The following is a 72,089-nucleotide window of genomic DNA, read 5'->3' as shown; positions in this document are numbered from 1 at the left end:
GAAACTATTGATGATGCTGACACAGGGTTCTCCAAACACTAGCGTCACTACTCACCTTTAATAACTTATCACTAGTGACTAGGGGCACACTTTATGTATTCCAATGTCAAAACACACCGGTAATAAAATAAAGAACCGAAGTTGAAAAACATATTGGGTTCTTCCACATATTGGGGCCAATTCCGATTCCGGCCGCAAAACGAACCGACCGACATGGACCCGGACCGAATACCGACCGACACGGACCAGCGCCGTACGACCCATGCAGTACGATGCAACGCGAGTGAATTACAACCGACACGTACAGAATACAAGCCGTACAATCGAGCCGGAGGGAAAATAGTGATCCGGCCGGAAAACTGATGCGATTTTCACCGACCGACACGAACCCGGAATGAACCCGACCGACCCATACCCGCGATGTATGATTAGCGCAGTACGATGCAATGCGTGTAAAACCAGACTGACTTGCACGGAGACCAAGCCGCACGACCGACATGCACAGACAACCTGGCACACAAGCAATAGAGACTGCCGCAAACGACGCGTACCAAACACAGAAGAGAGGCAGCGTGAACGAGGCAGAGAAGCCCGCACGAGGCAACAGCAGCGTCCGTTTCCGTCACATGAACGTCTCCTTCATGCCTACAAAACACAAAGGAAAAAAGTCAAAAAAGGACCAAACAAGCAATGACTAAGCCAATAAATACCCCAAAAAAGTTTTTGGGACAAAGACACACCCACAACTCCAACTATATAAAGGACTACAATCACTACCATCATCCCTTTCAAACAGGAGACACAGCCAGCAGCAAACACCAGTACAAGCAACCACAGAAACACTCACAACTCACCCATCACACAACTCACACACCATCAGCACCTCATACAAAAGCACACACACATACACACAGCAAAACCAACACCAAACCAACATCACTTGCACCCTCAAACACACATCCCCCACCACCACCACCCATCACCATGCCTCCAAAGAAGAATCCAAAGTTCACAGATAGTGAGTTAGAAGTGCTGGTAGACGAGATCATCAGAGTAAAGCCACATTTGTTTGGTACATTGGTTCAAAGGACCCCCATCTCACAGAAAACCAAGATGTGGGTGAGGATTGTGGACAAGCTGAACGCACAAGCACCAACGCTGCGCACAAAGGACGATATCCAGAACCAGTGGTATGACGTGTGCAGGAGGGTCAAGAAACTCATCGAGAAAGATCACGTCTTGAGTCAGCGCACAGGCGGTGGCCCTCCTGCCAAACCAGTCTACTTCAGGACCTGGGAGGAGAAGGTGCGGGACATCCTACCACCAGAGAGCGTCCATGGCCTAACAGACATCCCAGAGCCTGGTGAGTAAACAAACAACTTACCCAAGATTATGTGGCAAGGGGACAGTGAAACCATGCACCGCAAGCAAAGCTACACTAACCAATAGATAATCAACCTAAGATGTGTATGCCAGTCACACAAACACAGTACCTGCCATCTCATAGTGACTGTGGACTGTGTCATGACATGCACCAACCTACAAACAAATAGAGCAAGCCAGTGGCACTAAGCCAAATACACCCAGCCAGACAGTTTGACACCACAAACACACCACCTCACAGTGCACCTGACTGTCAGGAAGGAATAGTGGGGATGTAGGTGAAGTGAGTGTAGCCAAAAGCATGATGGGGCCTGTAGTCACAGATAATGCCCCCCCTCCTGATTGGCTCATCAAGACCCCTCTGAAACATGCCCACATCACAGGGAGTGGAAAATGACTGACAAGATGGCTGACACTGGGTCCTGTTGTGGGGAGCACAAGGCCCTGCTAGGGCTTGTGTGCAAATCAGAAGCAGGACACCACTGACTGACATCCTGAAAGACAACTTGCACGCCCTACAATGGAAGCACGTTTCATGATGGGAAGGAGGACTGACAGCCCTGACCATACTACTCAGCATGGGGAGACACCCCCTCCAACACAAACTCCACACAACTCACCGGGTACAATGCATTGGCACACACCTCATTGAAATATCAGCAAAAGATACCCCATACTGGGTGCTGCTGTGTGAAGCACAGGGGCTCACTTGGGACTTGTAGCTTCACAGTCAGCCATCTTGCCATTGCTGTCACACTCCCTCACAGGGAAGCAGAGTCAAGAGGGAGGAAGCATGGGCATGTTGGGAAGGGGGGTGTAGCCAATAGTCTGATGGGAGTCGCAGTCACAGACAACCTACACCCACCCACATGGCCCAGAAAGATCAAACTGAAACATACTCGCCTCACAGGGAGTGGGAAGGGACTGACAGGATGTGTGACACTGGGCTCTGTTGTGGGGAGCACAAGGCCATGCTGGCAAATGGCCAACAACAATATCAAACTCTGCCTGTGACAAGCTGGGAAAAAGCATTGTACAGGCAGGCATCTGTTTGAAAAGTAGAAAATGTCATGTTTGTGAACCAACGATGCATGTAGAAACATAAATCACATTGTGTGTCTCTTCCAAACACAGGTCGTGCTGGGCACCCAGCACCAAATGACGAGGATATCCAGCCCAGACTCTGGTGGACACTGAGCTCTCTGGTCTGACTCTCTCACTGTCCTCTTCGGATGACGACGACCAACCTGGCCCCTCCGGTGTGAGCCATCATGCAGCAGCAGCAACATCTGCCCCCCCTGTACCCACGCCTCCAGCATCTGGACACCGACAGGGCACTCCCGCCAACACAGACAGACCAAGGACAATCAACACCCACAGCACAGGGACACAGGACCCCCCCGGAAGCTACAGCCAACACCACCAGCAACACCACCCAAGGGGTCCCAGTGTCACCTCTGCGTACCGCCGCTGGTCCTGCCCGTGTGGAGAGGGGTGCTGGGAGGGGTGGGAGGCACAGGGCACGCCTTGCAGAGGGGTCTGGACTGCATGATGACCCACAACTGGCACGCATCTTAGATGCGTACCAGGATAGCACCGGAGGATTTGGCCAGGTAGTGGGATCCTCAAGGACATGCAACACGAGCAGGTCACCCACCATGCCCGCATAGAGACCAAGTGGGATGACATCACTGCGGTGTATCGGGACATACTACAATGCCTCCGCCAGATCAACACAAACCTGTCCACACCCCCCTGTGGGCCCACAACATCTGTCGCAACACCATCTGCCAGCACCACAGGGAGGGCGGAGGACTCTGGCGGAGAGTCCCCTGCACCGCAGAGGCCTGCACATGAGGATCCCCCCCCCACCCCGGAAGAAGAGGGGTCGTCCGAAGAAGGACATGTGAGAGGCAGATGACCCAGCACATCCCCCAGTGCCTCCAAACCTGTTCTGGACAATGTTCTTTGTGTGCAACCCGTTCACCTTGTCCAATCGCACACAACTCGCCCACATGACATGGAGGGTTCATGTTGGGCCAATGTATCAGATGACTGTGGACTTTACTCTGGACATTTCATCTACCAGCACTTCACTCACACATGTTTGTAAATAAACTCACCCGTACACCATACTTGCCTCTGTTGTGATTCCAACTTGTCATGTTCAGGGAGATGTCGATCTGCTACACAACACAGTGCATGCCAAATACTGCAACAATGTGACCAATGTAAGGTGAGTCATGGGGATGTGACACATGTGAGGGAGACGCACCACTATGGCAACACAAAACATACTCACCATGGCCATGTTACTCATCACACACAATGATGTTGACCTGAAACACATTGGCATGCACAGACACAACACCAAGCACAGTCAGTGGTAACAAGTCCACAGGTGAGGTAAGCAGATGTCACTCAGATGTGGGAAGACAGACAACGCATATAACAAAGCGTAGCACATGTTCATTACACATCAGCAACACGTTTATTCCACACTAGTTGCACAGTAATTCTACATAACAGTGGACACACGCTCACAATGTGTTGGAGAATGGAAATCCAGGGATGTGTGGTACATCAGTTGATGGGAATTGTCAACTTCCACACTGGTGTTGGCTTCTGGGTGTTGTGGGTCAGTGTTGACCACACAACAGGCAAGGGACCCTGGGAAGGACAGACAAGATACAGTCAAAAGCACAGAAGAACAGGAGAGAAATGCAATACACATGCACAAAACATGTTGCAAAACACCTACACAAACACTAGTTAGCAGTACTACCCAATTGTGGAGTCACACCACCTGAATGGACACATCACAGCACGCATCCATTCAAGTGGCACACAGACACACTCAGACAGCAACAGAGCTGGCTCAACACATTCCATGCTACCTCCATACATTCACATAACAACACTGGAAACTCACATTCAGGTGAAGAAGTTGTTGATGAGCTGGGAGCGGACGTCACCATCATCTTCATCATCACTGGCATCTTGGCCCAGGCCGGGATCCTCCACAGGTGCCGGACGTTGGTCGTCATCATCGTCATCCTGGATGAGAGGCACCTCCTTCCGCACCACCATATTGTGTTGCATGCAGCAGACCAGTATTATTTTGCACACCTTTGCAGGCTCATATGGGAGGGCCACTCCGGTCTTGTCCAGGCAGCGAAAGCGGCTTTTCAGGAGTCCGAATGTCTGCTCAATCACCCTCCTGCTCCGACCATGTGCCTCATTGTAGCGCAACTCGGCTGGTGTCACAGGGTTCCTGAGGGGTGTCAGCAACCACGGCATGTTGGGGTATCCAGAGTCAACCTACACACACAAAAATGAACAAGTAGCTGAGTTTTGTAGGAGTGCGGAATACAACACTGACAAACACACACAATGAGAAACAGTCAGTACACACCGACAAGCCAGGCGCGCTGAGCTGGCATCTGTGACATCAGCGCTGCAATGTGACTACTCCTCATAATGTAGGCATCGTGCGCCGAACCAGGGAATCGTGCACACACATGTGTGATCAACATGTCAGCAAGACAGACCACCAGAGCATTGATCGAATGGTAGTGCTTCCTGTTCCGGTATGCCTGCTCATGTGCCTGTGGTGGTATCAGGGCAACATGTGTCCCGTCAATGGATCCAATGACGTTTGGCATCCTCCCCAGTGTATAAAAGGCATCCTTAATTTCAGGGAGTTCATCTTGGCTCGGGAACTTGATATACAGGTCGAGGAATTGCAACATCCCCTCCAAGACATCGCGTAGCACCCGACTAAAAATCGTTTGCGACATACCATCAGCAGTAGCCACAGTGTACTGGAAGGTACCGGAAGCAAAGAAGTGCAGGGCTGCCATCACCTTCACCTCTGGGGTCAGTGCTGTAGGGTATGTCCGGCCAGGTAGCAGATGTGGCGCCAACTGCTCCGCCAACTCCTCAATCAGTGGCCTGGTGAAGCGGTACCGTCTGATGGTGTCGCGTTCCTGCATGGTTGCAAGGTCTGGGAACGGACGATGGACAGCTGGTGCCCTGCAGTACAGAGATGCACAAAGGAAGATTGTCAGTTCATCCACCCATGTGGCCATGACCACGATCACTATCACATGCTAGTTCATGACATTACACAATGTACTGAGTCGTGTGCTGTTGGTCATGGGCACATATGTCACCTACGAGACCACCACCTCACATCTCATTCCCACATGTCCACATGAGTGCCATGTAGTGCAATAGGCTAATCATCTGGCTGTGTCACCCAACCTATGTGCTGCTGCAACGTTCAAAAAACCCACCCCAGTGACAAATGAGGAATCATGTCTCCCAGGCATCACAGATCTTTGCCATGCAGAAACCCAGGCTCCCTGTATTGCCACATCAACACAGCAATGGACAAGGCGTAGCACGTACACATCACAAGGCAAGCGTAAGTCCCACAGGCAGTGGCCACTGTTGTTACTGCCGGCCCTACATGTACGTCTCTTAGACACACACCCAATCAAGGTTGATGCATATACCAAATGGATGTGGAGACTGTCACCCATTGGCAACATGTGATCAGACACATCTGAGACACAACATGCACACAGACTGTGGGTGAACATCAGTATTGGGGCTACAGGTCTCACTGTGACGTACATGCCATCACCCCCAGGACTCAGGGTGTATGTGACATGTCTTAAACATATCCAACCTGACACTGTGGCCTTCACTCATGCCCATTACTGTCCAATTGCACATCACATTGGTAATGTGCACAACACACAAAGGACTCTGCCCCATGTATAAGATAACAGCCTGGGAGTGGCTGCACAAAGTGCCAGACAAAAAAATAGCTGTGGCCCCCTCAAACACCCAGGGAATGCAGCCTTACATGCCATGGGACACTGTGTGGCCAATGCTATAGTGTGGCAGGTGTGCGCAGGTGTCCATGGCCAGTATATGTGTGTTTTATCCGTATAATAGTCAAAATAATGAGGTCCGACGCGGGTGACAATGCGTACGCATTGCACGGTTCATGACTGAGCCGTGCGTACACTTTGCGATTGAATCCAATGAGGTCCGACGTGGGTGACAATGCGTACGCATTGCACGGTTCATGACCGAGCCGTGCGTACGCTTTGCCATTGACTGCAATGAGGCCTGACGCGGGTGACTATCATGCATACGCGTCGGACAGGCATTGTCCGAGACAGGCGTACGTCTTGGCCATTGAATCGTATGGAGACGGGTACATGTGTATGTTCAAAATACGCGTTGTACAGTCAGTTGAACGAGCCGGGCGCACCCATTTTCTCAAGACTGTCATGGAGACGGATGCGGATTCAAAACTTGTACGAGTTGTGCTCTGCAAATTCAGTTGGATGCCTACAACAATGTTGCAATTTCAAGTGTTCCATGAAGGTGAAGATTTGAACGATGCGGAAGGCGTGTACGAGTCGTACTTTTGAATGGATTGGCCAGATTCATAGAATGCAACTGTGTTGGACCTATGACTTGGGACACATGGCACAGAGTCTGCCTCTGCAGCACAGATATAAGGCTGGCTGGACCCCAGGGAGCTCACTTACCTGCACTACATGCTACTGGACCACATCCCTGCTACCACTGCTGCTGTCTATGCATCCTCTGGCTCCTGCTATGGCACGTACTCTGGAGAGGGCACCAGCCTTCACTGAGGAGGAGAACCAGGCCCTGCTGGACAGGCTCCTTACAGAGTACAGAAAGCTCTATGGGACACCAGGGGAGCAGGTGAGTGTGCTGTCCACTCCCTTCCTAATTATGCATGTTGTCTGACTAGCAGTACTAGCAGTGTGCACACCAGTGGCAAGCATTCTCACTGACTACTTTCATCCACCAAAGTGTGTAGGTACATGTAATGAATAGTTTTCCTGCTGCTAAAGTGCATTATTGCAAGCTTAAACTATCCAGGCATTGTTAACATGTCAGACATGCATGTGAGTTTTCATTCCCCATGGTTGCACTACCTGTGTAATTTATTTCCCTTTGTGATGATGACATGTATATCCAATTGTGTGCTGCACAAATCTGGGGCATGTGTGTTAATGTACTTTTCACTTTGTCATCCTCACAGGTTGATGCCCACCAGAAGCAGGAGATCTGGCTGACTATCGCCCGGGCTGATCGTTCTGTGGGGGTCTACAAGCGTTGCATCTGCAACTGCCAGAAAAGGTGGCAGGACCTTCGGGGCTGGACCCGGAGGATAGCTAGAGTCCAGCTGAAGCTGTCACCTCCACGCAGGAGGGGCGGACACCGGACCCTGACTCCCCACATGCTCCGGATACTGGCGGTGGTCTTCCCGGACCTGGATAGGCAGCTGAAGGCCAGACAGCAGCAGGAAGGGGGTAAGTCCATGCCTGATCTGTGTACTATGTATGACATGCAAATATCAGTCTTTTGTCCTGGTCACACTTCACATTACGTAGGTCTTGTAGTCCCAAAATCAGGTCCCTCATTTGTGTGATGCACCCTCCTCATATGTTCCACAGGTGTGGCCCCTACAGTCTGTTGCTTGTATCACTAGGGCAATGTGTCCCTGCAGTCAGCTATGCTTCAGGTACCAGTCACCATCAGTTCCCGTGACTCTGTTGTGTGTTTCATGGGTGGGTCAATTGTTTACACAATGCCTGAGATCTGACATGTGAACTGTGTGTGCCCTTGAGATGTGTACCAATTGCTGGTCTGACTCGCAACATGTTTCTGGGGTATTCCAAACAAAACCATGCAGCAGGGGACTCCAATTTTTGGGCATCGGGAGTATATATATCAAGTATGTCACAATTGCTTAGCCACCTGACTACTGTCCGGGGCAAAACACTGTTTCACTTAGTCCTGCCCAGTCATGCCCCCTCAAGGGCATTCAGAAACACTCTGTAATCCCAATCCTGTGTATAAAATTGCAGGTTGTGCTTAGTGACATGTGCCCTCAGGTGTCTGCCTCTGTGTCATTAGGGTGTGGCTTGTTGCTACGTACAACTGGGGTGTCCATGATTCAGAGGGTCAGCATGACATCTGCAATGTGACTGTGGGAGACAAGACCTGTGTGACATATAGGTGTGTGATCATCTGACAGCACACAATGGTGTATGCAACTGTGTCCCTCATGCAGCTGGGTTACATGCATGGCAGACTGTGATGTGTTAATGGACATGGATTTGTGTTTGCTGAGACTCACATGAATGATTTGCATGATGTGGGGTCTTCTGAGTCCTGGATATGTTGTTTGCATGGGATGGGCAAGTGCGCCGGTCATCTGCAGAGTCAGCTTTACCTCTGAGCTAGGATTGTGAGTCAGTGGATATTGTTGTTGTCTGGATGCCCTGCCCCTGTGACAGGAGACAGTGTTGACTGACTTTCAGGGCATCCCAGTGCCATGGCATAGAACTTGCTATGAGTTAGCCTGCGTTGTGTTCAAGTGTGCACCATGCACCCCATTGTGGCCTTGCCCATCAGGACATGAGTATATCATAGTGTGTGTTGCTGGCATGCATCCCAAGCATGTGAAATGAGTCTCTGCCCATCCCTTCATCCGGACACGGATGTATGTCGTTACAACGCACACTTTTACAACGCATGCACTTACAACGCATTTTTTACAACGCAACATCCACTACAACGCATTCCATTACATCGCATGACACTACAACGCATTTTTAAAAACTACCTTTACAACGCATTCCATTACATCGCATACTACCTTTACAACGCATACCATTACAACGCATAATATTACATTGCATTTAAGGTAAGTATTGGATAGTATAGGGGTAAAAATTACTATTCTTACTCCAGGGGGTGCAACAGTAGGGTAAGTGTTGGATAGTATAGGGGTAAAAATTATTATTCTTACTCCAGGGGGTGCAACAGTAGGGTAAGTGTTGGATAGTATAGGGGTAAAAATTACTATTCTTACTCCAGGGGGTGCAACAGTAGAGCAAGTGTTGGATAGTATAGGGGTAAAAATTACTATTCTTACTCCAGGGGGTGTAACAGTAGGGTAAATGTTGGATAGTATAGGGGTAAAAATTACTATTCTAACTCCAGGGGGTGCAACAGTAGGGTAAGTGTTGGATAGTATGGGGGTAAAAATTACTATTCTAACTCCAGAGGGTGCAACTGTAGGGTAAGTGTTGGATAGTGTAGGGGTTTTAATGTAATATTATGCGTTGTAATGGTATGCGTTGTAAAGGTAGTATGCGATGTAATGGAATGCGTTGTAAAGGTAGTTTTTAAAAATGCGTTGTAGTGTCATGCGATGTAATGGAATGCGTTGTAAAGGTTGTTCCCCTGCACAACTAATGTGTGGGTGGCACATGTTGGCACATTGGTGTGTTAGCATCCAACATGCAATGGACATATGTGTGAAAGTCAAGGAGGGATATGTGTGCCATGGCTGATGTTGAGAATGACAATTGTCTTATCCTAAACAGTGTTGACACTTTGAGCTGTGTTCAGATGATGATGCCAGGGCTTGCCCTGTGATGTGATGTACTCACTGTGGTGTGTGCAGTCGGTGCAGGTGACTGATGTAGTTCTGTTACTTCCTATTTTTATCCAGATACATCCATGGTCACAGGAAGGGACAGCTCCACGGACCAGGAGGATCCACAGAGCCTTACAGGGACAGAAGGAGAGGAGTCAGGTGGACCCAGTGGCACGGAGGGCGAGTTGAGCCACACAGAAGAGTCGTCAGCACCATCCCCCCCAGTTGAAGGCCACAGCAGCTCTGAGGATGACTCCCTTGTTGAGGCGGGTGTCAGCAGCCACCAAACACCAGATTGTGAGGCTGTCTCCGCCACCACCACCACCCCCCTCCTCCCATCGGCTCCCATCCCAGAGGTCCCTGTGGGCTCCCGTGTTCGTGAGCATGTCTCCTTTGTGCCAGGCACCGCACCCTCTGCCCCTGTGTCCCCTGTTGCCCTGAGTGAGGAGTCTGTGGACTTACTTCGACAGATCCATGTAGGGCAGACATCGATGCTGAAGGTCCTCCATGCACACACAGGTCTGTTGACACAACTGGTGTCATTCATGGAGGGCATTTCCTTGGGCATGTCTGCCCTACAGAGGACCAACCAGTCCGTGGCCTCCTCCCTGACGGCAGCAGTGTCCCTGCTCCAACAGTCCCGCACCCCTCCTACCCCTGCACCACCCACGATTACTAGCAACCCACCTGTCCCAAGCACAGAAACCCCCAAACCAAAGTCTAGACGTGCACACAAGCAAGCACAGGGGACCAATTCCACACTCACAGGGGCTGGTTTGCTGACACACACACAGTCATCCACAATCACTCCACAGTCCTCCGAGACCTCTCCCTCCCAGCCCCCTTCCCTTGCCTCACCTGCAACCCCATCCCCCCAGAAGCTCTTCCTCTGTGACCTTGGCCTCTTCCTAACCAACCCAGTAGATCCTGATTACAAGGGGAAGAGGAAGTCCCCACACACAGAAAGGAGTGCCCCTCACACCCCGACACCCTCCCCCAGGCGCAGTCAGACCGAGACGCCCAACCGCAAGTCCCCCCGGCGCAAGAAGAGCAAGATCCCCTCGCCACCACACAGCTCCAAGGCAAAGTCTCCGTCCTCCATCCCCCAGGCCACCACTCCAGAGGTTCCCCCGCCACTCCCTGCCCCAGGTTCACCCACACACAGATACACCATCCCCAAAATGCTAAGGCCATCCCCCCTAGCACTTGCTACCCCACACCTGGTCAGACAGTTAGTGCCACTGATGTGGGGACTGTGTCCCCCCCGCCCTGCCGACCTCACCTGTCCCCCATTCCGTTCCCATGGATGTAGGCACTGCTTTGGAGTCCACGACCACCCCGTCTGACTTGGGCACTGCAGTGGTGAGCCAATCCACTCCATCTGACCTGCCAACTGGAGTTGTGCCGGTACCCACCCCATCTGACTTGTGCCCCACAGTTGTGACAGCACCCACCACTTTAGTCATCTCCACTGCAGTTGCAAGTGTCTTGCCTGCATCCCCCACCTCTTCACTGCCTCCTTCTGCTGCGCCCTGATCCTGTCCCTGCGGTGCCTGGTCTGCCCCCATGTATGCCCCTCCGAGGAGAGGATAACCCCGATCCGTAGCAATGCAGGCAAGCAAGGTGTGACAGTTGTCACTCTAGTTCACTCCTTGGCATTTTGACATGGACTGGCCATTGACCTTTTGGTTGCACAGACGTTTCGAATTTCATATACCGAATTTGTCACTCTAGTTCACTCCTTGGCATTTGGACATGGACTGGCCATTGGCCTTTTGGTTGCAAAGCCGTTTAGAATTTCATATACTGAATTTGTTACTCTAGTTCACTCCTTGCCATTTGGACATGGACTGGCCCTTGGCCTTTTGTTGGAACAGACGTTTCACTTTTCATATGCTGAATAAAGCTTATTTCTTTGTCCCTGTGAACTTGATTTAGCTGTACATCATGTTGATGTTGTTTTACATGCCCTTGCACTTGTAATGCTTGGTTTACAATGTTGCATACTGATGTGTTGATGTGAGGTACTCCCTGTGGTCCATGAGATATGTATCCTATTCTGGTGGGTATCCATGTCATCCTTTGCAGCTACCTGGGTGTGTCTGGATCAACTATTTGTGTACATCTTTATGTGAGCATTTCATTGGCATGGTCACATCTGTGGCTTGCACCCCTGCACATATGATGTGCTTCCCATTGTCCAAATTGTCACTTCCACATACTTCGTGCTCATCACTACTGGCCCTACATGTGTGGGCATCATTGTAATAGGAGCAACTGGGTCCTCTGTGCAACTTGCTAGACATATGTTTTGGGTATGTGCAGATGACTTAGGGGAGACTTCCGTACCCAGGCTGTTGTGACCAGAGCCTTCATTGTGTGGTAACTGATGGCTGACTGACCAAGTGTTCTGCAGACATGAGTGGGACTTGCGGTGAATATGTTTGGCACAGCTGGGCTCCCACAGGAGTTGTGTCCCCTCAAGTTAGTGTGTTGTCCAGTGACATGGCCTGGGCCCATGGTGTGTGTTGTATGTGCATGTATGTGTGTCCACATCCCTGTTCATACACAGACAGTGTTCCCTTGATATGTTCCTGTTGTTGATGCTTGCTGAGTGGTACTGGGTTCATCCCACTACTTTTCCAATGGGCTACCAGATGTGTGGGTGCATGACACACTACTGTTAATTGGTGTATCATCATTGGGATTTGTCAGTTCTGAGTGGTGATGATGTTGTCAGACACAGATGGGACACAGTCAGGGTTCCTCAAGGCACTTGTTTGTTCGCAATATCATGTAGTTGTCCCTAGGTGGTAGTTTTCAGTGATTGAGACATTTGTTTGTGTGTGTGACTGCTCCCACTTGTCGGGTTCACGGCTGCGATGCTGGCAGGTGTCAGCATGTGTGCCTTGTGTTTCTCCTTGGCATCTGCATAGTCCTGGGACTGTGGCAGGGATTCTGAAGGTTACATGACCTTTGAGGTCGTGGCCATGTACCGCATACTGTGCAGTGTGTCTGTCATTCCCCAGGGTTGTAAACAGTCCGTGTGTGATGTGTGTGTGCACCTTAGTTCCTGCCAACATTCCTGTGTTTGTCATGGGTGCATGTGCAATGTCACCTGTCCATGTGGATTTCACAGATACACATTGTTGCAGTTCAGGTGTGTGGTGTTGAGGGTGGACTGATGTGAATGTTTGCATGGATGGTCCCCTAGCTCCCGTTTGTCCATGGATGAGAGGCCATGCTGAGTGATTTGTGTTTGTGCATGTGTGATGTACGTTTGTGGCACAGGACACATGTCTGGGTTTCCCAGTTTGTACGACATCTGCCTTTGTCATCACAGTGGAGGTGTCATGCATGCTTGTGTCACCACACTGTCTGGTCCCTGGGGGTAGTGGTGTTGTGGTTCAGTCTCTTGCTGTGTTAGTTGGTGTTCATTCCAGCTTGTGTCACATGTGTCTGTTGTGCTTCCTCTCATCTCCCAACGTCTGATTGCCCACTGAGGGTGTCCCAATGATGGTTTACTTTTGTATGGCACTGTGTACACATCTGTGTCACTGTGGTTCAGCCCCCCTCATGTGTTGTGTAGTTGCCTGGGGATACTGTGACACACACACACACACACACACAATGTTGTGTCCGATGTGCAGTGTGAGTTTGCCTGTTTGTGCATCTGCACCAGTGCATTGTTATTGCTGTTGTGGGCCTTGGTCTGGATGCTGTTTCTGTGATTTTCCATGCTGTCCCTGTGAGTCATTTCACATCATTGTGCACATTCATCCTGGTTGTTGGGTGCCATTGCTGGCATGGAATGTGTTTGAGAGCTGACACCTACAGTCTACACATGTTGTTTTGATTGGTGTGTCTATTTTCAAAATGTGTGCATGCTTGGTGATGCTCACTTCTGCTGTTGTGTCATTGTACGCTGTGTGCATTGTCAGCCCCCATGTGTGGTGCTTGTCTGCACATGGCCGAGAGTGTTATGTTTTCACTGCACTGTTAGCCCCACCACATCTCTATGTGTATGGGACACAACCACTAGTTTGCCCCAGAAGTGTTTGATGTGTTGGGAGCAGGGATCATACATGCTGTTTGTTATTTGCAGCTTTGACCATGATGACACTTACGTTTTGGTCACTGTGATGAGGGGGGTTTGGTCCCCATCACCACAATGCTCCACATCTGCTGCATTTTGTGAGCCCTCACTTAACTTCTGCTCTACACAGTGAGGGGGTGTTCTTTTTACATTGCCACAGTGCTATGGTGATGCTTGCCTTTTGTATGTCACACTCATGTGTTGGTCACACATGTGCTGTTACTTACATTGTATGCTTGTAGCCATAATCACTGTTGTGGGCATTTGTCACAGACTACACACTGTTGTCATGATGTCATGGGGGATGTATTTTTCGGACATACCTGATGGTTGCGTATGCTGGATGTGTTGCGCATCACCCATCCTATGGGTGTAGGTGGCAGGGGTGAAGGGGTGAAGGGCAACATAGTCCCTATGGGTGGGGGTGGCAGTAGTGATGAGCAACAGGTCCCCTGTGAGTGGGGGTGGCAGGGGTGATGGGAAACAGGTCCCCTGTGAGTGGGGGTGGCAGGGGTGATGGGCAACAGGTCCCCTGTGAGTGGGGGTAGCAGGGGTGATGGACAACATGAGCACTATGGATGTGGGTGGCAGGGGTGATGGGCAACATAAGCACTATGGGTGTGGGTGGCAGGGGTGATGGCCAACATAGTCCCTATGGGTGGGGGTGGCAGTAGTGATGGGCAACAGGTCCCCTGTGAGTGGGGGTGGCAGGGGTGATGGGCAACATAAGCCCTGTGAGTGGGGGTGGTAGGGGTGATGGGCAACAGGTCCCCTGTGAGTGGGGATGGCAGGAGTGATAGGCAACATAAGCACTATGGGTGTGGGTGGCAGGGGTGATGGGCAACATAGTCCCTATGGGTGGGGGTGGCAGTGGTGATGGGCAACAGATCCCCTGTGAGTTGGGGTGGCAGGGGTGATGGACAACAGGTCCCCTGTGAGTGGGGGTGGCAGGGGTGATAGGCAACATGTCCCCTGTGAGTGGGGGTGGCAGGGGTGATGGGCAACAGGTCCCCTGTGAGTGGGAGTGGCAGGGGTGATGGGCAACATGAGCACTATGGGTGTGGGTGGCAGGGGTGATGGACAACATAGTCCCTATGGGTGGGGGTGGCAGTAGTGATGGGCAACAGGTCCCCTGTGAGTGGGGGTGGCAGGGGTGATGGGCAACATAAGCACTATGGGTGTGGGTGGCAGGGGTGATGGGCAACATAGTCCCTATGGGTGGGAGTGGCAGCAGTGATGGAGAACAGGTCCCCTTTGAGTGGGGGTGGCAGGGGTGATGGGCAACAGGTCCCCTGTGAGTGGGGGTGGCAGGGGTGATGGGCAACAGGTCCCCTGTGAGTGGGGGTGGCAGGGGTGATGGGCAACATAAGCACTATGGGTGTGGGTGGCAGGGGTGATGGGCAACATAGTCCCTATGGGTGGGAGTGGCAGCAGTGATGGAGAACAGGTCCCCTTTGAGTGGGGGTGGCAGGGGTGATGGGCAACAGGTCCCCTGTGAGTGGGGGTGGCAGGGGTGATGGGCAACAGGTCCCCTGTGAGTGGGGGTGGCAGGGGTGATGGGCAACATAAGCACTATGCGTGTGGGTGGCAGGGGTGATGGGCAACATAGTCCCTATGGGTGGGGGTGGCAGTAGTGAACGGCAACAGGACCCTTATGGGTGGGGGTGTTGGTGGTGCTGGCCATGCAACCCCTAAGGTGGGCTATTGTTAGTGGCCAGGATGTGGATCCCCTGTGTGTGTGTGCCATTTTGCGTGTACGTGTCGTTTGTTGGTGTTGTAGGTGTCTGACTTACCGTCTGGGCCATCGGCGTCGGTCCCTGATCCGTTCATAGATGTAGAGTACTGGTATGAACTGCGCGATGGGATTCATGATGTGTTTGTGTCGTACACGCTGCTTGTTGCTCCGTCTCGTACCCGCTGCAAGCTGGTCCGTCGCGTAGCCGTGTATTGATTTGTGGCGCGAATCGTAGCTGATATGCTTGTTTTCCGGATGCTGTGACATGCCGTATGTGACGACCAGTCCGGCGCGTAGGAAGTACGCATTGTACTTGTCATGGCGGAAACTGCTATGGATACTGCTTCCGGGCGACTCGGTTCCTCTTTAGGAGTTACCGCTCGGACGATAATGGGGCTTGATTCACAGCCTACGTGTCGGTCGTGTTTTTGGCAGTTATGCGCATCGTACTTACTCTACAGGACGGACCGGCTTCGGGTACGTGTCGGTCGCACGGTAAGGCTACGGACAGCTGTCCGACCGGCCATTGGAATCGGCCCCACTATGTTTCAATATACATTCATTTGCATCACTTGAGGATTTGGGAGGACCTCGGTGTGTTCAGAAATATTTTGAGGGCGGACTCACAGTTTGGTTGATAATAAATAGCCTCTTTATTTTCTTTGCTGCTTCACATTTGTCTCATTAGTTGGTCTGCATTTCTCATTATAGTTTTATTTGTTCTAAGACACCGTATCTGGGTGCACTCACATTGAATCCACTTCTGACACATCCCCTACAATCACTAATATGCAGGTCTGCTGGGGTGCATAATGGATGCATTCATGCAGAACATGGGCTTTATTTTTAATGTTACACCTGCCTCAGCCGGGATTCCTCGAGAGGCTCACTGGGCTTTTGAGATATAGGTACCTGCCTAAATAAAATACTCTAATATCAACCAGGATTTTCACATAATCAGGTGCAGCATCATTATGAGATGGATTACCATAATAGATATGTGCCATGATTCACCTTCTGATTTTGCAATGACTTTACCCCATGTTCTGTCTTCCTCTCCACTCACCCAGCCCAATCTATGAGCATTTGGCACCGAACCCCAAACTCACCTGTTCCCTTCACTTGCTGTTCACCTGCTCTTTGCTGTCCTGAAAGTGGATGTATCAGCTTTGTTCAGAATATTTCATTCCTGTAGAGTAAATGCTTCAAGGGAGTCCTGAATAAAAGAATCCAATAAATTAAAAAAAACACGAGGACCATTGGTCACTACTCTCACGGCAGAGAGCACCCTGGGAGATATTCTGTGTGCTTTTTGTTACTAAACCCTTGCCGTCATTTCAGCATCTCAAGGCGGTAATGTAGGACATGAACATGGATACATCAGGCTGTAGTCCAGCCCGACGTGCAGCCCCTGCCACGCCATCCCATCTCACAGAACTGTAGCAAGGGCTGTGCTCAATTTTATTTTGGGAAATTCTGAAACAATTATGTGAAATGTTCAAGACATTTTTCTTCACAAAAAGTTTGTGATCTCTGAAAACTGAATATGATGCCATACCTTGCGTTTCAAGGTCAAATGAGATACAAGCAAGGGGAATGGTCTGAGGAGAGAGTGTCTCCTGCAGTACTCTGTACTCTCCCACTACGCATTCTTTGTTTGAACCTGTTTCCTGCAGAACAACATTGTGCAACTTTTCACTGCCACGGAATTTGCAGTATTTTAAACATTTTACGTCACATGAAATCTGTACACTTTGGGAGCATAATAAAAATTTTGTATGAGGCTAGCACAACCCCTATCCTGCCCTTAGGACTCCATGAGCCTTATAATAAACTGGGAAACTAAGCAAAGCACTGTAGATATAGTAGACACCTTTCTATAGCCTGGGTGTAGTCTTGAGAGGATTATGACACAGGTGGCTGAGAGGCCAGTTTTAGGAACTTTGGTACTTCTTGTATGTTCAGAACATTATTATTTTGCTAGCAACATAATGGGAATCTATTTGAATCGTTTAATGATAAATATAAAACGGGAACGCAGATTTGAAATGCATTGACTAAAACCGCTTTAAGAGTGTAAATTATTATTAGCGATGATACTGTATTAGCATGGTGATGTTTGACTTTAGCTTTAATAAAGAATCAGTCTCAGTCTATTCGGTCCTTTTTTGTTTATCTGGTGCTTTTTAATAGCTTTTCCTAAAAGGGTATCAGAAAAACAAATGAGGACATATTCATACTAAGAAAAATGTAAATGATCATTTAGGATAGAGAAACAAATTATTCTTTTAATTAAAAAGCTATTGAAGATCCACCATATCTCATTTGCAAAACAAAAGCTCCAAATGACTGTTTGACCTGTTTACTGCTGCAAATGTGTTTTGTTTTATTCACATCACACACAGTAGAGTTGAAATCAGAAGACTACTGAACGCTTAGTGCATTGTACCCTTCTTTTTATTTAGAAATTCCCAACATCTATTTCGCTCCCAGTTTATTTGCATTGTGCTAACAAATTCCTTGGACAGAAAGATGAGCAACACACATCCTGAAAATAATGTTTCCTAGTCTCTTTTACCTGTTTAACATTTAATTGGGTAGAAGCATTCTTCTTCTTTAATTTTCATTGGATTTGTTTTTTTCATCTAGCTTTTGGGCAACAATACACTCAAGCTCTCTCCAGAAGTCACAAAAAATTAGGATGATTGTAATCCTAACAGTGCGAAAGCCATCTTGTTAGAAATGGGGGGTCTCTAACTGGCAGAGGTATGCACCTTTGTGCAAGTAGGGACCCTTCCCTCTAGTCAGGGTAAGGAAGTTACACACTTCAGGTAACCCCTGCTCCCGTCCTTGGTAGGTTGGCATGAGGAGACAGGTTTATCCCAAGTGCAATATGTAAAGTATTTGTACCCAAACAGACAGTTACACGGTGAAAACACCACAAATGGGCACCACACCAATTTAGAAAAATAAAGTATCTTTATTGAATCCAAACAAGACCAAAACTACAAAAATCCAACATACATGTATCAAGTTATTACTTTAAAAATGGTTACTTCAAAAATAGAACTGTAGCAACAAAATAGCTCCACCTGGGGCTATTACGACAGGCACAAATCCAAAGTACAGCCCTGACCACAATGTGCGCGGGCTGGGCACAGACTCACACGAACCCCCAACCAACAGTACCTTGGAAAATGAAGTCAACAGTCGATGTGTGGCGTCGTGTAGGTGAGGCGTCGGTGCTGACATGAGGCCGGTTCCCTTCTGCCAGGGGGAAGCCGAGGAATTGAGTCCATGGGGAGTCGAGGTGTTGAGCCCAGAAACTGGAATTGGCACCCTTTTGAACATAAAAGTCCACAGAGGAGTCCATGTGCTGGTTTGTGGGTGCAGGTGAAGTCTTGGTGTGGCTGAGACTTCAGAACAGGAGGCAAGCACACACAAGCCCTTGGAGATTTTTCTTCAAGAAAGTTCACACCAAAGTTCCAGTCTTTGTCCTCTCCTTGGCAGAAGCAGCAACTGCAGGCCAACCCAGCAAAGCAACACAGCAAAGGAGCAGTACTCCTCCTTACAGCTCTCCAGCTCTACTCCTTGGTTGAGGTTCCTGTTGAGCCCAGAAGTGATCTAATTCTCTGGGGTTTAAGGTCCAATACTCAGACCCCATTTTCTCTTTGTTCTCTTTGTGGCAAGGATCTCTGAGCTCAGTCCAAATCCGTTCTGTTCTCTCTGGTGCAGCATGACCACAGGAGGTGGATGTCAGCATTGTGCAAAGGAGACACGTCCTAATCAGGTGCAAGTGAAACTTCTCCCACCACTCAATGCAGCCCAGGTTTATTTAGCCCAACTATGAGTCACCCAGGAAAGGCAGGACACACCTCAACCGCCCTGGACTGCCCACAGTGAATGCACATCCCAGCTCCTCTCACTCTAAAGCCAGACAGTCAATACATAAACAGTAATGACACAGAGAATGGTTGCAAAAGAAAATGGCTACTTTCTAAAAGTGGTACTTTCAAAAACACACAATTTAAAAACCATCTTTACTAAAAGATGTGTTATTAAATTCTAAGTTCAGAGAGCTTAAACTCAATTTTTCTTTCTTGTCCCAATAGAAAGCTTCACTTCTATGATGTTACATAGATAGACTATAGAACAGCTAGCCTTTCAATAGTGAAAAACGAAACACACAGTATTTTACTATCAGGACATGTAAACCACACAAGCACATGTCCTACCTTTCCCATACACTGCACGCATCCCATCAGGGTACCTTTGGCCTAACTGAGGGGTGCCTTACATGTAAGAAAAAGGAAGGTTGAGGCCTGGTGAGCGGGTGCATGTGCCAGGTCAACATGGCAGTTACTAACTGCGCACGCAGACACTACAGGTATAGATCCGAGACAGGTTTAAAGGGAGACTCGTGAGTGGCACAATCAGTGCTGCAAGCACACTAATGGCATTTGATTTACAGGCCCTGGCATACTCGGTGCAATTTACTAGGGACTTACCAGTAAACCAAATATGCCTATCATGGATAACCAATCAAAATCATAATTTACACAGGGAGCACTTGCACTTTGACACTGATCATCAAAGCACATAAAGTGTCCAAAGCATCTAAGCCAGCAAAAACTAAACCCAACATACTGTAAAAAATATAGGAGGTAGAGGCAAAAAGTCATGGGAAACCACGCCAAGGATGCCAAGTCTAACACATCTACATTGCACTCTGAAGATCATGAGGCTGGCAACATCAATACAGTGTCACTGCAATGCCTCCATCACACCATCCCTGCCTTAAAAGTTCTACAGTGGCCGCCCATCAATGAAACATTGCAGTTCAAGACACTCTGTCTCATTCTTAAGGCACACTATTGAAGCACTAAAAGATAAGTCTCTAGGGTCCTCTATTCTTTCAATCCAACTAGACATCTGAGGAAGGGCACTTGAAACCAACTTACCACTCACTCTACAAGATATAATAGTTGGACAAATATCCTCAAGCTTCAGCTCTTTGGAATGTCCTCCTTGCAGATCTGAAACTAAAAGGAGAATGTTCTGATCAGCGTTTGAGCTGGAGGTTTACTGGCTACTCTGAGACTTTCAACTTTCTCTGGCAATTGGCAGTTCCGTTCACTCCAATGCAGAGCAGTTCAATCGAACTACCTGAGACCAATCAGATATCTCACCTACACACAGTCAATTGCCTGGCACCCAACACTTCATAACCCTCATCCAACCAAGGTTTTACACACCTATTATTCAGATGACCTGAGCTACCCAGGGATCACAACACAGAGGTACGTGATAAGGGTTTCTATTTATCGGTTCACTCACATTCACAGAGGTTTGAAATCTTGCTTCATACTCAAATACCCTACAGTGGCAAGTCTTTTTAAGACTCTCCGAAATAGCTAGGATACAAATGAGGAGGTCTGTATAGTGGTAGAAGCCCCCAGGTTGCACTATTCCCTTAAGGTCAGTTATGCAGTTCTAAGGAGAGATACTTGGGACATCAGTGTAACACCTGCAAGTTTCAATGCTTTCATATCCCCTTTTATACCTAAACTTCCTTTCAAAAGGTTACCCACTCTCTTAAAACCTGATAACGTGAGGAGAGAGAATGGGACCATAAAAGTAACTCCTAAATAAATGCAAGTCTCCAAAAATATTAACCAGCATGCCCCAACTGCTTATGACCTCTATTTGAGGAACCCCCATTTACTTTTTGCAGCTGGGTCAATTTTTAGCCACATGGTCGTACTTCCCCCGGTGTTTGAGTTTCCCAGACCACCTGACTCCGTCTCTTCTCTGTAGACCTTCACGTTTCCTAAGTGGGAATCTCTCTGAGCTATAGTCAATAAGTAGGCTTTGTTTGGCTAATCTCACGTCTATGCCAGGACACCGCTACAGGACCACCAACCCACTTTCAAGGTTCTGATGGGCCTCAACCTCTGTGGGTATTTACCAATTTAGGCAGAGTGCACTGACATGTGGCTGACAAATCTGCACTTCATACATCGGTCAATAAAAGTTTTGGACTTCATGTTTGGACGTCTCTTCAAGAGATGTGAGGATCCACATCCTAACCACAAGTGGCCCCGGCACCAAGTGAGACATGTAAGTAAGTGGTACAACTTTACCTGGTGTTTTTGAAAATTTAAACTTAATGGCTCCTGTAGTACCCATACCTACTCATCTGTTGGCTTGATACCCACACACTGGCATCTATGAAGATGCAACCTTCTTTCATTACCTGGTTTTGTCTAGACTTGCATAATGTGCTTGCCAAATTCATGTGTATCACCTTCTCCCTCAACTGCAATCGTGAGGTGACTACCTGCTACATGCAGTGTTTTACAAAACTAAAATATTAAATATGTAAATTTAAAAACTGGTTTTTGGAGTGGGATGCTTTTTTTATTGGTTTGTACTTCAGGTAAGTGCGGGAGATCTGCGATTGGATGTTGGGGGGTACTCTTTGAGTCGGTGCATGGAAGGAGCAGTGAAGATCTTCAGATATAATAAGGCACCATCAGTATATTGGGGAATCTTAATCTTGCTGTCAGTGAGCAGTGATCTGAGGGGTTGAAGTATAGATTGAAGATGATTTTAGAAAAAAATAAGCCACAGGGTATTTTGAAGATGATGGGAAACTTCAGAGATCTTGGTGAACTTCTCTGAACAATAGCTGCTGCTTTGGGGAAAAGCTAAAAAGCAGTGGAAGACATTATTGGAGACTCCGGGAATATAGGTTCGACTTGTGAAAAACCGAAGCTTTTTTTTTTTTTATTTGGTTTTGGTGTTTGAGGTCTTCTGTCCTGTGAGTATCCCTAATGGAGTCTTACTCACTGTATTGCATCTGTACATTGGTTATGAACTGAAAGCTCCAAAGACCACCTTTCACTATATGTTGGTTTACCTTAGATGGCTTTGGTAAGTAGCTCTGAACAAGATGTATGCTGCATGTGGAAACACACGTACACGTGTCTGCTGAGCACATTGATGCTAATGTTTTTCATTCATTCAGTGTACTAAAAAAGAATGGGCATTTTCTTTGCTTTCATAAAATGTATAATCTGTGGTGTTTTTCATCATCATCGACTTTATTTCATTTTTTTAAAACCATAAAAGTACAAATAACAACACAGACATAAAAACATAACAGAGTATAAACATGTCTATAAAAAACACAACTTTAAAAATACAATTTCTCATTCCAAAAGAACAGAAACTTTATAGGGTTCTGGGGTAAAAGCTAAAAATCCCTTAAACGCATTTAAAAATAGCATTAAACCCAATTGAGCTTAAACTGCATGGTGCATTATGGTCTTGTTACCTCTTTTTTGAGATGCCCTATAGAGTTGGTGTTTTCCACACTGTCCTCTTTATGTTTAAACTGTATTACATTATAACTTTTGGTTTTTGGTTGCCACAGGTACAAGGAGATTTGGTGTCTTTATTCATTTTCCAGGATCTGGAATTCAGATCTAAGGTCAGAGTTACTCTAGATGAATTCCTTCATAAAAGTATGTATGCTGCATGTTTTTCTGAGTCCTATAGACCAACAGGCCCATTCAGGGCCGGACTGGGATCGCAAACCAGTTCTGGCAATTATGTCCAACCGGCCCCGGAGAAGGGGGTATGGAGGTTGTAGGGGGATGGTCAGACGTAATTGCCAGGGCTGGAACACTGATGCTACAATGCTGCTGTGCTTTTGTTACAAGGGGACGATTTTACAGCACTGCTGCATTACCGCCCCCCAGCAACAAAAACGGCCCCCACTGGTACAAAAACAGCCCCCACCCATCTGGCCCACTGGGGAAACACCCGATGCCCGCTATTGCCAGCCTGGACCTAGGCTGATTGCAAAACATACTGGTATCTCCTGGTGGGGGAAGAGTTTGTGGTTGTAAATTTCAAAAGCTGTTAACAGAAACTCTGTGCTATGTAGGTCAGGGGGAAGCTTCCATCCTGAATCAAATTTGGAGACTCCTTTCTACAATACCCAATAGGAGGACCGTATGAAGTTTTGAGACAGAAGAGCTGAGAAGACTTACATGGGCAGAGACAAGTACAGAGATTGGGAGTAACTTTATTTTGGGAAGAATTCCCATTTTGAATCAATCAGCTTGCTGTTTGGGGTGACTACTATAAACGCCGACTAGGCCACGTTACAATGCACGCATTTACAACGCATGCCATTACAACACATTATTACCTCAACCACGTTGTTACATCGCATACCATTACAACGCAAGTCGTCACAACGACTTGGTGTAGGGGGGCCCTGGGATTTGGAATAGTAACATTTACTATTCCAACTCCAGTATGTACAACAGTAGGAAATGTGTTGGATTTTAAATCCAATGCCTTCTACCCCCGACAGCAAGTCATTGTAACGACTTGCGTTGTAATGGTATGCGATGTTACAACGTGGTCATTGTAATGACCGCGTTGTAATAGAATGCGTTGTATCGCATTCGATGTAAACGATGTTTACCATAAACGCCAGTTAGAAGTAGAGAAATGATGTGGTAGCTTCATCAATTGCAGAATTCTCCACCTCCCATTTTAAGCTCCCGAAAAGCAGGCAGGATTAGCTGTGAATGAGGCTTTGAAGGGGTAAGAGACCAGTCCAGCTGTTGGCCCCTGTAGCTTTGGCATCCAATCCTTATTTGTATTTCTGAACTCTATTGGACTCCCTCCAGGGCTGGTGACACAAGGTCCCTGATTCTTCTGTAGGCATTTTGTGATCCTGGGCTAGCTCTGCTGGACTGGGCCCTGTAGACATCATGGAATTCTACCAATCCCTGGGTAGCTGTAAAGTGCTAGAACTGAATGTGGTCTACTAGTGATGATCTGTGGGGTGCTGTTGTGGAAGTGAAGTGGATTAAGTTGTAGGGCTTTGTGCCCACACGAGTGTGCTTGTGCTTTTTATCCAGATGGTTACGAGATAAGAGTATATTGGCTTCACCAAACAATTTTAATTTTGACACACAGTTGACTGCCATCACAGCTCTGTTCCCTCCCCTATGACATGTTCGAGCAGAGGCAGTATCAATACTTTTTCCAGGGCAAGATCAACATTGATGACAATTCTGTATTTTCCCTTCAAAATGTAGCTTCTCCCTCCTTATTGTGTGTTCATGCTGGTACTGTGCACATGTGTGTGCAGTGACAGATACTTGGGTTTACCCATAAGCAAAATCAAGCGGAAAAGCATTAATTAATGTTTGCTTCCTGAATTTCTAAACATTGTCTTCACCAGCACTACCCAACACAGAAAGAGTTCCATCAGTGGATTTGTCTATGCAGTCTTTAGTTATTACTTTCCTACTTGCGTGAGTATTGCATTCAGACCTGGTCGGTCCTGAAGAAAGCCAGCCAGGCAGGCGTTAGGTTTTGACGCAGAGGTGTCCTAAAAGTCACGCAGTGAAATCTTGTAGATTTCACGGCGTAAATTTTATGAGGCTTTCCTGCGTGGGAACGCCTACCCTCCGTACATTATACCTGACGCAGGTATAATGTCACGCAGGGCTTTACAACATGACGCATCTCTCTAGATTCGTCCGTTGTAAATTTGACGCATTTTTGGTGACGCAACAACAGCGTAAAAGTGACGCACGGGGCTTTGCAAATCTGCCCCTTCATGTATAAGCTAGGACTTTTTCAGATATTTTAAGGTGACTGAGCAATACGAAAATCACCATTTGCCACCAATTTCTTACATTCGTTTGGGGCAGGTAAACCCATACACCCCTTTCAAGGTCAGATTTGTTTGGCATACCATATAGTTACTATAATATTTCAAAGGTTGAAAAAAACTTACTTGACATCCTTGACCATCCACCACCACTTTCACCCTTACCTTCCCCCTCCTGCAGCTGTGCTTTCTGCTTTCAGGCAAACCAGACATGCAGTACTGCGCTGACAGGCTCTTAGGAAGGCCCGTCACCCTGGCCTGAAAGTCCTTTATGACATCACAACAGTGGGTAACTAATTTTGTCATGACCTGCTGCTATGTTATAGCAGTGGGTTATGAGGTTCAGAAACTGAAATAAACGATAGGAGCTCTTTATGAGCATCATACATAACAATGATGTTGGATGTTCTGTATGGCCATATTTTTTTCCAGTGACGGCTGCTATTATTGCTGAGTGGTAAGGCTCGGGGCAAAGGGGAATACAACCCAAAACTGAACGCACTAGGCTCCAAGATGCAAAATAGCAGTGCTTCTCTCATGCTGGGAATACTTATGAAGGAATAGTCTGAGCGGCTTCGTTTGTCACTCTGACAATGCATTGGAGTCTGGGGTGTTTTTCCACTCTGGCTGTGCAACAAAGCCTGTTGGAGAAACTTAAGTACACATGAGTGTTTGGCCAGCCTAGGACAGCCAGCCAAACAGACATGCGCACTTAAAAGTGCCCACCACTCCTCCCCCTGCCATGCCTGTCCACCCCCTGCCGAAGACTCACGTAGTGAGCTGTTTAGGCAACAATAAAATGATAACAAAATGCTTTTATCATTATTTTATTTTTTCCTCTTTTAGCGGGGGCGGGGGGGGGGCGGCGCTCCTCCACCATTATGGAGGAGCCGCCCCTGACTTTTACAAAATTGTGCTGGGCTGAGAATTTCAACAAATCTTCATGATAGTCAGCTCGCTCACTTTATTCACTTGCTTAATTGGGCTGATATTTAAGCCATATCTCTTTCAAAGATCACCAACTACCAGTGAAAGAGAGGAGAGAGGAAAGGCGAGGTAAGCAGGCACTTTCTCCTCTGAAAGTGCATGCAGACTCTGGGAAATATAAGGGCACAACCACGATTGGTACATATTCTAAATTAATTTGCATTTTTTTAAGATTCACTTAAACATTGTTTTAACAACAAAACAGTTTAGTTCGGGGTGACCAGAAGCACTTGGGGGCATATTATCAAGAACGGTGTTAAAATTATCTAAAGCGGCGATAATGGGCTTGATAATATGACCTGGAGAATTCCAATCGAAGCCCTTGTTGACACCAGAACATGGGCTTCTATCTGAATTCTCTGTGGCATATTATCAAGCCCATTATCGCCGCTTTAGCGGCAGTTTTCTGCCGCTAAAGCAGCGATAATTTTAACGCCATTTCTTGATAATATGCCCCCGATTCTTCGATTTGGAGGAATGCCCTTCGGGTTAAGTGAAATGATATGGGTCTAATGCAGCTATACGGGTTTTGGAGAGTTATCTATTTTTATCCGGAGGAGAAAGGGATAGAAAAATTGTCCTGATATGCACTGCAAAGGTAATCTTAGAAGTGATAGAATGCATGCCATCCAATGAAAACACAGCGAGACCAAAATGCCTCTGGACAGGAGAAACACATGACTAAGGAGGAACCCCAGCCAATCAGGAGCTGGGAAGCGAGACCAGAAAACCATCCAATCAAGAGTCTTTAGCTAACCCAAAACCCATGCTGAGTATTGTATTATTTACAATAGGTCTCTCACACGCAACTAAAGATGTCTGTCAGAGAGACCTAAAAACAGTGAAGGGTTTGCTGCCTGCTCTTTGCTTCTATCTGTACTGCTACTTAGTGTCACCAGGGGGAGCTGTACCATTGCTGCTGGTTTCTGCTCGACACAGAGCCTGGAGTTTAAAATACATATTTTCATTTTATGTAAAATGCTGGCTGCGACGAAAGTTAAAATAACACAAAAATGGCCGTGCTTTACAATGAAGATATATATTCCCCCTGCCATGAGTTTACTTGACTCTGGGGCTCAAAGACGAGGGCAGCATGGCAGCTGATGCACCAATCTGCCTCCTCGGCTCAGAGTTTGGGGTCAGCTCAACCGCTCTGCCACAAAGCACTATTTCGCCTCCTCTAGGTGCAGACAGGGACAATAAACAATAAGCGTCTATTATTCTGCGAGCAGAGATATCGATAGTAACCCGAAGGGCATTATTAATATAGAAATAGAACATCAATAATAACCTATAGAGCGCTATTAATCTGGAAATGGAGTCGTCAATAGTAACGTATAGAACGTTATTAATCTGGGAAAAAAACACGTCCAAATCAATACCATCTCATGTAATAGTATCCTGTATAATGACACCTTCTACCAAGTGCATTTCCTGAAGGCGCACATGACCTCCCGCCTCTACATCTTGCACAGACAACGGCTCGTGTACCAGTTTCATCCTTGTAAAGGGGCCACTGACGTAAAGCTTTCCCCGGAGCATCCTTTACCAAGCTGCATGAGATGCTTCCATCATGATGCCAATGTCAAAGAAGTGTAGACCACACGCTCTCGAACATCGGGGCATATTATCAAGCAAGGCGATAAAATTATCGCCGCTTTAGCGGCAGAAAACTGCCGCTAAAACGGCGATAATGGGCTTGATAATATGCTCTATGGAATTCCACTTGAAGCCCATGTTAGATGTCCTTCACATCTAAAGCGGCGATAATTTTATCGCCTGGCTTGATAATATGCCCCATCGTATTCTAGAATAGTAACTTAAACAATCACAACATTAACCTCTGTACATTCTAGCAATAACTTACATGCTGCCATTTTGAATAACCCTGGGCATGCGCATTTGTCAGAAGAAGTTGGAATTGGAAGAGGGAGCCCCGGAGACGCCGCGCTTCAGGTAAGTTTCTTTACTTCTTATTTATTTTACATGCGGGGTTTGATTTAAAAGGAGGGCGGGCGGGAGGCGGGTGGCGCGAAGTGCGGCTACGCGTAGCGCGCGAGTGTGCGTAGATTTGGGCACACTACGCGCTGCTTCACGTAGCCCCACTACGCCCACCCTTAATTTTGAAGCTGGAAAGAGAGAGATTTTGAAAAAGAAATCGTAGGAATCTATTTCCTCCATTGACTTATGTTGGAGTAGATGAACTTTTATTTTGGAGAAAGCTAAAAGGAAACCATTTTTGCATTAAAAATAAGGAATCACCTGCCTGAATTGTATGTAATAACCAGGTCTTGGCAACCACTGTGGGTCACCTATGTTACTGGGCAAAGCCAAGAGAAGATTTAAGGCTTGGCCCCGCTGAAGGCCAGATTTCCTGGTTCAGGCTGCCCGGTAGGCGGGACATCATGTGCCAGCAGTGCTTAATATGAGCCGGTGGTTTCCAGTACTCAGTAGTGACACTTAAATGTCAGCACTAGCCTAGAAACAGTCCACCACATGGTGGCGCTATCTGTCAAACAACAGTGTATAATAAGTCAAACCACATTTTAATGAATACCTGCCGTTCACACCATTATTATAGCTTTGGGTGGCCTGGAATAGTTTGAATTGTCACACCTGTAGGAGTGCGATTGATGGTAGTTGTGTTGGTACCGGCATTGTCAACACTGGCAGGGGCAATGTGTGATGTAGACTGCAGTTATTCCCCCCCCCCCAGACATCTGGCACTTACCCTTTAAATTAGGCACCTTTAAAAACAGGCACCGCAATGGAAACGCCCCAGAAAAAAATCCTGCACACCATGGACTGGAAAGTCCATGCCAAGTGGGAACTGGGATGCATGCACAAAGGGGGCACATGTTGTGCCTGCCGTGTGCATCCACAGGGTTTTCATGGAGGATGACCCGCCATGAAAACACTGGCAGAGAGGAAACTCAGATTATGCTTGGAGGGACCGTGGTGGTTTCCCCCAAGCATATTAATGCCTCTACACTGGTGCAACATAGCCACGGAAAGGGGGCTCCCTTCTGGCTGCAGCAGGGCTGTGGCGGACACACCGCCCTACTCATAATAGGGCGGTGGGGAAACCGCTACGCCCCCATGAGTCTGGCGGTCCTCGGACCGCCAGGCTCTCAATCAGTCCCTTAGCGTGTTCTGCATAGTCTTGCACATTTACTAGTATGTTCATCTTCTACAAAATCACAAAGTCACCCTACCTCGACGCTGATCACTCCCGTTTACTGGTTGTCAATGCAGGTGAACATGAAATCTTCTTTGCATGTCCTTTTCGTGTCTTCCTTTGAGCTTCGATATTACGTTTCAAATACCCTATGGTAGCATCAAGTAGACATATACGTCGCTTGGCTTCATATGGATGTGCTATACGTTATCATCACATGGTGTCATTATTGCAGTTTTATATGGTGTAAATTGCCCGGACAAAACCGTGAGACAGACAGAGTTCGAGTACACACAGCGCAATGAGGATGTTTATTCCTGTTGTAATATGAGGATGGCCGGGCAGAGGAGTTGTGCATATCACTGACCAAATGGTACCCTCCGCGATCAAATGGAGGCGAGGCGCGAACGGCCCATAGGAGTGACACTAGTAATAATACATAAGGAGACATGAAGGGTCTTCAGTGCCTGAGGTTATATGAGGAATGCATAGTTACTAAAGTGTCTCATTTAGAGAGTACCCTCTCCGCCAAACCCTCAGTCCACCCTTCCATTTATTCTCAATCGGCCCAGTCATTATAATCCTAGTAGTGAAGTCCACGTGAGCTGCCAATCCTGATTGGACTGTCATAGACTTAAATGGAGTTGGAAGAAATACACCTCTAGTAATGACGTTTCTATGAACCTTCTCCCAATATATTCAGGAAGGCTTATGACCCAGATTTTGGGTTAGTACAGCTGGTACCAAGGAAATACATCAACAGTTTCAATGGCTCTGTAATAGATATGTCCTGTAATCTGGGCCTATATATGAGTCTGTAATTTATACGTTTATATCGGTGAGTAATTTGAAAGTGAGATGAATTTTGTTTGCATTGGAACTGAGAGGGATGAATTTTCTCAATTACCCAGTCTAACTCATTCTCAGAGTGTCTGAAGTCCACAAAGTTCCTGGACGTCTTGGTGGCACTGTGTTTACTACAGATAGTGTTCCAATGATCTAGAATTAACCCCTGCGCAGCGGCGCAAATTCCGCCGCGGCGCTGGGAGGGGTGAGGGGTGAGCGCGGCGCCGCCATGCTCATGACGGAACCACGCCGTCGTGAGTCACGGGCGAGCTGTGCTCATGACGGCGTGGTTCTGTTACGACTCCGCCCACTCGTTATTTCGCCCGCACAGGCGGGAAATCAGCGACGCGTGGGCGGAGCGGCCACAGCATGACGGAACCACGCCGTCATGAGCACACGCCGCCCGTGGCTCATGACGGCGTGGTTCCGTCATGCGCACGCAAGGGGTTAAATTCTTCCCTTTTCTGTTTATTATTCCTGTGCACTGCAGGTTGCATGGGCATATTACCCAGTGGCGGCTCCTCCATAGTGTCGGAGGAGCGTCGCCTCACTTAGCGCAGAATGAAAAATAACAAGATCATAAAACAAATGTATTATCATTTTATTTTCCACTGGTTGCCGATGCCGCTGAGTCTAGGGCGAGGTGGGGCCAGCCAATTCTCTGTTGACAGGGCAGGGACTGGGAGGAGTAGGAATGGGCATTTGTAAATGCGCATGCCTGTTTGGCCCGCTGTCTTAAGCCGGCCAAACAGATATGCACATTTAGGTTTCTCCAACCCAGCTATGTTCCGCAGCCGGTTGGAGAAAAGGCACAGACTCCCTGTGCCTGAGCAAGTGGCAAACCAGCTAGCTCAGGCCAATCCCCACGCTGCTCTCATAGCATGAAAGAAGTGTCTGAATTGGATGGGGAGTCCTTGAATGGTGTCCAAGGGACTGCTGAGAGTAGTAAGAGTAGAAGAGCACCAAGGTTCGAGATGGCCAGCCTGTCAGCATCAGGTAAGTTTATTTTTTCATTATCAATTCTTCTCCTCCACCCACTTATTTGCACCCCGCTGCTGCTGCCCCGCCGCCCCTCCACTGTACATTGGCATCAGCTGCGACTGATATACCTTATACATTTTATGGTCATTTTAACAGGTGCAAGTGTGACCTTAGTTTCCATGGGATTCTTACACTTAAACTGAGTTAATAGGTCCTAATTGTGTACTTCCAGACACTGCTATTGCCACATGGGTAGTGGCCCGTTACTGGTTGTAGGTTCCGTAGAAGGGGTCCAAAGTCGTGCTTATTGGATCGCTAAAGCTTCGTCCCCACATAAACGCAAACAACGGTTTGTCATATTTTTTACCAGTTACAGTGGCAATTCTGCAGTGTTTGTTGATTGCTCTCTTTATTCTGTTTGATACCTGAGTGACGATGCTTACCTAGGTTAAGTGATTCTTCTCTCCTTTCACGTGCATTCTCAAAAGGGCATCCTTGTTGTATGTTCCCCACGCACACATTTTCTCTAGCAGTTTACAAAGTTATCTGGGTAATTTATATTGATAAGTTTGATTGTGAGTTCACTTGCTTGACCTGGAAATGTCAGTACAATTTTTCCTAACACTCAAATTTGTCAGAAGTGCTTTAGGATGTTGGTTCATATCTCTGGAGAACATGACAGTCAGTAGATTTGTGCTAAACTTCTGTGATCATGTCTGTGGTTAACAGATGGTTTGTGTCCCTCCCTGAAATTTGGGAGATTTTGGAAGGATATGGAAGGGTGTCTAGATACTCTGTTAATCAGCAAAAAACTGAGATAATGCAATGGAATATGTAGCACACGGGTTACCTAATAAGGCAAGAAATAAGGTACTTGTGGGTCCAAGTAGTACATAATCTTGATAGAATTTCTCAGCTTATTTTCAACAAGGCAGGTTCCAGAGCTGGAAAATTACTAAAGGCGTGGGGCGCCCTTCCATTGTCATTTAGTGGTAGATCTAATTTACTGAAAATGTCAATTCTCCCCAAATTTACTTTTTTGTTTAATGCAATCCCTTTAGAATTTAAGAAAGAGGGGTTTAAGAAGGTACAAGTAGAATTTAGAAGTTTTATTTGGAGGGATAAAAGGGCTACAATTTCCTGAAGGAAGTTGCGCAGAAAGAAGGAATATTGCGGTATTGCAATCCCAGATCTCTATAAATACTATCAAGCTTTCCACTTTAAGATTTTTTGACAGTTGCTCATTTTTAGAGCCCTCACTGCCGGGTTTTCAGGACATGGAGATTTTCTTCTTAAATTTGGACACCCATATTTTTTAAAAAGTTAGACTGAAGATCCTACTGTGTGCTTGTAAGCTGTTGTACCAAGTAAGACTTTCCTTACAAATACGTTACTACAGTAACTCCGTTCCAATATGGAATTCCCCCAGCACCCCAGCCTGCCTTTTAGATACCCTTGCAATACCCCTGCGCGATTGCGATGTCCACAGATGGGGGCAACTAATAGAGAATAATCAGCTAATATCCTGGCAGCGTTTCCTGGTGATTTCTGTGAGCTCTGTTTCCAAATGTAAGTACTATCAATTATTGAGCTGGGCATAAACCCTAGGAAAGGATGGCAAGGGGAATCAGTACTGGGAGGAAAGGATAAGGCTACAGCCGTCCTTGCGGAAGGAAGTCTCAGAGCGGTACTGGATGCTAATCCAGGCTGAACAAGAAGCAGAAGACTTGCTCACAGAGATCCGGAGGAGGGAACTGCCTGACCAAGACCTTGAATTACTCAGGCAAGTAATTATGTCTTACATGTGGTCATCTCTGAAGTCTGCACCTCTCAGAAAGAACCATCTTATTACTGTATATAAGGCCTACTGGACGCCATGGAAACTCTTGAAATTGGGAAGTCGGGAGGTGAAGAAGTGCCTGAAGTGTGGAGAAGAAAATGCCAACGATGTCCACATGTTCTGGCAGTGCCCATCAATCCAGATCTTCTGGTATAAAGTGGGTAAGACGCTTTCGGGGATAGTGGACCAAGAGATCAGGGTGAGCCTGGCGTTGGTAAATTTTGGTGTGAAAGTAGGAGGGGAGGAGAAATAAAGATTTTCCAAGGCACAAAAATCACTTATTTTTGTTTTAATTCTCCCTGCAGGAAAATAGCTATGTATTAAGTGGATTCTCTCTCCCCCCTGGAGATAGAGTGGTTGCGTCCCCCCCTGCGATCAGCACAAAGAATATCTAAACTTGATTGGGGTACCTCTCATTCAAAGAGAACAAAGTTCTTGGAATTTTGGATAACTGGTGTAAACATCACGCTACCGATACGATCTCTTAGACTTCTCCTCTGCTTTGCTCCTTCTCCCTCTCGGTCTCTCACTTTTTCTCAATGTATAATATTACTAGTCCAATGATTAAGCGATGTGCTATACAGGTTGTCCAGGATCTGGGTCCCTCTTTACAGCTTTAACCCTCCCTATTAATGATCACACCTGTATAGAAGGCGTCAGATCCCGGATTAGGCAAGATGTTTTCCATTGCCCGGGATGTTTAGATCACTCCCAGGTGGAGAGACCGGGCACTCCTAGCAACAGTCTTTTAAGATCCTTATTGACATCTCAGTATAGTTTCATAAATGAGGACTAAAAAAAGAAAAAAAAAAGGAAATGGTAGATGAGAGTGACTCAGATGGCTGGTGAACCTGGGCCTCCTTCTCATCTCCTCTCCAGATGATGAAGATATTGTCAAAGCATCACTTCCAAATGTGTATCTTATGCTAGAAAGGGTTCTGTGCCCCTTATATCCACCGTGTCTCAACCCATGAAAGTAGAGATTTGCCAGCTTTGGAACAGCCCATGGAGGCAACGCTGATGTAGTGGTAAAGATTGTTTTACAACCTCAAAAACTCCTTTTGTGCTAGTTCTACGAAAGGAGACTGGGGTCATTCATGGCTGTACACCCTCACCCTTTGAGGATCTTCCACCCCACCAGGGGTATCCATGGAAATCCCAAGGGCTGCTTGCGGCCAGCCACACATTTTGACGGGGACTCCTTGGTGAAAAGAAGTTCTCTGCTTCTGTTTACTCTCTAAATCCCTGACAATCTGGAAGATTTTAAAAAATAGATGCAAGTTTTGAAACTTTATAGGGTCCTTATAGATACACTTCACACTGCCCTGCACACTGTAAACAGAAGCAGTTTAAAGAGGCTTGTGACGGGCTAGCATTTATTTCAATGTTTCCTTGGATTAAGGAGCTGAAGCAGTGAGATATCCTTTTCAGAACAGGTTTGGGAGCATATTTCTCTCCAGCGTCGCTAATAAGGAATGTGACCCTCAGTAATAAAGCTTTCAGAACAGGTAGAGAAAAGCCCTTGAACCAGCAGGACTTTGCCCTTAAGCCTTTACATTAGTGGAATTGAGTTAATGGTCTGTCTAGATACTAATGGCAGAGCCCTATCCCGTTTGTTAAGCAGATTAACAAGTTTAACCAATGTTTCTGTGCGCAAAAAGAACCAAATACAACATTGTGACTTTAGCAATTGCTTTTCCATTACAGCTGTCTTGGAAAGTATAATACAACTGTATTGGCAGCATAAAGTACTGTAGGAGCATAGGCAGAAATTTAGTCTAAATTGTAACAATAATGATGTGTAATTGAATGGTGTTGGAAATTGTCCTTTCTAGAGTGCTTTCCCTTGACTCTTTGCTTTTCTCCTTCCCAGTTTTCCGCTGATCCTGTGCTAGCCTTAGGTCTTTTGACACTGTCATAAGTGTTTGATATCGATGAGTTCGTAATGGTGAATCCTCTCCAGTAGTGGGAAAGTGAAAATTTCGATGCTCATGGAACTCTGTGCCTGTCGGCCTGTCTCCAATTAACATCCAGGAGCTGGGGGGGAAGCCTCATCTGTGCATTCCTTATAAAAGGCCATACACCCGGGCCTCAAGGGAAATTGCAGACCACTGACTCTGAGGAGCCTTTCTGGGACAGTTTCATGGGGATGGAATTGGCACCTGCATTCCAAGGGGCAGGGTCTTGAAGATAGTGATCAAACCTCCCGGGGTAGGATGGGAGACAGGACAACATTTAGAGCAGGCCTGTGCATTTCAAAGGTAGCCTTTTGAACTTATCATATCTTCAAAGGCCATTGTGGGCGTAATTACTGGGGCTCTTTCTTCCGAAAATAGAGACGCTTTTGGATTTGGGACCATACTACGCTGGTTCGATGCTGGGACATCGACACGAGGAAGCCAGCGCAGGAGGGACTGAAACTAGATTATCCACAGACTTGTGGTGGCCTGGAGCTTGTCGTGCTCCAGGAAGAGGACTATCACTTGGTGGATTTTGCCTGGACATTGCTAGCCTGAAGCTAAGTGCCAACTGTTGTGGCCCGGGTCCCTAAGTACTCTCCAAGGGTTGGTTGACTGGCCTCTGGTTCACGATATCCCAGGGACAAAAAGCATCATTTAGTTTCCAGAAGATCATAAGGACTGTGCAGGGTGCAGCAGAAACAGGTTGTCGTGATCTTCGGTTGGGACATGGACTGTCCTGATGCACACTGTCATCACACTGTGCAGAGGAGTGTGCTCATAAAGAGTTAGCGGAGTTTTGCCACTTCCGCTCTCTGTGTGGAGCGCAGAGTTCAGCAAAAACTCCGCCTACTGCCAGCGGAGCGGAGTTTACCGGAGCACTCTGAGCACTCTCAGCGCTCACCAGAAGGTAATGTGCGCTGGATTCACAAGTTGTGATTTAGCCAGTCACTGTCTTTTTAGGAGTTGGGCTTTTTTTGAGAGGAAAGGAACGTTCTTTGTGCGTAGGGGAAGGTCCTTGCAGCTGTAAGGACTCGGAGGTGAGGCTTTGTGGAGCGCACGCTAAGGGGAGGGAAAACGTTGATGATCAGAAGTCGTCATGCCCACCCTTTATAGACCAGAAGCTGCCCTGCTCCCGTTCAGAGCCGATACCACCGCAGTATGAGGATCCAACGCTGCTGTTTTCCAGACAGGAGCCCTAGAGGAACGACCCATCCACATCCTAGGATTCCTGGGATACCGTCAGCAGTTAGATCCCAACCCACAGAGAGCAGCCTGGGGTCTGCCCCAGACCCACATGAGCAGAAGGGAGAAGTGGGGAGTCTGGCAGGTAAGGGGCATTGGTAGAGGTTTTGGAGGGACTGGGGAAGGGAGAAGAGTTTTTTTTTTACAAACCATCTAAAATCACTGCTCATGCTGTTCATAGACATGCCTCTCTAGGCTCGAACCTTTAGTTTACCGCTTCTTGTTTGTCCGGGCAGGATCAGGTTGCATTTTACTCTACTAACCTAGCCCCATGTGGTTCCTGCCTACATACACATCACAACTGTTTATTTCTATATGTGATGATGTTGGATCTGCCAATATGTCAGCCTTGATAATGCTACTTTAAGGCCATCACGACAATAGCTGTGGCATGGTCACCTGTTAATTTTGTCATATGTGGACCGTGTGTGTGCGGCTGAGCAATACCACGCCCATCAGCGGAATTGCGCTGAATTCAACGGAGTTTTTTGCTACCTCCGTGGAATTCTGCAGAATGAGACTCCACAAGCTCTGCCCATCCCTGGCCAGGACGTTAGGAGTTTGAAGAGTGCGGGAGGAAGCTTGCAGAATCTGAGGGATCCATGTTTGCAACCAGAGGACCTGTGCTAACTTGCACTCCAGAGTGTGTGGTATCCAAGGGAAGTTGGGGGACCTGAGCTGGGAGCTGAGACTGTCTTCGACCTCAAGATCAGGAGCACAACAGTGTGCCTGACATCGCAGCCCCTGTCTGAGGTCACTGGGTCCCTTTCCCTGGACCGACGCCACAGGGTACTGTGATGGGGCCCAAGGGATTTCATTGTGGTTTATGGGCACCTGCAGCTGGCTGTCGGGTGCTATGGCAGCTCGCACCTCTGCCTGAGGGGAAACAGTTCTCCAGACTTGGAAGAGCGCCAGCTCCCTGGATTACAACCTTTTGTCTACGGGGGTATAGTGATCCCACCCTCATGCAGGTGCTGCAGGGCACCTAGAGGTCTGATCCATATGGACAAAGCTAAGTAACTGTTTCTTTCCATTTTTGGTGGTTTCAATAGTCTAGTCAATGTTGCGCCAGCAGGGGCAATGTGTATCAGTGGCTGGTGTGATTGAGTGACTGAAGGGCTTGGTCAAAAAGCATAGTCAAAGACCTGTGATTGCTTGACCATTCTGTTATTGGGAAAGTTAGACAACTGCATATAATTGTAAAGTGTATATACAATGTGCATCTCCTTTTGATGTCAGTGTGTCTAATACAAAGAGCCAGCGCTTTACACATATGGAGTGGTGTACACAGTGTGTTGCGAGGGTGGTGTTGTGCCAATACTTTACCCTTGGGCCCTGAGCATAACTGAGGGTGAGCACAGGTTATTGGACAAGTGTATAGTACTCATCCTATCTAAAATAGTGGATTCTGACTAGCTTTACTGCGTCCTAGCCAGCCGAAAATCACTGGCTCTAACAAATTGATATGCACATGGCTGTGGAAAAGTTATCTACAAAACCAGAGGGTGTCCACTCGAATTCTTTAAAGTCTGGGGACATTGGGTAAATCACTATGACTTGGGGCCTGAGGAAGGTGGGACTGACATCCTGGGGAAGCTAGCTCAAAGTGTTGTATAAGATTTTCCCATGTATGCTCTGTGTCCATATATTGTATTATATCATATGGTACTTTCTTTGTTGCTGGTCATCCTTTGCTGTGGTAACCTGCGGTGTTGCTGTTATCATGGAACTCTCATTGACATTTTTTATGCCTTTGATGCTCTTGCCATTACATTCTTGTATTGATACAGGCACAGTATGGTGCTCGATTGTATTGTTTCCTTTCAAAAACCAAATAAATATATTTAATAACAAAATAATGATGTGCAATTTTAATACAGCACTTCATAATGGATTTCTGCTATTTCTAAGGGTGGTGAAGAACATTTTACTTAACTATTAACAATCCATGCTACTCAATTTATGAACCTCTGAAAGATGGAAGGATGAGTCTGCTTTGCCTGCATTCGAAATCTGAACCTTCAGCTCACCTCACTTGTCAGTGGTGAGCCATCTTGCTGGCTAAATATTGTGTTATGGTGTCTTATTAATCATGAACCGTTGGACATTATGGGCTTCATTTGGATGTCGACCGGAAAGCCTCCGACTGCAGGTCGAAGGCTTTCCGACCGACATCCCTGATTTGACTACCGTCCATGTAATAACAATGTAGGCAGTCGCAAGTCAAACCTACCGGTCATTCCGGCTGGCTTCTGACAGGCTCAAGGAGCTTGTCGGGCAGCTGGAAACCACAACATAATCCCTACAGATGGTGTTTCTGCCGTCGGGATTATGATGTCGGCTTCAGACAGGCTTTCCATGTCTGGCTTTCCGTCATGGAAAACCTGTCGGAAAGCAACTTTAGGGACACCTAGCAAGGCCTCCTGTGGCTTCTGGTTAGTGCCCCCTGTAAATCCCTGCACCGTGTGGCACAAGGTGCAGGGATTTACACAAACTCCCATTTCTCTATGGGAGCTTCTGCAGTGGGTGGAAACCGCCTGCAGCACAAGCTCCCATAGAGAAATTGAAGTTTGCGACCGCACCATGTGCGGTTGCATCATAAAGTGATGTTCAGAACTGCCGACTTACGTACACCGAAACAGTGTCGGGTGGACTAAAGTCCACCTGACATTGTAATTAGGGCCTACGTGTCTACTATCCCCCATCTAACCAGGAATCTGGTTAAAATATATTCTTGTTCGAATACAAACTGTCTGGACCGCTATGGGAACAAAGACATAGGGTCAGGCACCAACTGCTTTTAGTTTGATCAGTGCTCAGGTATGTGGCTGCCAGGCACAGCCATTAGAGCATCGATCAAAGAGAGAGTGGGGGTCACCTTTTCAACTGTACCTCTTCGTACTGGATCCCTGGTTGATAAAAAAACACTGGGGAGGGGTGGAGGATTTTTGTGGATCACCGCATTTTCCAGAACTTTCCTTCGCAGAAATATGAGGAAAATGCACAATTTTAGCCAGAGTTTAATATTTGCAGTGCATTCTGTGTAAGCAAACATAGTGGGAACCATGCAAGACACACCACCTTTACTCTCATGGGTGTCTAATTTTCAGAAATGTATGAGTTTACTAGGTTTCCAGAGGTGCAGGGCAAGCCTGGGCAAAATACCACAGCTATACACAACCCCAGCGTGGATCAATTAGGCAGAGTGAAATTTTGATATTTCAACATGTTGTTTTAGGCCTCTCTTGTCGCAAGCGATAGGCCCAGGCACACAATTGTGATTCTGTTTTTACTAGAAGTGTGAGAATTCTGGTTGATAGGAATTTTGTAGATCACTGCAGATTCTAAAATTTTCCCTTAAAGAAATTTTAGGAAAATGTGTGATTTCAGCCTGAGTTTGACTTTTACAGGTCATTTTGGATACGAAAATGCTGCGGGATCCATACAGGTCACACAACCCTGGACACCCCTGGGTATCTGGTTTTCAGAAATGGCTGGGCTTGGTGGTTTCCCCGGGTGCTGGCCAACCCACGGCCCAAATATCACAGCTACCCACAAATCCAGAATGTGTCAACTTACAGGGTAAAATCTTGATGTCTCCATGCTGGGTTTTGGGTACTTTCCTGTCACTTGCTATAGTGCCAGCCCCACAAGTGGGTTACCCTTTTTATTGTGGGGAAGTGTGGAAACGCTGGGTAGTGGGTATTTTGCTGATCCCCTCTGATTATGGAACTTGCGCTCACTGAAACGCAGGGCTGCACCGCATTTACAAGAATACAGTGCAGCCTTGTGTTTCCCCCTGCGCTAGTGCTAATTTAGCTGCCTAGCGCCAACGCAGGCACCCATGAACCATAGTGCAAGGGTGCCTGTGCTGAGGGGAATGATTGTTTATGGGCAGGAAGGACCCCCTTCCTGCACATAAACAATCTGAAATGGTGTTTTTCAACTTCTTAGTGTGCTGCTTAATACAGCTGCAGCACACATTGAAGTTGAAAAACATTATTTTTTATGTGCAGGAAGTTTTCCCTTCCTGCGCATAAGCAATCAATGACGTTTTACTGTTTCTATGCGTGCTGCATGACAGCACAAATGGAAACAGCATAAATTAGGAGAAATTAACCGTTTCTCCTCATTCGCCAGGGTAAGACCAGGTTTTCCCTGGTCTTAATTTTGCTGTTCCCCATATTTACGCCACCCTTGTAAATATGGGGCAGTGTCAAAATCAATGGGTGTTGCGCTGGAACACCACAAAACCCATTGCCCGCCCCTTTCATGCTAAGTATAGCGTGAAAGGGTGCCTTATTCACAAGGCAGCGCCACCTTGTGAATAAGGTGAGGCCCCTATCACCTCCACAGCGTTGAGAAAAGTGGTGTTGTGGTGGCGATAGGGGCTTATAAATATGCCCCTGAGTTTGATGTTTGCAGGACACTCTAAATAAGAAAACGCAATGGGAACCATGCAAGTTGCACCACTCTCGACTCCTCTGAGTGTCTCGTTTTCAGAAATTCCTGAGTGCAAGCGAACTTTGGCTTAAATACCTCAACTGCCCACATCACCAGACGTGTTCTGTTTGTAAAGTGAAATCTTTGATGTCTCTATATTGTATTTTGGAGCCTCTTGTGACACAGAGGATTAGCGCCGCCACACCAGTGGGGTACAGTTTTTATCGAGAAAAGTGTGAAATCGCAAAATAGTAGAACATTTGTAATTACCAACTGAATTTCTCTCAATTTGTTTTCCAAATTAAGCATGTGTGCAAGAAAAAACTTTGCAAAATGCCCTTTGATTCACATAATAGTGTGGGAAAAAAGAATTGTACAAATAATCACTGTTAGAATCGGGGGGTCTCTGGTTGGCGCAGGTATGCACTTGCGACAAGCAGGGACCCTCTCCTCCAAGTCAGGGCAAGGGATTACTCTCAGCAAATAACCCCTGCTCACCCTCTAGGTAGTGGGGCGCGAGCAGTCAGGCTAAACTCTAGAGTACATATGGTTAAGCATTTGTAATGTCCCACAATAATCACCAACCCACCACACAGAGGCACAAGACTGTATTTGTAAAAATATATCTCTTTATATAGAATTCTTAAGCAGGCTTCAATTACAGTCTTTGGGCTTTAAAAACGGTTCCAATTACTTGTTCAAAATGTTCCCAATCTTTAATGGGAGGCCACAGTCCTTAGGAATGCAGGGCTTTGTTACTGACTGCACGTCTTTTAGGCCAGTGCGCTTCATAGCGCTCCTCGTACGCGTCGTACCGCTCTTCAGGACGAGCCCCACTATACCTCACGCTTCCCGCGTGAGCAAGCGTACGGGGCCGACGATTTCTGTGCAGTACGCGACGTACGGTCGCCTACAATGAGGCGTACAGTTCTCTAAGAGGCAGCCGTACGCTGCCTGTACGCTGGAATTCAGAAAGCGCACAGTTCTCTATGATGCAGCCGTACGCTGTCTGTACGCTGGGATTCAGAAAGCGCACAGTTCTTTATGATGCAGCCGTACGCTGCAGGTCAGCCACAGTACCTTGCTTCTTCTTGTTGGTTTGAGGTGACTCAGCAGTCGTAGAGGGGGCGGCTCTTGACTCTGACGTCCGTCGCGATGTTGAAGAGGGAGGGGCGGCGGCTTGGGGTGAATCCAGCGGCGAGGTGCTGTCAGCAGGGCGTCGTCCGGGAGGGGCGAACTCGGGCACAGGCGGTCTTCACGATGTGCTCTACAGCTCGGAGGCCACAGTCTCACATTGCTTGGACCGGACGGTCCGTTCTTGCGGTGTAAGCTCCGGCTCGAGGGGGCAGCAGTTCGCGGTGCTCCGGCCAGGCGGGTACAGTCGTCCGGGGGTCACTTTGCTCGGTGGGATGGGCGCACAGGTTCTCAGAGTGCGGGATAGCTTCCCAGTCGCACTCAGGTCTCCGGAGTCAGCGCTGAAGGGGGGGGATTCCACCAGCAGCAGCTTCCTTCTTCAAGGGAGGGGTAGAACCCACTGTTCCTGGGGCGCAGTTCAGGGGACAAGTTCACAAGCAAGCCCTTGGAGATTGTCTAAGATGCACAAGTGAATTAAAAAGTCTTTCAGTCTTTTCTTCTTCTCTCCTTCTTGCAGCAAGGCACCCACCACAGGCTAGTCTCTCAGGCTAGAGACAGTAGTCCTCCATGTAGCTTTCCCAGGTCCTTCTCTTCAGGCAGAGTTTCTTCTTGGCGTCAACAGGATCTAATTTCTTAGGAGCAGGGCTCCTTCTTTTATACACAGTTTCTTTTGTTCTTTGTGGCCAGGGGGCCTGTGCCTGGCTTAGTCCGGTTTTGGAGCACTTTGTTGTGGTGACTCTGCTCTTTCCTTTCAGTGAACAGGGCAGAGACATCAGCCCTATTCAGAGTCAAGGTGTGCTCCTCCCACCCATCCTGGTGTAATCTCTCTACCCACCACCTGGCAGCCAGCCTGTCTCCTGGAATTCCCCAGCCCTGGCCCTCACTGAAACTAGCCAGCACATACACACACAGCAGAGGCGGACATAAATGGTTCGGCAAGTAAATACTAACTTTCTAAAAGTAGTATTTACAAACACAGGATATTAAAATAAACTTTACTAAAAGAAGTATTTTATCATTCTGAGTTCAGGCATACTAAACTTGACTTTCTACCATGCTCTCGGAGTCCGCTGGGATTATAGAGTGTAATAATTCCAGCAGCCCATTCTGGCCTATGGAGAGCAGGTAGCCTTTCAATAGTCAAAAACGAAAATGGCTGTAATTCACTATTAGGACATGCCACACACATCAGGGCATGTCCTACCTTATGCTTACAATGCACCCTGCCCTTGGGCCTACCATAGGGGTGACTAATATGTAGTTAAGGGAAGGTTTAGGGACTGGCAAGTAGGTGCACTTGCGCAGTCAGCATGACAGTACCAGACCGCACTCAGGTTCTGCAATGGCAGACATTAGACACATTTTACTAGGCCGCTTCTGTGGGTGGCACAACCAGTGCTGCAAGTACACCAGCAGCATTTGTATTTACAAGCCCTGGCACTCCTGGTGCAGTTTACTAGGGGCTGATAGTAAACCAAATAAGCCAAACATGGAAACCAATCAATGTATACACTTTTCATAGGGAGCACTTGCACTGTTGCATTGATTGGCAGTGGCACAGTGCCCTGAGCAGCTAACACCAACAAAACACATGAGGCACATTAGCAAAAAGTGGAAGGGAGACTCACGCCAAGGTGCCAGGTCTAACAATCACTATTCCTAAAATCAGTACCCTGGCACATTTAAAAAAGCATAGATTTGCTGCATACTCATTTTTCATTTAATAGATTTTACCACATTAATTGGGGTATGGTTTGTACAGAATAAAAAATCATTATAAAATACAGCTGAGTTGCTGGCCCTTGGTATTGGGTGTTCTTTGAAAACCAACACACATTATCTCTACCACCAGAAGGGTCTGAAAGACTTAACAGTGTGTTACTTTTGTAAATTGACCATAAAGCAAAACATTGCACATACAGCCTTTTCTCTTATTTCTATTTTTCCTACTTATTTTCATTCATTTTTTATTTTAAACATTAGGGGGCATATCAACAACGAGGCGATAGAAAATTATCGCCGCTTTTGCGGCTGTTTTCGCTCGAAAAGCGGCGATAATTTTATTGCCTAATTAGCAAGGTCACGCTAATGTGTGAAACCTTGCTTTAGCATACGAAATCTTAACGCCCAGCTTTGCATCTCTAATGAGATGCAAAGTGGGCGTTCCTGACATGACAGGAGAAATATTGCTAAGCGACATTTCTCCTATCATCAAGCCCCACACTATGAAGCATAGCGGCAGGAAAAGTAGCGATAACCCCTGTTATCGCTACTTTCCTTACGCCTGCTTCAGGACTGACTTAGCCATGATATCCTATGGAAGGAGGATATCCTGGCTAAGTTTGTGAGTCCCTATCAACAAGCTAACGCCACATTTCGTGAGATTATCGCTGGGTTTCCAGCGATAATCTCACGTTAGGCAGTTAGCGCTAGGATTTTTATCGCTTTTGAGATAAGCGTTGCTAATAGCACACTATCTCAGCGATAAAAATCCACGCTAGCCGGCGATAATTATCCTAGCGCTAAGTGCGCTTAGCGATAATTATCGCCGGTTGTTGTTGATATGCCCCTAGTTTCTTTGTGAAATCCATGAGCGAAGTGCACAACTAACACCTTGCTGAAATCCAGATGTTGTGTTCTTTTCGGAATTGTATAGCTTTTCGGGTTCACACAAGGGTTCATGTCTGTTTCCACCTCTAGTTGCAAATAGGCGCTAACCACAATGATATTTCTTCACAACTATTCCTATGCCTGTTTCACAGTAAACCTATGCCATTTTGCCAAAACAAATACAATTTCTTGCACAAACCCAAACAAAAATTCACACATTTTGGCTATTTCAATTTTTCCCTCCAGAAATCCACAAACCCCGGGTACCATTAGAATCTCCAACATGTGGAGAAAAAGAAGGAAATATGACCTGCTTATCTTTTGTGGGAAAATGGGTATTAAGGCTGAAGCATGAAGTATGTACATATGTATTTACGTGGAATTTTTATGGCACACACCTAGCCAAAAGGCAGAAGAATGCCGTACATGGTCAAAGGCAAGCATAAAGTCAATGAGTTATAGGAGGGCTAACTGATTTGTGGACTATTTATGCATTCTGCACCAAACAACCATTGAAAGGGGATGGGGGAAAGCCTCAGGAGATTAGAGATTAATGGGCAGCATACTTGGTGGTTGCCATTGTTTACCAATTGGTGAACCAATATTACTTCATTCTATTTGTTACTCCCTTTTGACATTTTCCTCTTCAAGGCTGGTGACAGTGAGCAGTGAGCAGTTGGTCAATTTAATGTCTAGCGAGATCTATATATCTTAGAATTGTTAGCAGCCTAATTTAGAGAATAGGTGGTATGGAATAAAATCACAAAAATGTGTTCCATGACTTGCAGTCCCTCCTGTGAATATGTTGTCACCGCCTCCTTCCCCCCAAATCTCCTGGCAGCAGTGTAGCTGTAGTCTCACCTTATACTGTACATTTCGTCCCCTGAGAAAATGTTGTTGAGTGAACTATGCCCAGCCCCAAGGGTGCCATGTTGTATATAATAACTTATATAATAACTCAAAGTCCAGACTCAGAAGGATCCCAGTGGATGGGTCAAAACTGATGCCCTTTATTAGAATTAGTGTATCTTTGGTGCCATTTAAACATAGGGGCATTGTGCCAACTCTAGTCGCAGAAATTGGTTACAAATTTGAGACAGTAGTTGAAGCAAGGAGCCAATCCCTGGTATTGTGGGCCGTCCAGGTCGAGGTCTCTTCTCCTTGTGAAGTTTTGGAAGGGTATAAAAGTAACGAGACTCTCCATTATTTGCTTTGTCTGCACTGATTTCACACCAGAACAACCTAAAATATATCAGTTAACATCCCTAGTTAATACCCCTTTCCACCTCTCCCCCTCCCAATCCCCTTGATGAGGATTCTGTGTTTGAGTAAGGTTTCCACAGTTATGTACATAGCACCCGGATAGTGTTACCTGTTGCCTTCACTTTCATGGGCATCATCTGATGGTTTCAGTCAAACAAATATAGGGCTTGCAGTCTTGTCGGCATGTAGTTTCACTGCAAAAGTGGGTGCTTCCTTTGTAGCTGCCTTCTCTGGAGGAATCAGTATTGGTTTTGTGGGTTGTGCCCCTGCATTTGTGTTTGAGGCGTGGGTGTGCAATAGTTGCCTATGTTCTTCCTGGTCTTTTATGGTTTGCTTATGGTTGTGCTTGCAGTCTTGTTTGTAATGCTGCTCGGGGGCTTTGGTCTCAGCAGTTCTGACTGTAGCCTGTGTCCAAGTGGAACCTTATTTGAACATGATGATTTGACTTTATACATGCCTTGAAGTCATGTGTGCCCCAACCCTGCGTGTCTAGCCTCCTGGATCATAACATTTGGAGATCCAGAGTGACAGGGCTCCTAAGACGATCAAGAATTGCATACCATCCACTCTTGCCTGAAAGATATTTCAAACTGGATGGATGATTCCCAACTTAGACTCAATGGTGGTAAAACTGAGATCATGATCATGATCCTGGGTAACTCCCTTCACTATACTCCCAGCCAACTATGGCCAACATGTATGGGCCCAGCCCCTACTCCTATAACAGAGATTAGGAGCTTGGGGGTATGGCTGGACCAGGACCTTAGCCTCAGAACGCAAGCTAGGAAAACAGCAGCCCTCTGCTATGGCCTACTCAGAATGGCCCGTAAGGTCCTACCTCTTCTCTCTTCCATAGCTAAGAAAGCATTGATCCAGTCATTAGTTCTCTCGAGATTGGACAATGGGAACGCCCTGTACCTGGGCTCCCCCCTCTCAGCCATTAAGAAACTTCAATCTGTTCAGAATAGTGCAGCGAGGCTTTTATTGGGGGTCCCTAATAGACTGTCAGCAGAACCGGCCCTCCGTTCCCTTCACTGGCTGCCGGTTCAGGAACGAATTAAATTCAAGTCCCTCTGCTTAGTGCATAAAATAAGACATGGACTTGGCCCGTCTTCAATCTCCACCATGATTCGCCCATACAAAGCTAAGCGTAATCTCAGGTCAGATGACCTTTACCTGACTGAGGTTCCTAGGATTAAGAGATCTAGAAGTGGTGGTAGGCTCTTTTCCTACAATGCTTCTAAACTCTGGAATGCTCTTCCTCTCTATCTACGCGCCACCCATGATCATGTGTCTTTTCGGAAACTCATGAAAACCTTTCTCTTTCCCTAGTATCTGGTTCCCCCGCCTGAGGTTGGTACTAGCGCTGGGATGCCTCCGGGTAGCCATGCGCTTAATAAATGCTTTTCCATTCCATTTCTGGCCAAATTACCTTTCTTTCTTTACCTTACGACTCTCTCTCTCTACCTCATTGCACTCTCTCTCTCTCTCTCTCTCTCTCACTCACTCTCTCATATCTCCAGCTCTACCTCCCTTATCCAACTATTTCTCCTCTCTTGCTAAATCTACATCTAAATGAGAAAAAGGAATTGTTTTTATTAATGCCTATTCAAGCTCTCTTTTGGGATGCCTTGCAGGCGCAGCTTGAGTCTTCAGCTGTTTTGCAAGTCGATTTCTGAAAGTTGAATACTCAGGGGCATATTTACAAGCTCCTTGCGCTGCGTCACTATTTTTGATGAACCGGCGATGCAGGGTGGTGCTCCATATTTATAAGACCAGGTAAAGCCACCCTGCTTGTCTTTTCGTGGCTTTGTAAATATGGCCCCTTTTTATGCAGCACTTTGTGTGAAAGGGGTGTGCCAAAGGTGTTGCTGTGAGTGTTCCCACGCAGCACCCATGGATTCTGCTGTATTCCTAGATTTACAACGTTTCATAAACCAGTGAATGTGTCAGAATCTTATGCCTCCCCATGGGAGGTGTAAGGAGGCGCAACAAGATGAAATGGTTGTATTTCTCCTCATTTTTCCCTCTTTCAATGTGTGCTGCATTGTGCAGCACACATAGAAAGAGGAAAACACCTCTCATGATTGTTTTTGTGCAAGAAGGTGTCCCTTCCTGCACAAAAACAATCATCCCCTCAATGCAGGTACCCTTGCACTATGGTGCAAGGGTGCCTGTGTTTCGCATGGCAGCCAATTGGGTGCCAGAGCAGGGGAGAGCTCAAGGAAAAAGCATATTGTTGCAAATATAATGCCTCCCTGTGCTTTGAAAGCGATGCAGCATGGTGCAGTCAAATGGCGTGCGGCACCGCGCTGCGTTACTTTCTTGTAAATAAGGCCCCCAGTGTTTTTGGTATCATTAGGGTTTGAATTAGCTGAAAATAGCGAACCAATTCACCATTGTTTGGACTCGGAGGCACCAAAATATATCTTGCCGGGGGCACCAAGAATTCTTAAGATGGCACTGCGAAGAAAGCGCGCTGCCTGGCACTAATTGCAAATATTGAGATTCATAAAGTAAAGTTCATCTTTTGCTGCTTCAGCTTGAGTTTCCTCGCTCTCCTCGTCGCATCTCGCAGGCCCTGTCGAGGTCAGTCTATCCCACCTTCCCATCTCTCTTGCCTCCCTCGTCCCCGCCTCTTTCTTGTTCTGCCTTCCTTCACGCTGCGTGAATACAGAGAAGCCGCTCTGAAGCGGGAATAATTAGTTATGGTAATGCGAGTTGGTTTTCCTTTTTATGAACACATGCAGTAAGGCCCCCCCTGTTCCCGCTGTCTCCTGCTGCTGCTGTGAAGGGAAGCAGCGGGCACCAGCCAGGTCTCCCATCACTCTCCTCGCTGACCCTTAACCCTAGCCATGTGCACCTCCCACAGAGTGGCACATGCAGCCTGGTCAGGCCTCTCCTGGGTACGAATGTGTGCGGTTTGTCAACACGGTGATGCACCTCCAAGTGTAGAGCAGGGCCTTGGGGGGTAAGAGGTCACGGCTTGCAAGTCAGCTTGCCAAAGCTAAACACTGCCAGGCTTCAAGACTGTAAATATTCATGAGCCATGTCTGCAAACTATGAATTTCAATGTGGAGCATGTACATAGACTCTGGTTAACCTGAGAAGGCTCTGCCAGGTGTTCTCAGGCAGTCTGTGTGTGTAGAGTGAGGGGCGGCGCCATTCTTGGCCTGAATGTGTTTCAGATGGGGCAGATCGAGTCATGCACACCTTAAACCTACCTGTCTGCCATGATCAGGGGTGCAACTAGACCCAAACTTCGGGTGGGTGGGTAGAGGGGGCTCACACGTCGGTTAGTGGAGGCAGAGACATCTTAAGAGCGGCAACAAAATTATTTGCGGGGGCCCCTTTGCTTTTCTGACGTAGCACATAAACACAGTCATTCTTTGAGACTACATGAGGCAAATAGTGCATTTCAAAGCACAATGGGTCAGTAACATTGTTCTCTGCCTAACAGGATTTTCTGGCTCTCCCTGGGGAATTCTGGCACAGTAAATGGAAACTGTTTTATTTTAATACACTTCAGGCCACTAAACCTGCTGAAATGTGAAACACCATATTCTAGTTTACATAACACTCTTTGGCAAATTGTACAATCCAAACACTCTGGCCCAGTTGTGTCAACCTAGAACGTTTTACAAGATATTTAATCATCCTTCCCCCAAAGGAAGGTTTGGAATTTTGGAAGCAAAGATTGCAGTTATTGTTCTGTTCATGCATCTTTAACCTGCACACAATACTTGTATGCTGTTTGGTTTGTTGATGTTTGGTGGAGGCTGTCGCATGTCCTAGACCTATAGCACATTGAATGTTGAACATATATGTTTTGGTACTCTGTGACAACTCACACCAACTATTTTTGGGTTTGAAATGCTTGGGTAGTCATTTAACATGAAACACAACCCATGTTAGATAAGATTTGCTCTAATAACATGATTACTAATAACAATATTTTCATATTTTTTTATAGAATTCTTTTGTGAAGCAAATTACATATAAAATAACACTTCTTGTGGTAGAAGCTTACAAGCAGCATGATGAAGTAATCCCATATAGAACTTCGGATACATAAGACTGTCATCTAAGAGAATGATGGGGCTAAAATAGAACAATTGCAAAAAGTTTTCGAATAATCATAGTATGTGAAAAAGACTCAGTTGCAGACAAAATAGTCTCTACTTTGTTGTGGTAGGCAGGAATTAGACACAGTCGATTGGCCCTGCAAACCTAATCCCAACCTCATTTGAGGTAACATATTGCCATAGCTGAGCAGGAAGCAATTATTCCAGAGGCAAGAAATGCCTTTCCTTAGTATACTCCATTTTAAGCACTGCCCCTCCTGCTAACATTGCCTTCACCCCAATAAACCATTGCTGAAGACAAGACATCTCTAACCATGCTGGCCTCTGTCCTCAAAGAAGTCATCTCTCCCTTCCATGCTCCCTCCTGCTGTCTCCTTGGCTAAATGTAACTACTCTAAGAAGGATCATGCGAGGTCTGCCTTGAGGCTTATGTAGCAGGTGGGAAGGTCTTGCCTCCAATGGGCTCTTCTTGGCCTGCTGTAGTATCTCTTGAACAGTCAACCTTTACTGTCATCCTTCCCTTTGAAAATACACCTCTTCCTTTTTTGATTCTGCCTTCTCTTATCAATTCCGATTTTTCCTTTGCTCTGTATCTCTTGGCCAGGTGCCCATGCGAGGCTATAGGTACAACACTGTTGAACAACCAATTTGAGATACCAATGTCCTGAGGAAGTCTTGGACTACCTACAAGGCTCCTTCATTTCCTCAGTCTTGTGTCCTACCTTTCTTCCTCCATTTTTATCTTTTTCCAGTCCCCTTCCTGTCAGTGTTTACCAAAGAGAACACTAATAAACAGCTTATCATATTAGGTTCCTCTGCATGACTGTAGTACCATTTTCGCAAAAGTATGAATTTCTCAAGCTGCATCAAATTTCACCAAAACGTATACACACATAATATATTAACCTGTATTTCAGAAAATAGAGGTACTATGGGAGCTTTATATGCTGAGTGCTAGGTTCACTTCATTGTGTCAGTTATCTCTCAGGCACTGCTAAATTAAAACAAAACCAAAAAGATATATTTGAGGCACACTATGATAGGACTAGTAGTAACTACGTCTGCAGTCAATTTTGGAGTCTATATTTATTCGTTCAGGTTCAAAGTAGGATCAACCCACAGTATCTACAATCTTACTCAAGATATAAACAATTATTTGATAAGTAACACAGTGAATTGATATTGGTAGTTGCATCAGACAATGCATGGTTTGTGACCCTGTCACTTTTTAAGGGCTCTTTGTTGAACAAACACCTTCTAAGCAGTCCCAGGCAAAAATTCTGATGTCAATTATCATCAAGGATAATGAGTAATGATTCGTGTAAGCAATATGAATACCTTCAACGTGACAAGAAACGATCAGTCTTCGCAATTTTACTGTCATAAAGGTGCTCTTTTAGGTAATTTTTAAAGACTGAATTGGTCCATTAAATAGTCTTGATGCTGGTTGTAAATCTAGGAGGTGCATCGTACTAAAGCATAATCAATTAAATATGAAATTAAAGATACATGATAAGGTTTAAAGCAGCAAGGTTTTGTTGCAAATTTTGTCAGTGGGCTGACCCACTGATGAACTTCACGTCGAAACCCAATGTATAGTAAGATGCACATCCTAGCTTTATAACCTTATACAATCAGCATGGAATTTTATCAGTATGTGTATACTGCATTTTACCATTAGTATGGCACTAAGATACTTCTTTATTCCAGGCGCCCTCTTTGTATGGTTTCCAAGAGGTTGCTGCTATTGAATATCTATCCCTTCTCGCCTACCCCTGCCTTCTCTTGCTTATTCCTACTGACATAGAGGCCCCTACCAAAGACTGCTGACAGAATATTGAGGACAATAACATTGTGTCAAAAATATTGAGGATCACAATTTCAAGAATGTAAGTGCAAATAGGGACGTACTGATTTACTATTCTTCACTCCACATCTCCGTACCTTGAAAAAAAATATATATATATGTATATATATATATATATATATCATCAAGATACATATATTTGAAGTCTAGTATAGTAAACCTTTGACTACCCATAGAAACTGACCTTCACAATATTCTTGTTTTAGATATTCTTGACATAATATTTTGTCCACATGATATTTTGGACTCTATGAAACAACTTCACATACACAGGTGCCATCCCTCTATGTGGCTGAATTCAACAGCTTCTGCATCCTGAGAAACCTGAGCATCTGGAATGTCCAACCAAAACTCAAACTAGATTCTTTGTGTCAAACCAAAGGCTTCTCATCTTCCACCGGTCTTCAGAACGACATGTCCTGGACAAACTCTGGACATAATTGTTTGGACACGAAAACTCAGTGACTGGACAGTAAATTTTCCGGTCATTTGGATAAACCCCCAATGCATCTCCTTCAACATTAACCTGACCACCATAAACACTTTTCAATATCAAAGGGCATCAATACCTTCTGTAGACTAGTTCAATTTCATCACACTCAACTATCATCTTATTACATCCTTGGCATCACAATTGCATAACAGAATAGAAGGCTACCCAATGGTTCCGACAGAAACCACTCAAGTCCTCCTCACTTCCTGAAAAATAGAGCAAAGACACTGCTGCTCAATACAAATATAAAAAATGTAAAAGAAGGAAAGCAAAACTGAATTGAAGAAGTCAAATGACCGCAATGACAAATTTCACAGCTTAGACTCTACAGTTACCAAGATGACACTACTCCATTAACTTTGTGATGGGCTTGCATACTTTCTTGACATGATAACTGATATCCTGGAACACTGCCTCAGAACTAAGTCACCCAGTAACCTCCATCCTCAGTCCAGAAAGCACAATTCATACAGAAGATTAACCTTAATCTAGGTGATTTTGCCAGTTACGAATGGAACTCCAACAGTGCACTCCTGTGCAAACTGGAAGAAAGATTTGTTTTCACTTAAATGGCTAACTTCTTCTCTCTTTAATTATCACACTGACTTGCATTCTGGCAGGGGATCTCAATACATCTCCATATCCACCTGAAAATAATAGCTGACATGAATACAGTTGCCACACACTGCCTGTGGGCGTATCTGCCATCTGTGATATAGTTTGCTGCTCCAACCTACTATAGGGCTATGAGATCCTGCAAGTAATTATTTTAGACTGAAACTTCTTCTAACTTTCTGACAGATAAATCATCCTCTCGCACCCACCATACTTAGTGAATTTATTCCCCAGTAACTCAGAATGCCGCAAAGTTCAATTATGTTGCAGCTCCTCTTGAATGACAACCTCAGCCCATTCACAGGCCTCAACAAGTCCTTTAATCGAAACTATTACAGCTACGCAGATGAGATCCAGCTAATCCTCGAACTGGGAAACCCAGAGTGATCTGGCATAGACCATTGCCTATAAGCCATGGACCATTTAATGCTAATAAACCATCTGAAGCAGCTAATTGGAAACCAAGATACTTATAGGTAGAACATGGATGCACATTCTACTACTCATAAAACTACAAAAAGTAGCAGCAAGGCAATTACTTCACCTCTACCTCGGAGACCATTTTACTTCTGCTCTCAAAATACTTGGAGAGATTTTCCTCTATCAAATCACTTTCATCTCCTACAGGGTAATCTAAAGAAAGCTTCTGTGATGCATACAGACTAGAATGCTAGCATCAAACCTGCTATCACAGCCCTTTTCTTTTCCTTCAGGAAGATTCACACTGATGGAACTTCCTTCTCTGTCCACAAAGCAAAATCATAATACTCACTCCCAGCAAAGATAAGAAACACCCAAACCCACCTCGGAATCAGGGATGCAGTAAAGACCTGGCTAGTTCATAAAAGATAACACCCCTACTGCAAAGCAGTCCCAGATCTGAACAATCCCTAAAAGTTGTCAGTCACCTATGTACTGGTGGTAGGTATTCACATCTCTCACTCCTCTTGGCTCCAGTCCAAGCTTCTGTGCATCTGAAATATTACTTGCATTGCAGCAATCCTCTCGTCATCATGGCCCACACCAAAAATTCCTCCCTGTAAGGGAAAACACAACAATTTTAATTATAAGCATTGCCAACGATGGGGCAGATTTACAACAAAGTAACGCAGCACGGTGCAGCAAGTCATTTTGCTGCACCGTGCTGCGTTAGTTTGGAAAGCACAGAGATGCGACAAATTTACAAGAATACGTCGCATCTCTGTACTTCCCCTGCGCTGGTGCACAAACTGCAGCCCTGCGCCGGTGCAGGCACCCTTGCACCATGGTGCAAGGATGCCTGCGTCATGGGGAGAATGTTTTTGTGCAGGAGGGGGCACCTTCCTGCACAAACACAATCACAAGAGGCTTTTTCCTCTTTCATTGCATGCTGTAGAATGCAGCACACATTGAAAGAGGAAAAAACGCAGAGAAATGCAAATATTTCTCATCTTTGCGCCTCACTACGCCACCTCTAGTGTGGTGTAGCATTCACACGCATCTCCAGATTTACGATTTCTCGTAAATCTGGAGATGTGTCTTGTTCCAATGGGTGTTGCGTGGGATCACCCACAGCAACACCCATGGAACGCCCCTTCAACGCACAGTACTGCGTGTGAAGGGGCCATATTTACGAGAAGAGGAAAAGTCAAGCAGGGTGGGTTTTCCTCTCCTTGTAAATATGGAGGAGCCCCCTGCGCCACCAGTACGTCATGAAAAGTGATGTAGTGGTGGCGCAGGGGCTTGTACATCTGCCCCTAAATGTCTTACTGATCTTTGCTTCACTCCACATGCATATAAGCTGCACCACAGTACCTAAAGAGTCTCTAGGGCTGACATCAATGCTCTTTCCATTCAGGTCACACTATAAGCCAACAGTTTTCCATCAAAGCAAAATCAATTGATGAGCTTGCTACCCGCCCACAAAGAAGCACTTTGGGCCACAATACAGTGCAATTTGTCTACTACTTGTTAAACTGAACATAACTAAATGGGTGTTTCATCCAAACTAATGTTCATTCAGTAAGGTAAATGTAGATTAATTCAAAATAATGACCATGTGAACCAACAAAGTAGATTTGAACCTACGACAATGTAAGTGGAACAAAGAGCAAACATTTAGATCAGCGAATCATCATTCTCAATAAAATATACTTTCGGAAAATACTGCCACTACATCACAAATGTATGAGGCAACTAAACAAGTCCGAAGTGAGCAGGGCATGAAAAAGCTATGAACATTCCGGAAAAACAATATTGCATGCATATATCTTTTCCTAAACAAACATTGAACATTATGCTCATTCGCACTGCATACATTTGGACTGCGCACTACGTAATTCTAATTAGGCCCAAATTACAAATACCCTGGAGGACAGTGTGATATCTGTTATATATGTTAAATTAAATACTAAGGGGATCTAAATTTATCAGGTTTGATAAATAGAATCAATTATGATTTTTGTCTGAAAAAAAGATATAAGATACAGATTTGAGTGCTCTTTGCAAAAAAGGCTGCATGCCTTTGCATTTACAAAACACTTATACACTAGTAAAGTTTTTTCCAGGTAAAGTTTGGCATGAGAAACCTGTTGAGACTTACCTGGGAAAAATGTGGTGGTTGTGGGGCTTGCGATTACGATATGTGCAGTAGAAGGAGTTACCATACTTTTCTAAATTAACAGAGCCAAACCAGGTAAGTTTACATAGCTCAAAGTTTTAAACATGGTACAAAGTATGCACTACACCACTTAAAAAATATATCTCAAAAGATTTTGAAACGCATCAGTGATGATGCTGTTGAAACCGTAACTCATTCTAGATGACTACTATTATTCCAAAGTACATGACATAATTCAGATGTCTGTCAAGTCCTGTGATTTTAAAATGCAACATAACTCATGGCCTTCGATATATAAATGATCTGAGGTTTTAGCCATTCTATCAATCCCAAAAGGATGAAAGGGTAAAATGCCCTTGTTGGAATTCGAATACAAATCCATGTCTGGTGGTATTTAGGTCTCTGTAAAAGTAGAGATGTTTGACAGACTGAAGGTTCAAGCCAGACTCGAGCCAGATGCCTTGCTCTGTCTCAGTTTGAGTTCCTCTTAGACCCTTATGACGAAAGCGAGGTAAGCTTGAATATGGCTTCTCAATGCCACCTCACATGGCAAGAATTAAAAACAAAGCATTAACCTGACAAGTAAACCAGGAGAATGTAATAGCCATCTAGTGGCGGAAATTCACAATATGAAACCAGAAAAACAGATGTATCCCGGCTTCCCTGCTTGACCAAATGGTGTGATCCTAGGCTATATTTCATTTCATTTCACCATAACTCCTTTTATTTCATTATAGCACATGGCAGCACCTTGAAATGCGCAAGTTTGGGATGTGTACTGTACAAAAACATCTCACTTTTGATATAATAAACTAAAACATTTCTTAGATGTATCATAAAAATCTGGCTACATTTAGGATGCACAGCGCATTGCTGTTAGGGTGGAGGGGGTATGAATGTGTTCTAAGTTCATGATAAAAACTATCACTTATAATAACAGCGCAGTGATATAATCTGATGTACTAAGGGGAAACCCTTCAGCACCTTAAAACAGTGCACCATTTTGAATTTTGGACGACTTTATCATATTTATGCATGATGTTTTGATGCACAATTGAACTGATAAACAGTTTCTTTAAATGGCTTCTGCACGTGTTTTAAAGCCAAACCACACCATTGGCTTGGCTAAGCTTTCCCTGTTAATTTGCTGGCACGGCCACCTCTATGTAAAAGGCATCTATATCGAAATACATATTTTTGGCATGTTTTGTGATTTATTTTGATAGCACTCTAGAACCCTTTTATCCGGAGGATATATTTTATTTTACTTATGTCACAGTGCACTTTATGATTGGTCTCACGCCACAAGAAAGTAAAACAAAGTACTCCAAATAGTTATGTGTAATGTCATGCACATTTCTAATTTCTTACAATCCTTGAGGCATATCACTGTCTGTCTAAATTGCCTGTTATGGGTGCTTATTAAGCAGCTTTTATTGGTATGAGAGAGTTGCTGTGTATTTGGGGATGGTGCAGGATCTGACAATGCAGCTTTCATCCCTGCTGCTGCTTTCACACCTCCTCCATAGACCCATTGAGCTTTGCTTAGGCAGGGCAGGGGGCGTGAAAAGCAGGCACCAGACAGGAGAAAGAATGAAAAGAAAAAAAAAAAGACTGTACATGACTTTAAACATGCATGTTTTCGGGTGAGGTGAATGCTTAGCAGTGAGTGACTTGAAGGCCGGGCTGGCAGACAGCAACCCCAGCCCGGGCGGCCCAGCCTACAGCAGCTGTGGGGGTCTGAAGCCCGTTCACCCCAAAGGGTGTTGCAAGCCTGGCCTTGATTAGTGTTAGGCCTGTTCTAAGCTCGGGCACACAAAATGCCAATAGCCCTACAATTCAAACTAAGTGGGTCTGCCACACTGGGGAACATAACTCCCAGATGCCCCTTTTGTTTCCTATTTATTTATTTATTTGATTTATTTTGGTATTTTTAAAGGACACGTTCACCTGAAGTTATCTAGGCCCTGAAGAGTAGAAACGGAAGAAATTCTGACAAAATCTTCTTAATTCATCTCATAAGGGATGTTTATAATGGGGAAAACAACCTAGTCTTTAACTGTTTCCTTAATTTCATCAATTTAAGTTCTCTTCTGAGCACAAAAGTAGGCATGTTCCACAGCTTTGCCGCCGCCACGGAGAACGATCTGACGTCAGGTGTAGACCATCAAGCAGGGAACATTGGTAAAAGGCAGAGGTGGGCAAGCCAGCAAATCTATGAGGAGAGCAAAGCCAGCGGGAGCCAGCAACACGCAAAGAGGAACATCAAAGCATAAGCCTCTCTGGGGTGTTTATCACACAACACTTGTCATGTCAAAATATGATAAGGCTCTTACATTTTTTTAAAGTCTACATTAAACATTTTTGTTGGAGTCGGCCCTCTCTGCAGGGCCATCCCCAAACGTTTTGCCCTCCATCCTCCTGTTTTTTCTGACTTTGTTTTTGCTGGCCTTAGGGCTCTCACATTTTACCACTGCTAACCAGTGCTAAAGTGCTGGTGCTCGCTCCTTCGAACATGGAAACATTGGCTTACACCCAATTGGCATATTTAATTTACTAATAAGACCCTAGTAAAGTGGCACTACACGTACCCAGGGCCTGTAAATTGAATGATACTAGTGGGTCTGTAGCACTTATTTTGTCACCCACTTAAGTAGCCCTTTAAACATGACTCAGGCCAGCTGTTGCCGTGTGTGTGTACAGCTTGAACTGCCATTTTCACCTGGCAAGGTAAACCTCTTGTCAGGCCCAAACCTTCCTTTATGAGCCCCAGATATAAATATTGGACCTTTAGACCCAAATCTTCAGTACCCCTCTGCACCTGTGGATACCATAAAAGAAGGACTGCTGTACACCTCTGCTGTAAGAAGGACTGTCACTATGCTGCCCTGTTGCTCTGCTACCCAGTTGTCTGCTGCCCTCTTTCTGAGAAGGAAGACTGGATCTACTCCCTTCATCTGAGGCTGAAGTGACTCCAAGGGACAGCTGACTGACCTGTCCTGAGATACAGGGACATAATAAGGTCAAGAGGCTCCCTGCATCTGCCCGGGTGACCTGCTGCCTGAACCTGCCAGTGCTCTGCTGACCTGTGCTGGAGTAAGTTTCTGATCCCCAAGGTCAGCCCCTCAGGTCCTAAACCCTTGATATGTATCGAATCCTGAAGTTTTGGGCTTTTCTCAACCGCAAAATGAGCCTGTTTGCGCCAAGATCTTACCAACATGAGGCTCCAGTGAAACCGACTCTTGGCGGCACAGTGGCAACCAGCGACGCCCAGCAACATGAGATCTGAATTTCACGTTACAGCATGGGCAGCCCACGGTGACAGCCAAAGAGAAGCTGCAGCAACAACTGTCCACAATGCCCGACAGAATCTTTTTACTACAGCAACGACCATCTGTGACACCCAGCCTGCTCTTCGTGCTACATCGACAACCATCTACGATGCTCTCCCTGCTTCTCGCAACCCCTTCCACTGCAAACGGATCCCTTTGCGCTGGACTTTCGACAGTAATTCTTTCTGTAGGACAAACCTTGTCCTTGTATCGATCCGCACTCCATCGCGGTCCACCTGAACTTATGACAGTCACCTGGTCTCGCTTGACCAGATAGCCACGAGTTGCGCTTTGTGCCTTTAGGTGTATTAACTTACCGGAAATCTTGTCAAATTGCATATCTCTGGTTCTACTGGCAACTTTATTACTGTTTGAAGTGCTGCATAAATACTTAACACATTTCCTCCCTGTAAGCCTGACTGACTTGTGCCAAGGTACCAGAGGGTTAAGCACAAGTTAATTTGGGGTTTGTTTATGGTTCATCCTAACAGAGATTTTGGTTGCAGCTTGAGTAGATTTTCACGCCCCCCAAAACCAGTAACCCAATATCCAACAATTTGTGTTTCATTTCAATATGTGAGAACACATTACTGCATTGTATGACATTTATTTAAAGTACTAGTTTCTAATCATGAACTTAGGAAGATGTAAAATCAAAACCCACTCCTCTGTGTTAATGGAATCATATTCTATAAACTTACTTTAATTTGGGACAAATTTTGAATATGGATCGAGGAAGGAGCAAATGAGCTGGCACCTCTTAAACAGGCTATAAGTCACAGAGCACAGCATGATGGCAACCCCTTGGCTTAAGAAGCTAAAGAGACTGTGCAGGAGACAAGAAAAAGAATGGAGGACAAGTTAACTAGAGGAGGAGATAGTCAAAAATTAAGAAGCTTTTATCTGAACACAATGCTGAAATAATAGCTGCAGAGACAACGTTTTTTTACAGACAACATTAAAACTGCCAGCAATTCCCCAACAGCCACGGTCACTGCAGGTAGGGGCGGTGGGGCCGGGTGATTTTCCCTCGTGGTCATCTCCCAAAATCCCCCCTCACCCGGCCCCACCGCCCCACCGCTCTTACCTGCAGCGGCCGCGGCTGTTCCCCAAAGGAACTTTTTAGAACAGTTAAACTGCTCTCCTGCCCTTCAAACTGCAGCACATTGATCCTTACTTAAATCTTTTTCGACAACCTAGCCAAATTTGTTAAGAACAATGTGGAGGATGTTTATAGGGTTTGTAATGCTGGGAAAAAGGAAAATGCCCTAAGATAGATAACAGTGGCTCCCAATGATAACATTCCAACTTGAAGTAATTTTCTCCTACTGACAGCAGACGAGGTTGTGCAGATGATCAAACTCACTGAACCTGGGGCCCCGACTGATCCGTGTCCAGTGAATATCTTTCATGTCATGGCCAATATCTTAGCCCGGCTTCCCTCCCTCACAACCCTACGGAATAATATATTGGTCTCTGGTGGTTTTCCTTCAGATTGGAAAAGAGTCTCAATCCTTCCTTTACTAAAGAAAGACACACTTGACCCTAGCGTAGCGAAAAACAATCATCCTATTTCCAGACTTCCAGTTCCTGCAGAAATTCTCAAGAAACTCCTCAATGTGGCTCTCTCTAACTTTCGGGAGCAGAATAAGATCCTGGATGGATCACAATTCGGTTTCAGGAAGTCTCTCAGTACAGAATCCACTCTGGTGGTAGTAACTGAGGAAATGCGTGGAATAATGGATGGTGGAGGAAAGGCTGGGGTGGTCCTTTTGGACCTATCCGCATCCTTTGACGCCGTAAGTCATCAAGTTTCTGATACAGCGGCTCATGGAGCTAGGAATTAAGAACAATGTCTTGACCTCATGGCTTCATTTCTCAGTCACAGAACACAGTCCGTCTCTTTTGGAGATTTCACTTCCAACACTTTTTTCGCTGCAGTGGGGGTTCCTGCAAGGGTCCTCATTAAGCCCCACACTGTTTAACATCTATGTTGGCCCATTACGTACCTTGATCAGATCCTTTGGACTCACAACAATATTATATACAGATGACACACAACTTGAAGTCTCCATTCCCACCAATATAGATGATGTAGCCATGAGATTCAGAAACTGTATGTCAGCCATTGTTAATTGGATGGATAATCAATACCTGAAATTGAACTCCGACAAAACCAAGGTGCACCTTTTTGGTTTAGATCTGTCATGTTGGAATCCTTCTTGGTGGCCTGTAACACTTGGCCTGTTTCCCATCCCAGTCTCCAAAGCAAAAAAATCTAGGAGTGATCTGTGATTCAAAACTTTCCTTTAAAGTGCAGACTAACCAGCTGATCTCTTCTTGCCTTTACTGTTTGAAAATACTAAATGTAGGTGCTGCCTTTCATCCCCTTCAACTTATAGAAAACAGTGGTGGTCTCTATTGTGCTCTCATGATTAGTCTACTGCAACGTGTATACAAAGGGCTGTGGGGAGGGAATCCCCGGTGCCTGGAGGGTTGAGAGGATCCTAAGTTGGAGTGAAACCTCCCATGTCAAGACATTGAACCACAAAAAATACTCCAATAGACCAACATGTGGTCAGAGATCTGAAATACCTAACTGCGAGGAGGGAAGTATCTGTGTGAAGATATATACCTAAATTCACCAGGAGGTGAGAAAGGAAGCAATTCCTTCTTGTTTAGTTACCCTCACACACCCTAGTGGTGTCATGCTTCATCATCGGGTCACCCCGACGCCTACAAGTCGGGGTGGGCTCGACCACAGTGTTGGGAGCTCTTGTGAAAATGAAGACCAGGGGATGTTAAAGATAAAAAACCTCAGACCGGCCCCAGTTTCCCTTTATTCTTGGGTCTGTCAGGGATGTTAAAATAATTAAAAGTCGAGTCAATGGGAGTATTATGGTCCTATGACCCTATTGCCAACATGTTTCAGTCCTGAGTCGGCCATAAAGGTCCTGGACTTTCTTCAGGGCAAAGGTCATCCACCCTTGAAAAAACAGAGAGAGGGGAGTCCCTATCCTGTAAGTGAATAAGGGCAGAGTAGCTGCTCCTTATGTGAATGCTACAGATGTTTGAACTGTCATGCGACAGACACCACACCACACCACAGACACCACACAGTATTTTATGAGCATACTTCATTTTCTTAATGCAGTCATGTAACTTCCCAGTTTAGTGCGTTGGTTGAGACCAAACATTAAGTAAATGCCAGGTGAGTGTGTAAATAAATGTTCACATTCTCATCCAACTTGTGCCACTCGCATCTATATCTGGAACACAAATTTGCTATGTGGCAGATAAATGTGTGGTGGCGATTTCACTTGCATTCTGACATTATCAGCAAGCCAGTGTGTGTACATTCAATCGTGTAAATACCGCGTGACAATCTCTACAAACAGCACCGGGCTGCTACCATTCAAAGTGAAATGTAAAAACATGCACTCACATTTCTATGAATAAAAACATCTAATTTCTTACCCAAATTGAGGAGAGAAACCGTTTCACAGGGGACCGCGAGGCATGATGGGGTAGCCCTGTAGTCAAACCCTATTGTTGTTGCCCTGGGGTACGGAAAGGGTAAAGACAACAGAAACTAGCGTTTTAGAAATTGGGCAGAGAGCCCCTGTCGAACAGTAAATAAAGCACTGTTCCTACAGTTGCCGAATTGAAATCTCACTACTCACTCCGTCAAGGGTCCTGCCCCACCTGTACACCTACTTGGTCCGAGTCCCCGGCTTTCACTCTGAGATGCCGGGACCGGGGTATAAATACATCCGTATAGAGCGGGAGAAATGTTGATTGACTACTGCGATGCCATTTATTTGGGGATGCAACAAGGGCTGATAATAAAGATTCTGAGGCCAAAAAATGCTGCTGCTCGGATCTTGAAGAAAAATGAATCGGTTGCTAAGGTGCTCAAGGAGTTACACTGGCTGCCGATCAAGAGCAGAGTTGCTTTTAAAGCACTTTGTATGGCCCCCAAAGCCCTGCATGGAACAGGCCCTGCCTACCCGATGGAACAAATGTCATGGTACACCCCCAGAAGAAGTCTGCCATCTACCTATGCTAAGACCATGGTAGTCCCTTAGATTTGTAAAGCTACCTGGGGGGCAGAAGCTTTGGGCATACTACAGCCATGTTCTGGAACCAAATGCCATTACACTTAAGATCACAGGCAAACCTTATGATCTTTAGAAAGCAGTTAAAAACCTGGTTCTTTGCAATAGCGGTCTAACAACTCCTTCATTGATCTTGATCGTTTGTGATAGCTGGAAATGCAGACATCAGCGCCAAGACACCTTAGGGTATACGTCGCGCTTTACAAATTTAAATCAAATCACAAACAAACAAAAGAGAATTAACAATTGGAGCATAAAAGGAAATCAAAAACCTACATTGATTAAAAAGGCATCTTGGTTGTTTTTGGTACATTTATAACTGTTTTGGATCTTTTTGGGCTGTAGTAACTATAGAAGTGCAGTTTGTGAATAGCAAAGGGCATGAGGCCATATGTGCAAACCATTTTTCAGTTGGAGCCGGCTCAGCTGGGCTATTTCAGATTGCAAAAATGCTTATACATATGTACAAAGTACAAATTGCGATTCGGTAGCATGTTACTGAATTGTAATTTGTGCTTGCAATTCAGTATTTGAAAGGGGCGTGTTTAGGGTGTCCCTTCCAAATACAGAATTGCAGTGCAATGTAAAAAGGTTTGCGACTGGATTGTGTTATCAAAACAGTTATTTCTTCCTGACGACTAAAAGACAGTGGTAACCATTCACAAATGGTGGGGACCACTGCCTGCTCTTAAAAAATTAAAGATAAGAGTTTCAGTTTTTCATTTTAAACACAACCCGTTTTGTGTTTGGAGAATAGGCTGCATTAAAAAAAAAAATTGCTTTATTAAAAAGCAGTCACAGACATGGTGGTCTGCTGACCTCAGCAGGCCACCATCCCTGTGATGGCTGCGATTCCTAATGGCTCACAATTTGTGACCAGCTCTTTAAAATTCATCAGGTAGGTCAATCTGCAACCCACTAGGAATCGCTGTTTGAAAGATATAAGTTTCCTTACAACAGGAAAACAAAAGTCCTCATCTTTGGCTCCACCCCCTCTGTGTGGGATGACACCTGGTGGCCCTTCACCCTCGTAAACCCCTCCACTCGACGGACCATGCACGAAACCTCAGCATCATAACATAACATGTGTATTTATAAAGCACACGTTCACCCGGAAAGGTATCTTGGCACTGAATAACACATGTTCATTGTTACCCAACTCATTGGTAATCATTTTATCGACCTCAGATGGATGAAAGGCTGAGTAGACCCACCGGGATTTGAACCTGTGATCATGAGGTTGAACACTGGCCACTGCAGTGGACGCATTAGTTCACTTACCCACCAGACCCGGCATCATTCTAGACTCATCGCTCACGATGAACCTCCAGATCAATGCTGTATCCTCCACCTGCTTCATAACCTCCGCATACTATGAAAAATGTTCTGATAGATCGCATCCGGATACAGAAAAATGGTCACACGCACCCTCATCAGTAGCAGACTAGACTACGGCAATGCTCTCTATGCCGGAATCAACAAGAAACTACTTTGGAAGCTCCAGACCGTCCAGAATGCCACAGCCAGACTGATCCTAGACATCCCCTGGCAAAACCACATCACATACCACCTCTGCGATCTCCTCTGGCTCCCCATCGAAAGAAGCTCCTCACTCAAGCATACAAGGCCCTCCACAACATCGAACCAGAATACCTAAACAACCGCCTCTCCTTCCACGCACCCAAGAGACATCTCTGATCAGCTGATCTCTCTCTGGCCACCATCCCACGCATCTACAAGATCAGAATGGGAGGAAAGTCCTTCTCCTACCTCGCAGCAAAGGACTGGAACAACCTCCCCCTCCACCTCTGGCAAACCCCCACACTGCACTGCTCCAGTTCAGGAAGGACCTCAAGAGCTGGCTCTTTAGATGACCCCAGCACTCAAGGGAGACACCCCCCCCTCAGCGCCTTGAGACCCTCATGGGTGAGTAGTCGTTCTTTACCAACCCCTGATTGACTGACTGATTGAGGAATGGCGATTTCTTAATTGCTATTCGGTAAGAATCGCAATTCTAGATTTTTGTACATGTGGCCCTTACTCTTTTGTGGGTCGGTGCATGCCCCTCCTCGACCACTCCCTAACCCTTCCTGTTGATTTATAAATATACCCTATAATCCAGCCACTTCCCCATCCCTCTCACAATAACTTCTAAACCGCACACTGACATGTGCGAAGATCTCCGCAGACAGGTGGAGATCTACAAACATAAAAGATAGGCTAGTAAATAGCATTTTGTAGTATGTCAGTAGCACTTTTGTAGGACTACTAAAGATACTACAAACAGGCACTGGACTGGCCATAGGGGGCATTTGGCATTTCCCCAAGAGGCTTAAAGAGCGGGGGCCAGTTTTGTAGGAGTTGGGGCCAGTTTTGTTACTGGGGTCCGGTTTTGCAATAGTACCTGAATATTGGGCACCAGTAACAAAAGCAGCAGTGCTTCACACTTGCATGCCTCCACTCCCACTCCAGGGGCTGGCCTGGCAACATTTCCGGGGCTGCTTTGAGTTCCCAGTCCGGCCATGACTACAAATTAGTTTGTGAATAGGAGCCTTATCTACACTAGGCCATCCTGTGAGATCGCCCAACCAAAGATTGTAATCAATTAACCTAATGATTGGGCTACACTAGTCTAGAATTTGACTTGAGATTGTCACACCAAATATTGTAATCGAAAAAACTAATTATTGGGATACGCTGTTCCTGCATAGCAGGTCAGTCTGGGTCCCTTATATCGAATTATTGGCAAACACTTTGGCTAAAGGCACCATGGTGCCAGATTTATGGCGGGGAGCTGAAATCGTACCAATTTATAAGAAGGGTGACCGAGCTGACCCGGGAAATTACAGGCCAATTAGCTTAATAGCCTGTATTCAAAAAGTGGTGGCCAGAATGGTCCTTCTCAGGGTCCAGACCTGGATCGAGGAATCTGGAATTATGTCCACTTTACAGGCTGGTTTTCGACCCCTGACCAGTACGGTGGACCAAGTTTTTAGATTTTCCACAATATACTGGAAATGGGTGATTCTGGGGGGAGGCACACTGTATGCAGCCTTTGTTGATTTAAAGGCTGCATTCGATTTAGTACCAAGAGATAGGCTGTGGAGAGTGCTCCGTGATCAGGGCATCCCACCTGAATTACTGGCAATTCTGATTACATTACATGAAAATAATTATGCGCAGGTCAGGTGGGGTAACCAGAGCCAAGTGACTGACAGTTTCCCAACTGAAAGGGGTGTCCGGCAAGGATGTGTGTTGGCACCCACATTATTTACATTATATATAAATAAAGTTATCGAATACTACCAAGACTCTACAACCGATCCACCTAAACAGAATGGCATCCCCGTCCCCCTTCTGATGTTTGCCGATGATACCCTCCTATTATCAAAAACACAGGAAGGGTTACAGAAGGCAATAGTCTGCTTTGAAAAGTTTTGTAATGATTTTGGCCTTTCTGTTAATGTCTCCAAAACTAAATTTATGACAATGCATAGGCACCGGATCATTAGGGGCAGAGTTTTTATGAATGGGGAATTGCTAGAGCAGACTGATAGCTTCAACTATCTGGGCATCACATTGGGCTCCAGGTTACAGTGGAAGCCTCATGTGGCCCATTTAATCTCTAAGCATGCGCAACTTTCAGGCGCATTGCTCAGAGAATTTACACTGTCAGCCACCAAACCCATAGCCCCAGTACTAAAAATCTATGACTCGAGAGTAAGATCTTCCATGCTGTATGGAGCTGAACTGTGGGGGTCGTCTGATATAGCAGGCTTACAAAAAGCACATAATAGGTTTCTTCGCTGTATCACAGGCCTCCCACAATCTACACCATTAATACCTCTTCGCATGGATCTGGGGTGTCAGAGTCTAGAAAACATTTGTAGATTTAGACCAATAGCTTATTGGAGAAGACTGTGGGTCACCCCCGAATTGAACCATTATGCGATGGCACTTCTGGAGACGCGTAATATGGATACAGGAGAAAAAATTCCCTGGTTCAGGAAGGTAAAAATCCTTTTAAAGTCCTTAGGAATGGGGGATCTATGGGACAATCCACAGGGGACAATAATTCCCACCAAACAGGAGTTGAAAGAGGCCTACTGGTTATATATATCCCAGGTGGAATTCCAGTTACATACAAACCCTTCACATACCAAGGTTTTTTTGGAGTTGAAACATTCTATTGGGTATGAGGAGTACTGGGATTTGATCACACTGCCTCAAGATAGGAAACTTTATCACCAATTTAGGGTAGGTACTCTTCCACTGAACACGATTACCTGTAAATGGGCATCTAACAAAAACGATCAAATGTGCCCTTTCTGTAAGATATTTCGTGAAACCATAGCACATATTTTGTTTATTTGCCCTGTATACAAGGCCCCCCGCCGAAAATGGATAAGAGCAGTTTGCATCCAGAAGGGTATTAAGACGGGGACTTCTGCACTAAGAATATTTCAATATGATAGTTCTGAAATAATAGTGATTGCCATAGCTAAATTTCTGAAATGGATGTGGTTAATCAGAGCCGGGAAACTGAAAGCCCTTCAGCTGCCCTAAATATAAACCAGTATTGTGATGAAATTTTTTTTTTTTTTTTTTTATATACTCTTTTAGCTTGGTTTTATGGAAAGCAGATATTTATTTTTTTAATCGGTCGATTAGGAAAACCACTTATGCAGTAAACAAATCATGTTGCTCCTAGCATTAGTACCATGAATTCTACTTGTACAGCCCAAAAATTGTAAATGTTTAATGATGAAATGTTTTTTTTTTCTTTTTAATTGTGTTTTTGTAAATAAGGATGAGTTTTGTTTTTAAAATTGTCTTTTATGACTTGAAGTCGAAATAAAGACTGTTTGATTGATTGATTGAATACACTAGCCCAGAATTTGAGATTATCACACCAAATATTGTGATCAAAGAAACTAATGATTGGGATACACTAGTCTAGAACTAGAGATTAGTGTGATCAAAGACTGTAATAAAAAACCTAAGGATTGGGATACACTAGCCCATAACTTGAGATTGTCTGACCAAAGATTATAATTAAAGAATCTAATGATTGGGATGCACAAGTCTGGAACTTAACATAAGCGTGATCATGAATTGGGCTCAGTCACACAGATTCTAATACAGTAGTCCGAATATCTAAATCAGTGGGGAGATGATGTGGTCTGACGGCTAGACTGCCGACTTTGTTACTGGAAACCAAGGTTCAAGCCTCGGGGTCGAGTCCACATCCTGTGATTCCGGGCAAATCACTTAATTTTCCCGTGCGTAACCGCTGCTCATGTAAAGCGCTCCAATACCTTCGGGTCGAGTTCAAGCTGTAAAAATCTGCATTAAAAAAGAAAAATCAAAGATTGTGAACCTTAAAAATAATGTGCTGACATCTATCGTTGAATAAATAGATATCTACTCCCATCTTCATATATTTTTTCGGACTGTACTTCAACATCGTGAGGAAACTCTCCACCCCCAGCTCCAACTCCAACGACATCCAGCCATCACAAGACCTCAGCGACTCCCTAGCCACCTTCTTCCACCACAAGATCACAGACATCTATGACAGCTTCAGCAACCAGGCCCCCCGACATACACAGTCACCTCAGTCGCACCGCCCGCCAGCCACACCACTCCCCTGCTCTCCTGGACCCACGTCAGCGACGAAGACACCATCAAAATAATGAACACCATCCACTCCGGCTCACCATCTGACCCCTGCCCGCACCACATCTTCAACAAAGCAAGCTCCACCATCGCACCCCATCTCTGCAAGATCATCAACAGCTCCTTCGAGTCCGCCACCTTCCCGGAGAGCTGGTAGCACGCTGAGATCAACGCCCTACTCAAGTTACCCAAGGCAGACCCCAAGGACCTCAAGAACTTCCGGCCCATCTCCCTCCTCCCGTTCCCATCCCCCACATCCGTCGAGCTACCACCGGCGGCAGATCGTTCTCCCACCTAGCCGCAAAAACCTGGAACACCCTCCCCATCCGCCTACGACAGACCCAAGACCTGCTGGCCTTCAGGAGACTCCTCAAGACCTGGCTTTTCGAGCAGTAGCAGCACCCCCCCACCCCCAGCGCCTTGAGACCCTTACGGGTAAGCAGTGCGCTCTACAAATGTTTGATTGATTGATTGATTGATTGATTGATTGATTGTTTCATGAACTGTATTCTATTCTGTGGGGTTGTGCCATCTTGTTTTCAATAATCACTGTTAATGTCCATCATGGAGTAAAAAGACCTGCCATTCTTTTCGCGCCGCTGAAACTAAAACAATCCCGGCCACCCTCGTCAATGCCTTGATGTTTAAGCATTCTGCAGGTTTACGCCATTATCATAAACCGCCTCCCCCCAGCTCCTCGGCACTTGGCATCTCCCACCGTGCCCTGGAGCCCAGGGTAGCTTCTAGCTTTGCCCTTGGCTCGTAGTAATGCCAGGTGTGCTGGCACAGGCAGGGGCTGTGGACGCTGCTCTGCACTGTGATTACTGGTACATCGAAGCCATATTTCCTCAGTTTAGCCGCTGCCCGGGATGTTAGCTGAGCAAGGTGCGCAGGGAGGCGGCGGGGCAGATGAGAAGGCACAGTTTTATGCTGACGGAAGCCAGCACTGTTCCTTCTTTGTCCTGGCACTAGAGATGCAATTACGTGGCTGCGATGCGTGCTCCCATAATAGGGCTCTAATGTTGCAGAAAGCAACTCCTTGCTCTACTTCTGACTACCTGTGTGGTCTTAGGCTTATCTTTTTCACAAGCATGCACTAGAAATGCGGCAGCAGGATGAGTTTCTCTCACGCGCAGGCCAAACAGAGCAGGAGCAGCACTGCACACGCATGAGTCATAAACGGAACAGGCAGCAGGGCCGGATTGCTGCACGTGCCCACAGACCGTTGAAGGACACTCTCTGGCAAGGCCCTTGACACCCGAGCTTTAATTCTGTGCATTAATGGTTGGTGTCACTGTTGCACTGCAGCCCCCTTATGGCTCAGAGATATAGACACATTTTGTATTTTTTTATTTAGCAGTCCAGAGTACTAGAGTAGGCAGGGCCGGTTCTATGATTTGTGGGGCCCCAGGCAGAATAGGAACACGCGAAGGCCCCTATAATTTGCAGATGGTGTAACATCACAGGAAATGACATCACATGAAGCGACATCAATTTACCATATTTTCTCTGGCATTGCTGAAGCCACTTTGCAAGAAGCCACTTCAAAAGTGTGGATATCAGTAAAATGGATATACATCTAAATAATTATTTTACTGAAATAAGTAGATATATTTGAAATCTCAATTAAGTGGAAATACATTAAATAAATCAAGCTAGGTGGAAAAGCTAGGCCTACTCCTCCGCAAAACCGATATAGTATTTCGATGTTCACTAATTGTTTCCAGAAGAGGGCATGATTTGGGAAAGTGTAACTAGTAGTGTGACATGTATGCTTCTAGTTTCTTGGCTGGTTGGTGACAGTGATGCACTGCTAAACATACTGGGACAGGTGCATTGACCTCAACCTACTAGGCCTTCAGTATAAGTTTACAAGATATTTGGGCTTCCTCGCCTCCACCTTTCCCCCAGGACATATTGTAAAAAAGGGGCAAATGGTGCATTTATTTAGTTATTGTTCTATTGAATGAGTTGCATGAAAATGATAGGCCGGCCCAGGAGCTTGAATATTTATCTTATAAAGCGCACGAATACCCATAGATTTCTTGGCGCTAGCTGAACTTGAACATGCAGAAGTTGGACCATCTTAGGGGCATATGAACAACAGCATGCGATAATTATCGCAAATCGCACTTAGTGTGTTTTCTATTATCGCCGTCTATCGCTGGTTGACATCGCCGTGTTAGCGGCGTATTAGCAAAGCTTTACACAGAGGCGATGTCAAAACCAGCGTGTGAAATCCTGTAATGATCATGCATCGCTAATGTAAACCTTGATAATAGGCATGTGTGTACTTAACCATTTAATCCACCTCCCGTTCACAGGATGCCTAAGTCAAGTTTCAAACAGGTGTTAGATTCCTGAGATAAACGTGCTTAGCGCGAGTTTTCCTATCGCTTTGCGGGTCAGGGCCGGCATTGTTAATAGGGCGAAGTCGTGTTTGGGACTGTTACCATGAAGTTTAGGTTAGGAACGCCTGCTTTGCACGTCATTAGCAATAAATATCGCTGACATGCAAAGTAGAAAAAAAAAGCAGCAGGACTCCCAAGGAAGCAAGCGCTAAAGCATGTTAGCGAGTCCTTGTAAATGGTGCGATAGAAAATTCGCCGCTTTTTCGGCGAATATTGCTGAAAAAGCGGCGAAGAATCTCTTGATAATATGCCCCTCAGTTGTTAAAGAGCCATGTCTTGAGCTCCTTCCTAAATGCAAGGAGGGATGGAATCGCTCTGAGGTCGGCAGGAAGACTATGCCATAGTTTGGCTGTACTGGCGACAAAACCCCTACCTCCCCAGTTGTCACAACTATAAGATTCTGGAATAAATATCATGAGTAATAGGGTGCTAAATAAAGTGAGGGACTTTTTATGCAGTGCACAAGCACAAATGGACAATATTTTGCAGATTTGGTAACAGAAAACCAGCAGACAGAAGAAAGGTGAGAAGAAATGGGACAGCGATGCAGCAATCTCAGATGAGAAGCCTAGCGCTGTCCAGAATGATGCGAAGGATACCAAAAGCAAAAAGAAAGGAAGCTCAAGATAAGAATATTGGTATGATCTTGTTGTGGGAAGGTACTTGACTGTACAGCAACTTTATGGTAGGAGGATGGGAGAAAACTGATGATTGTGTGTTGCTGATGGATGTAGTAAAAGCAAGTGGATAACATGGTTAATCTGTTCCGAAAAGGAAAGAACATGCTGGAAAATGAATCCAAGTGTTTTTTGCTGACTCCACCATGGTGGGTGATTTACCCAGATTCACCAGCCACTAAAGAAAACGCCATATGGTGTGAGATCTATTAAAGTGGGGACCATCTCATTTATTACTATAAGGTTTTAATTAATTTGTCTTAATCCAGACACAAACTGCTAGCATTTAAGTCTAAACATTT

Source organism: Triturus cristatus, chromosome 3_1 (assembly GCF_964204655.1).
Source record: "Triturus cristatus chromosome 3_1, aTriCri1.1, whole genome shotgun sequence".
Classification (NCBI taxonomy): Eukaryota; Metazoa; Chordata; class Amphibia; order Caudata; family Salamandridae; genus Triturus; species Triturus cristatus.
The sequence above is the reverse complement of the archived record's forward strand: the minus strand, read 5'-3'. Positions refer to the sequence as shown.